The 70,312-nt window shown below is 45.0% G+C and overlaps 3 protein-coding genes across 11 annotated transcripts; 2 read left to right on the top strand and 1 right to left on the bottom strand.

Annotated features, from left to right (window-relative positions):
* Window positions 1-44,539: 44,539 nt before the first annotated feature.
* On the bottom strand, window positions 44,540-60,947 carry KHNYN (KH and NYN domain containing). 6 transcript variants are annotated; one of them, XM_054529940.2, is made up of 9 exons: window positions 60,842-60,947; window positions 59,324-59,541; window positions 57,654-58,801; window positions 57,412-57,542; window positions 57,232-57,328; window positions 54,082-54,189; window positions 53,772-53,873; window positions 47,120-53,225; window positions 44,540-46,301 (listed from the first exon to the last, which is right to left on the bottom strand). In XM_054529940.2, exons 1-8 carry the CDS (start codon window positions 60,945-60,947, stop codon window positions 52,976-52,978), a joined length of 2,160 nt encoding a protein of 719 aa, XP_054385915.2. In that variant the 3' UTR covers window positions 44,540-46,301; window positions 47,120-52,975. The 6 variants fall into 6 exon arrangements, with proteins under 6 accessions (XP_054385915.2, XP_063571615.1, XP_054385912.2 ...); XM_063715545.1 differs by lacking the exon at window positions 60,842-60,947 and adding an exon at window positions 60,259-60,326; XM_054529937.2 differs by lacking the exon at window positions 60,842-60,947 and adding an exon at window positions 60,259-60,326 and having other exon boundaries at window positions 47,149-53,225.
* SDR39U1 (short chain dehydrogenase/reductase family 39U member 1) lies at window positions 47,446-50,499 on the top strand. 3 transcript variants are annotated; one of them, XM_002824619.5, is made up of 6 exons: window positions 47,446-47,507; window positions 47,809-47,915; window positions 48,001-48,083; window positions 48,466-48,587; window positions 49,338-49,481; window positions 49,773-50,499. In XM_002824619.5, exons 1-6 carry the CDS (start codon window positions 47,492-47,494, stop codon window positions 50,180-50,182), a joined length of 882 nt encoding a protein of 293 aa, XP_002824665.4. In that variant the 5' UTR covers window positions 47,446-47,491; the 3' UTR covers window positions 50,183-50,499. The 3 variants fall into 3 exon arrangements, with proteins under 3 accessions (XP_002824665.4, XP_054385917.2, XP_054385918.2); XM_054529942.2 differs by lacking the exons at window positions 47,446-47,507; window positions 48,466-48,587 and having other exon boundaries at window positions 47,810-47,915; XM_054529943.2 differs by lacking the exons at window positions 47,446-47,507; window positions 47,809-47,915; window positions 48,466-48,587 and having other exon boundaries at window positions 48,023-48,163.
* CBLN3 (cerebellin 3 precursor) lies at window positions 59,286-66,394 on the top strand. 2 transcript variants are annotated; one of them, XM_063715546.1, is made up of 4 exons: window positions 59,286-59,516; window positions 60,862-61,494; window positions 61,844-61,963; window positions 62,267-66,394. In XM_063715546.1, exons 2-4 carry the CDS (start codon window positions 61,195-61,197, stop codon window positions 62,462-62,464), a joined length of 618 nt encoding a protein of 205 aa, XP_063571616.1. In that variant the 5' UTR covers window positions 59,286-59,516; window positions 60,862-61,194; the 3' UTR covers window positions 62,465-66,394. The 2 variants fall into 2 exon arrangements, 1 of the variants encoding a protein (XP_063571616.1); XR_008513005.2 differs by lacking the exon at window positions 59,286-59,516 and having other exon boundaries at window positions 61,195-61,494; window positions 62,267-63,683; window positions 64,764-66,394.
* Window positions 66,395-70,312: the final 3,918 nt, after the last annotated feature.

The raw sequence follows: 70,312 nt of genomic DNA, 5'->3' as shown, positions 1-70,312 counted from the left end.
TGCCAGACTTTGGTATCAAGATGATGCTGGCCTCATAAAATGAGTTAGGGAGGACTCCCTCTTTTTCTATTGATTGGAATGGTTTCATAAGGAATGGTACCAGCTCCTCTTTGTACCTCTGTAGTATTCAGCTGTGAATCCATCTGGTCCTGGACTTGTTTTGGTTGGTAGGCTATTAATTATTGCCTCAATTTCAGAGCCTGTTATTGTTCTATTCAGGGATTCAACTTCTTCCTGGTTTAGTCTTGGGAGGGTGTATGTGTCCAGGAATTTATCCATTCCTTCTAGATTTTGTAGTTGATTTGTGTAGAGGTGTTTATAGTATTCTGTGATAGTAATTTATATCTCTGTGGGATGGGTGGTGATATCCCCTTTGCCATTTTTATTGCATCTATTTGATTCTTCTCTGTTTTCTTCTTTATTAGTCTTGCTAGTGGTCTATCAATTTTGTTTATCTTTTTCAAAAAACCAGCTCCTGGATTCATTGATTTTTTGATGGATTTTTTGTGTCTCTATCTCCTTCAGTTCTGCTCTGATCTTAGTTATTTCTTTCCTTCTGCTAGCTTTTGAATGTGTTTGCTCTTGCTTCTCTAGTTCTTTTAATTTTGAGGTTAGGGTGTTGACTTTAGGTCTTTCCTGCTTTCTCTTGTGGGCATTTAGTGCTATCAATTTCCCTCTACACACTGCTTTAAATGTGTCCCAGAGATTCTGGTATGTTTTGTCTTTGTTCTCATTGGTTTCAGAGAACATCTTTATTTCTGCCTTCATTTCTTTATTTACCCAGTAGTCATTCAGGAGCAGGTTGTTCAGTTTCATGTAGTTGAGTGGTTTTGAGTGAGTTTCTTAATCCTGAGTTCTAGTTTGATTGCACTGTGGTCTGAGAGACAGTTTGCTATAATTTTTGTTCTTTTACATTTGCTGAGGAGTGCTTTACTTCCAAGTATGTGGTCAATTTTGGAATAAGTGTGATGTGGTGCTGAGAAGAATGTATATTCTCTTGATTTGGGGTGAAGAGTTCTGTAGATGTGTTAGGTCAACCTAGTGCAGAACTGAGTTCAAGTCCTGGATATCCTTGTTAACTTTCTGTCTTGTTGATCTGTCTAATGTTGACAGTGGGGTGTTAAAGTCTCCCATTATTATTGTGTGGGAGTCTAAGTCTCTTTGTAGGTCTCTAAGGACTTGCTTTATGAATCTGGGTGCTCCTGTGTTGGGTGCATATATATTTAGGATAGTTAGCTCTTCTTGTTGAATTGATCCCTTTACCATTATGTAATGGCCTTCTTTGTCTCTTCTGATCCATGTTGGTTTAAAGTCTGTTTTACCAGAGACTAGGATTGGAACCCCTGCTAATTTTTTTTTCCATTTGCTTGGTAGATCATCCTCCATCCCTTTATTTTGAGCCTATGTGTGTCTCTGCATGTGAGATGGGTCTCCTGAATACAGCACACAGATGGGTCTTGACTCTATCCAATTTGCCAGTCTGTGTCTTTTAATTGGGGTATTTAGCCCATTTACATTTAAGGTTAATATTGTTATGTGTGAATTGGATCCTGTCATTATGATGTTAGCTGGTCATTTTGCTCATTAGTTGATGCAGTTTCTTCCTAGCATCGATGGTCTTTACAATTTGGCATGTTTTTGCACTGGCTAGTACTGGTTATTCCTTTCCATGTTTAGTGCTTCCTTCAGGAGCTCTTTTAAGGCAGGCCTGGTGGTGACAAAATCTCTCAGTGTTTGCTTGTCTGTAAAGGATTTTATTCCTCCTTCACTTATGAAGCTTAGTTTGGCTGGATATGAAATTCTGGGTTGAAAATTCTTTTCTTTAAGAATGTTGAATATTGGCCCCCACTCTCTTCTGGCTTGTAGAGTTTCTGCTGAGACATCCGCTGTTAGTCTGATGGGCTTCCCTTTGTGGGTAACATGACCTTTCTCTCTGGCTGCGCTTAACATTTTTCCTTCATTTCAACTTTGGTGAATCTGACAATTATGTGTCTTGGAGTTGCTCTTCTCGAGGAGTATCTTTGTTGTGTTCTCTGTATTTCCTGAATTTGAATGTTGACCTGCCTCGCTAGATTGGGGAAGTTCTCCTGGATAATATCCTGCAGAGTGTTTTCCAACTTGGTTCCATTCTCCCTGTCACTGTCAGGTACACCAATCAGACGGAGATTTGGTCTTTTCACATAGTCTCTTATTTCTTGGAGGCTTTGTTCATTTCTTTTTACTCTTTTTTCTCTAAGCTTCTCTTCTCACTTCATTTCATTCATTTGATCCTCAATCACTGATACCCTTTCTTCCACTTGATCAAATCGGCTACTGAAGCTTGTGCATGTGTCACGTAGTTCTCATGCCATGGTTTTCAGCTCCATCAGGTCATTTAAGGTCTTCTCTGTGCTGTTTATTCTAGTTAGCCATTTGTCTAATCTTTTTTCAAGGTTTTTAGCTTCTTTGCAATGGGTTTGAACATCCTCCTTTAGCTCAGAGAAGTTTGTTATTACCGATCTTCTGAAGCCTTCTCTCAACTCATCAAAGGCATTCTCCGTCCAGGTTTGTTCAATGCTGGTGAGGAGCTACATTCCTTTGGAGGAGAAGAGGCGCTCTGATTTTTAGAATTTTCAGCTTCTCTGCTCTGGTTTCTCCCCATCTTTGTGGTTTTATCTACCTTTGGTCTTTGATGATGGTAACATACAGATTGGATTTTGGTGTTGATGTCCTTTCTGTTTGTTAGTTTTCCTTCTAACAGTCAGGACCCTCAGTTGCAGGTCTGTTGGAGTTTGCTGGAGGTCCACTCCAGACCCTGTTTGCCTGGGTGTCACCAGCAGAGGCTGCAGAATCACAAATATTTCGGAACGGCAAATGTTGCTGCCTGATCGTTCCTCTGGAAGCTCCATCTCAGAGAGGCACCCAGCCATATCAGGTGTCAGTTGGCCCCAACTGGGAGGTGCCTCCCAGTTAGGCTACTCAGGGGTCAGGGACCCACTTGAGGAGGCAGTCTGTCCGTTCTCAGATCTCAAACTCCGTGCTGGGAGAAGGACTACTTTCTTCAAAGCTGTCAGACAGGGACATTTAAGTCTGCAGAAGTTTCTGCTGCCTTTTGTTCAGCTATGCCCTGCCCCCAGAGGTGGGGTCTACAGAGGTAGGCAGGCCTCCTTGAGCTGCCATGGGCTCCACCCAGTTAGAACTTCCCGGCCACTTTGTTTACCTACTCAAGCCTCAGCAATGGCAGGCACCCCTCCCCCGGCTTTGCTGCCTCCTTGCTGTTCGATCTCAGACTGCTGTGCTAGCAGTGAGCAAGTCTCTGTGGGCATGGGACCCTCCAAGCCAGGTGTGGGATATAATCATCTGGTGTGCCATTTGCTAAGACCATCGGAAAAGTGCAGTATTAGGGTGAGAGTGACATGATTTTCCAGATGCCATCTGTTATGGCTTCCCTTGGCTAAGAAAGGGAATTCCCTGACCCCTTGCGCTTCCTGGGTAAGATGATGCCGCACCCTGTTTCGGCTCATGGTCCGTGGGTTGCACCCACTGTCCTGCACCCACTGTCTGACAAGCCCCAGTGAGATGAACCTGGTACCTCAGTTGAAAATGTGGAAATCACCAGTCTTCTGCATCACTCATGCTGGGAGCTGTAGACTGGAGCTTTTCCTATTCTGCCATCTTGGAACCTCCCCCTTCAGCAGAGCTAAATTTTTTTAAAAGACCTATTTTTTTAAAGGCCATTGAGTTAATTTTTTTAAAGGCCATTGGACAGTCCCAATCTCCATGACCTCTCAAAAGAGCTGCATGGATCATATTAATCTTCACACTGATATTTTGTATTCACTCATATTTTTATAAATAAAGTAAGGCTAAGAGATGCTATAAAGCTTTGCCAAGGGCAAAAGCCAGGGCACCCAGGATTGGAGCCCCATACATTGAATTATTGCCTACAGCATGCCTTAAATAGCAAAAAGAATGGTACAACTTGCATGGGAGCTTAGGGAAAGGAAAAGCCCAAATGCTCCACAGTAGCTAAAGAAGATTGGAATCATAATCCCTTAGGGATGGACAGGACCTTCAGACTGGGCATGATGCCCTCCTCCAGTGTTTCAGTACTCTTTATGATGTCCCCAGCTGGTTGAAGATGCTGCCTGAACATCTCCAATGATGGAAACTCACTGCTTTTCCCGGGCACATGTGTCCTGATGTCCTAAAGTAGCTGATTGTTAGTTCTACTTATATAGATCTCACAGCTGCTTCCAAAATACCTTTGAATGCTAGACCTGATCCCATCCCTCCTCCTGTCTCCAGTAAAAAAATGTTCTGTCCCTAACAGGGAAGTTCTTACACAACCAGAAGTCTGGTATCAAATCTCAGCTGAGCTTTCTTTTCTCAGAAGCATCATCCCTGGATCTTCCACCCTTTTCTCAAGCTTCTAGTTTCTCTCACAATTTTAATGTGCTGTAGTTTGTCACTGTTACTTTGAAGTACTCAGGGCTGGCCAGACACAGTGGCTCACACCTATAATCCCAGCACTTTGGGAGGCCAAGGCAAGTGGATCATCTGAGGTCAGGAGTTCAAGACCAGCCTGGTCAACACAGTGAAACCCCGTCTCTACAAAAAATACAAAAATTAGCTGGCCACGGTGTTGCATGCCTGTAATCCCAGCTGCTCAGGAGGCTGAGGCAGGAGAATCACTTGAACCCGGGAGGCGGAGGTTGCAGGGAGTTGAGATCACCCCACTGCACTCCGGCCCGGGTGACAGAGCAAGACTCCGTCTCAAAAAAAATAAATAAAATAAAGTACTTAGAGCTGGCTACAGTGTTTAAGACAGCACAATCCAGCATCCTGCTCATTGAGCCTGTCCTGCACTAGGTTTTAAGAACATGGTTGCCAAAATTTTTAAAATCAGGAAATCTCATGGGAAAATCCGGATTGTTGGCATCTCCTGAACATCCAGTCTGGCAATCATTGACCCATACTCCTGTATGGCAAGAATCAGTTGGAGCTGATGGCTGCCCAGTTTAGAAGGAGCATGCAACCATCTAATTCCCACACAGGAAATCCCACCTCCCTTTATTTTCTTCCCCAGCACAGAGTGTCCGTTTCCATGTATCATTGCTGTTATGCTGTTGCTTTTCTTGCAGTAAGGAGAAAAATGAAATTTTTCTTGAAATTTTTCTGTATCGAACATGGAGAATGATAAATATAGATGGAGAGAGCTGGCCCTGTGCTTCAAAAAAAGTGGGGAGAGCACACACAGCTTTCTAGAAATAAAGATTCGTCCTATGGGTTTAATGTTTATTATGTAAACAAAGTTACATATTAATTTAACGTGTACATATTAAATTAAATATAATGTAATATAGTAAAATTAACAGCCCACTGCACTAGTGCAGTTACCACCCTGGTTCCTGTAGGTATTTTATCTGATCAGAGTAGAGCAGCCTCAAGCTGACTTTGCATCCAAGTGAAACTCGTGTGTCCTTGACATACGCAACTGTTAAGGCATGCATATTCACTTTTATTCTCGTGCAGTTGGTCTTTAAACCAAATGAGAGACTCTATATCTATCCTTTAAGTATATACACATATGCCGGGTGCAGTGGCTCATGCCTGTAATCCCAGCACTTTGGGAGGCCAAAGCAGGTGGATTGCCTGAGGTCAAGAGTTCGAGACCAGCCTGGCCAACATGGTGAAACCCCATCTCTACTAAAAATACGAAAATTAGCTGGGCATGGTGGCAGGTGCCTGTAATCCCTGTAATCCCAATGAGACTCTGTCTCAAAAAAAAAATATATATATATATATATATATATATACACATATATATATATAATCTTTTGAGACTTTAATAAATCATTGGCAGAATCTTTTTAGACTGCTGCTTTGCTCTCCTGGTTTTGTGTATTCCTCCCAACTCATGACATTTTTAGCATTGATGGACATGCTTTCCATTGCATCTTCCAAGGCTGTCAAAAGCACTAGGTAGCCCAAGAACAAAATCAGAGCCTTTTGACAGTTTGAGATTGCTTCTTAAGACACCTGATAAATAAAATAAACACATAAAGAGAAGAGAAACTTTAAAATATATATGATGCTACAAGAATTGACCAGATAGATCCATGAAACTGACTAGAGAGCTCAGATAATGGCCCCAGCCTATAGAAAACATTTAGTATATAATAAACACAGAAACTATGGTAAAATAAATGGTGCTGGGTTAATTTCTTAGCCATTTGGGAATAAATACTTATAAGCTATTACCATACACATGACAAAGCTCTTGGCCACCCCAATCCACAGCTCCAGTATACTGGGCTCAGATACGATTTGGTTTATTGGCTATGTGTACTTTGGGAGGGTCATCAGAGACCTCGCCTACTTCCCTTGTGACCAGCGATTTCTCCGAGAGTCCATCATATTGTATCTGTTTATCATGAAACAGAAAGATCTCTCACAGCTCACAGTTACTACTGATACCAGAAAACATAATTTGACCCTCGAAATGCTTAAGCAGCCAGTTTATCAATCAACCGTGAAGAATGAATAAATCTATTTCCATCTTTGAAAGTCTCAAAAAAAATGGCTTTCCAAGTACCTTTTCTCAGAAAACTGCTGGGAGCTAGACACGACAAAATAAGGAGTAAATGAAGAAAAGATAGATAGTCAACAGGAAACTAGGGTTAACAAAAGAGAGGTACCAGGGAAGTGACCAGCCCTCTCTGCAAAACTTAACCACTGAGGCGGTGCTTAAGGCCAGGTCAGCAATCACACAGAGGCACAGAGGAGAGAGGAGACAGTTCTGCTAAAGAGAACAGGACACTAGCTCTAAATCTGAGTCCTGGGGTAGAATAGCTGTTGACATATAGGAAGGAACAAGCCTAAATGGTTCTTTATCTTGATTACTCATGGCTGTTGAGAGGAAATCCGACCTCATGAAACCACAGCTTTAAGGCACAGACCCAGAGTAACTGTGGTTTTTCAGAGCCAGGACTGCACTATATTCTCCCATTCCAGCCCCAGGCCAGCCACATTCAAAGAATGCCCTAAAGGTGACCTTGGCCTTTCCTCTTTATTCTAGGATGTCAAGAGCAGTGTGGAGGAGCTAGAATGTCAGCCCAAGGCCCTCCAGCATTTCTTCCCTGAGAATAGTCCACACACACTTAGAACCCCTGGAGGCTGTCCTGATGTCCCAAGCATGCAAGACTCTCACCATGCAAAACAGGCTTCCCCTGATCTTTACATATTTCTCTAGCTGTGCCACCTGTCTGAAAAGGAAGACGGACTGGAGAAAAGCCATCCTCTCTTTGCTCTGAGTCCTAGCAAGTGAGGAGAGGAAGAGGAGCCAGCATTTGCCTTTCTAAGCTGCTAAAGCAGGAGTCCACCCAAAAGCTCTAAGGCTCACCCAGCCTAGGAGCCAGAGCATGCAAGGCGACCTCCAGCCTGCAGTGTGGGTAGAGGGGTTCTCCAGACCAGCCAAGAAAAAGGTGCTGCAGCGCAAAGGTGGAAAGGAACAATGGCAGGGCCTCTGCTACCTCTAGCAGATGCGGTGTCCCTGAAGATAAGAGGTCTCCTCCAACATCAGTGCCATGGGCAGATTTTTACTGCCCCAGGAGATAAAGTGACTCTGGGGAGTTCTAGAATTAGACTTTACCCACAAGTGCCAAGAATGAGAAATTTCGAGATGACAGCTGGGTAGTCCTCTATTGGGGCATTGAGTAGTAGAGATGGTCCCCTCCAAGCTAAACTGGTATTTCTTCACCTTCCCCAAAGGAAATAGTTCATGAGACTCCCTGGGAGGGAAAAGCACCAGGGTGAAGGTGCTAGCACCTGGGGCTGAAGTGGCCTAAAGAGGGTAGGAGGCTGGACTACTGGAACCACAGCACCTAAAGGGGCCTCAGGAGTTGTGACTCAGTCTCTGGCCATCCTCCCAGCTTAACCTCACACTGCAGTGAACAGAGGCCTCTCCTTCATCCCCTTCCTTGGGGAAGAGGAAATAGAGTCAAAAAAGGAGGAACTGGGCACAGCGGCTCACACCTGTAATCCCAGCATTTTGGGAGGCTGAAGTGGGAGGATCACTTAAGGCCAGGAGTTTGAGACCAGCCTGGGCAACATAGTGAGACCCCACCTCCATAAAAAAAATTAATTGGTGGGGCATGGTGGTGCACACCTGTGGTCCCAGCTACTCAGGAGGCTGAGACAGGAGGATTGCTTGAGCCCAGGAGGTTGAGGCTGCAGTAAGCTGTGATGGTGCCACTGCAGTGAGCTGTGATGGTGCTACTGCACTCCAGCCTGAGCAACGGAGTGAAACCCTGTATCTAAAAACACAAAATAAAACATAAAGAAGAGGAAGGTCTCTGGTCCGAGTCCACTTCCCATGAGAGTGGGGTTCCGGGTTCTTCCTCCTATCTTCTCTCAGTTCTCCATCTGGCTTCCCTGGGTAAAATGGGAGCAGAGCATTCGCCCAGCCTCAGCAACTCACCTCGTGGTTTAGCCGCATTCTGTGGGGTTGGAATAAAATGAGTGCAAGCAGCCCATGCCTTCTCTTCTCGCCCACCCAAGCCCCCTTGTTGCTGCCCACTCAAGCTCTGCGGACGTGCACCCACTTCTTGCATACACCCCTGCAGTGCCAGGCCCCTCTGCCAGGGCTCCTCCGGAGAGAGGAATCTCCCCACCTCGTCTCCTACACACCCTTGCCCCTTTGAGTGGCAGAGAAGACGGGGATGGGGTGGGAAATCGCCTGAAGGAGGCGCACACTGAGAGGTACGGCTTGGGGCCCCTTCGGGATCCTGCCCTCTCACCACTAGGGAGAGATGGGGGCCTTTCCGCCCAGGGGCAGGACTTTCTCCTAGTCACAGGGGCTGGCTACTGGGAAGCCCCCAGGCCCACTGTCCATGCCCTTCTCTTCCCTGCCCTGCTGACCTGCCAGCGCCCAGAACCCAGCTCAGCCGCTGGCCTCCCGGATGCCTGTCCCCCTCGAGGCACGCTGAGGTTGCTCGGAGTGCTGTCTCCCCTCCCGCCACCAGCTCCTGTCCCCTAAGACCGTCTTGACCCGCGCAACTTCCTCCTTTCCACTGCGAGGCCTTTCCACTGTCCCATGACCTGGCTGAGCGGGACCAGGCCTCTGGGACAGGCAAGGCCTCTCCTCACAGGCAACTCAACCCTTCACATCCAGCCCAGCCCTCGGTGGACTCCGGACCTCTGACCGCCAGTCACAACGCAGCCTCTGCTACTTTCAGCCTGCCCTGCCTTTGGGCTAAGGCTCCCCCAGCTGGCCACCTGGAGCATGGCACCTTTCAAGTGAAAAGGTTCCTGGGCCACAGCCCTGCCATCAATCAATAAACAAATCCTCCTGAGGGCCTACATCGTCCCAGGCTTTCAAAAGTGAATACGCCTGGTTCAGTACTCGCCCTGTCAGAGATCACGTTCTATGAGACTTTTGCCTGATGTTACTGTCTCAGAGGAGCACAGCTTGTCCAAGATCTGGTTGGGGAAAAAAAATTGTGATAACCTTGTTTTGAGAAAAATATAAGATGTGAAGGGGTGTCATTTGTATAGAATAATGCAAGGTCACATATATTATCTCATTTCATCCTAGAATCACTGTATGATTAGAGCTGAAACACTCAAACTTATCTTAGAAGTGTACTGTGCCATAGTGGTTAAGCATGCTAGCATTGAAACCAACTGCATGGGTTCAAATCCCAGCTCTATCATATGATAGCTGTGTGACTTTGAGCAAAATACATACTGTCTCTGTGCCTCAGTTTCTCCATATCCAAAATACAGATAATTATAGTACCTATCTGATATAGTTTTGCTGTGTCCCCACTCAAATCTCATCTTGAATTGTAGTTCTCATAATCCCCACAAGTCATGGGAGGGACCCAGTGGGAGGTAATTGAATCATGGAGGTGGTTACCCCCAGGCTGATGTTCTCATGATAGTGAGTGATTTCTCATGAGATCTGATGGTTTTGTAAGGGGCTTTTCCCTCTTTTGCTTGGCACTTCTCTTTCCTGCCACCATGTGAAGGAGGATGTGTTTGTTTCCTCTTCTGCCATGATTGTAAGTTTCCTGAGGTCTCCCCAGCCCTGCTGAACTGTGAATCAATTAAACATCTTTCCTTTATAAATTACCAGCCTCAGGTATTTCTTGATTAGCAGTGTGAGAATGGACTAATACAGTAAATTGGTACCAGGTAGTGGGACACTGCTGTAAAGATACCCAAAAATGTGGAAGACACCTTGGAACTGGGTACCAGGCAGAGGTTGGAACAGTTTGGAGGGCTCAGAAGAAGATAGGAAAATGTGGGAAAGTTTGGAACTTCCTGGAGACTTGTTGAATGACTTTGACCAAAATGCTGATAGTGATATGGACAAAAATGTCCAGGCTGAGGCGGTCTCAGATGGAGATGAGGAACTTGTTGGGAAATAGAGCAAAGGTAACTCTTGTTATGCTTTAGCACAGAGACTGGTGGCATTATGCCCCTGCCCTAGAGATCTGTGGAACTTTGAACTTGAAAGAGATGATTCAGGGTATCTGGCAGAAGAAATTTCTAAGCAGCAAAGCATTCAAGATGTGACTTAGGTGCTCTTAAAAACACACAGTTTTATTCCTTCATGAAGATATGGTTTGGAATTGGAACTTATGTTTAAAAGGGAAGCAGAGCATAAAAGTTGAGAAAATTTGCAGCCTGGTGATGTGCTAGAAAAGAAAAACCCATTTTCTGAGGAGAAATTCAAGCCAGCTGCAGATATTTGCATAAGTAAAGAGGAGCCAAATGTTAATTCCCAAGACAATGGGGAAAATGTCTCCAGGGCATGTCAGAGGTCTTTACAGCAGTCCCTCCCATCACAGACATGGAAGCTTAGGAGAAAAAAGTGGCTTCGTATGCTGGACCCAGGGCCTTGCTACTTTGTGCAGTCTTGGTACTTGGTGTCCTGCATCCCAGCTATGGCCAAAAGAGGCCAATGTATAGCTCAGACCTTTGCTTCAGAGGGTGCAAGCCCCAAGCCTTGGTGGCTTACACATGGTGTTGGGCCTGCAGGTGCAGAGAAATCAAGAAGTGAGGGTTGGGAACCTCTACCTAGATTTCAAAGGATGTGTGGAAATGCCTGGATGCTCAGGCAGAAGTTTGCTGCAGGGGCAGAGCCCTCATGGAGAATCTCTGCTAGGGCAGTGTGGAAGGGAAATGTGGGATGGGAGCCCCACACAGAGTCCACACTGGGGCACTGCCTAGTGGAGTTGTGAGAAGAGGGCCACTGTCCTCAGACCCCAGGATGGTAGACCCAGCAACAGCTTGCATCATGTGCAGCCACAGACACTCAATGCCAACCTGTGAAAGCAGCTAGAAGTTGGGGCTGTACCCTGCAAAGCCAAGGGGCAGGGCTCCCCAAGACTGTGAAAACCCACCTCTTACATCAGTGTGACCTGGATGTGAGACATTAAGTCGAAAGAGATCATTTTGGAACTTTAAGGTTTAATGACTGCCCTATTGGATTTTGGACTTGCATGTGGCTTGTAGCCCCTTCATTTTTGCCAATTTCTCCCACTTGAAATGGGTGTATTTACCCAATGTCTGTACCCCCATTGTATCTAGAAAGCAACTAACTTACTTTTGATTTTACAGGCTCATAGGCAGGAGGGACTTGCCTTGTCTCAGATGAGACTCTAGACTCGGACTTTTGAGTTAATGCTGGAATGAGTTAAGCCTTTGGGGGACTGTTGGGAAGGTATGATTGTGATTTGAAATCTGAGGACATGAGATTTGGGTGGAGCCAGTGGTGGAATGATATGGTTTGGCTGTGTCCCCACCCAAATCTCATCTTGAATTGTAGTTCCCATAATCCCCACATGTCATGGGAGGAACCTGGTGGGAAGTAATTAAATCATGGGGGCAATTACCCCCATGCTGCTGTTCTTGTGAAAGTGAGTGGGTTCTCAAGAGACCTGATGGTTTTATAAGAGGCTTTTCCCACTTTTGCTTGGCATGTCTCCTTCCTGCCATCATGTGAAGAGGGCATGTTTGCTTCCCCTTCTGCAGTGATTGTAAGTTTCCCAAGGCCTTCCCAGCCATGCTGAGCTTTGAGTCAATTAAACCTTTTTCCTTTATAAATTACCCAATCTTGGGTATGTCTTTATTAGCAGTGGGAGATTGGACTAATACACTATCCTATGTAGTTATTGAAATCAAGCTAATACTTGCTTAAAACACATAAGGGCTCAACATTATGTTGAGCTATTATATATTTTATATATATATATATATATTATAAAAACATTAGCTATTATTGCTATCATATAATCCAAAATCCTAATTGTATGAGTAGGACCCAGTAAGGTAAAAGGACTTCTGTGGTCACACAAAGTTCTTGACTCTTAATCAAGTGTGTCATTGATTCTCTTAGCAATTGGAAAATTCATTTAAAGTAACTTAGTTAATTTACTCATGTACCACCCTAACCCACTGCTTAAATTCTGCTACCTCATCCTCACCTGGGTGACTTACTCCACTTTTTGACCATTCAGATTATTAGAAAATTCTTGAACTGAAAATCTGCTTCCTGGTTATTTCTGCCCAGAGGGCCTTCATTTGCATTCTGTGTTCACACCTGAACAAGTCAAACAAATCTAACACTTCAAATCCAAACCACTCTCCAATCACTTAAAGACAATGGTCATACCTCTCCAGATCTTTTCTTTCTCTGACTAATAGCTCCCATTCCTCCAGCCTCCTCACTTCTCTGAACATATCCCTCAGGGTCCAAGGTTGATGGTTTCATGGGACAAGTCCCCCATATGTTCAGCTGTTGTGAAAGACCACATGCAAGAGCAGGAGGCAAGGCCCCCTGCCCTACCCATGACTCCTCAGGCCACTGGAGGAGTGGGGCAAGCCAAGTATACAAATTAGAACCAGATCACTTCCCTAACTTGAGACCCATATTCATGGTGTACAAGAGTACTTGTTGATGTCTGGGATTTGCTTCAAAATAATCTCAGGGGTTGGGGAGGTTGGCATAAGGCAAGGAATGGAAGGCATAAAGGAAATTAAATTGGCCATGTATTGATTATGATGGAAGCTGAGGAACAGTTACACTGAGTTCACTATGCAATCCTTCCTACTTTTGTATGCGTTCAAAAACTTTTATAACAAAATCTTTTAAAAATATTTCTGACACAGGATCCAATACAAGAAGATGAACTCCTCCTTTCCCTTTGAAATAGGATTCTTCCCTTGTATAAAAAAAGAGAAGGCTGGTACAGTGGCTCATGCCTGTAATCCAGCACTTTAGGAGGCCGAGGCAGGAGGATCATTTGAGCTCAGGAGTTTGATACCAACCTGGGTGACATGGTGAGATGCCATCTCTACAAAAAATACAAAAAGTAGCTGGGCATGGTGGCACGTGCCTGTAGTCTCAGCTACCCTACTCTGGAGGCTGAGGTGGGAGAATCGCTAAACCTGGGAGATTGAGGCTGCAGTAAGCTGTGTTCACACCACTGAACTCCAGCCTGAGTAACAAACCAAGACCTGGTCTCAAAAAAAAAAAAAGAAAGACAAGATGAGGGCCAGGCTTCTGAAACCCCTCCCCTCCACCACATGGAGCCATAGCCTTTAGTCTTAATATAATGTAATGTTGAGGCAAAGAAAAAAATGTATATGTACCATATCTCCAACAATGTCATAATAGGTGCACACTTGTTTGTGAGATTAGAAGTGACTGGGTTTTTTTTAATTAATTTTAAACTTATTACATTGATTTCTTACAATAGACATAACTCAACATAAAACAAAAAGGAGCAAAAGACTTTGCTGAAACATCTTCATAGGAGTCCAGAATATAAACTGAAACAGAGCACATACACCAGAAAGACCTTCCCGGAAGATTGTGGAACCAGGTCCCCAGAGCAGAAAGTACAGGAGAGACTCATCACTCTCCAGGCCCAGTGCTGGGGGAACCCCTCATGGGAGCAGCTGTAATGAGGCCTGGAAACTGGACACTGCTGAGCCCTGACATCCAGGCCTCAATGCCCTGACTCAGCCCATGGCAGCGACCCCTTCAAACAAGCTCCATGTGGGCCTGTAATCAGGAAAGACTAGAGCAACCAGGACTGGAGATTTGATTCTGAGATGCTAGGAGTTGTTCCTGGTTCGTGCTCCTGTCTTGCTGGTGCTGACAGCCAAAAGTGGGAGTTGTGTGAGCTTTGTCCTTCAGCACTAGAGGCTTCACCCAACCCATGAGAAGGAGATGCCCCAGGCTTGCCCATCACAAGCACTGGCCAAGCTGAATCCCCTCTGCTGAGGGAAAGACAAAGAAGCCAAGGCTGCTCAAGTCAAAACACGCTGCTGGCCAGGCCCAGTAATGTGGGTCTGTAATCCTAGCTACACAGGAGGCCAAGGCAGGAGGATTGCTTGAGCCCAGGATTTCGAGGCTACAGTGAGCTATGATTGTGCCACTGTATTCCAGCCTGGGCAACAGAGTGAGACTCTGTCTCTAAAAACAAAAAAAGCAAAAAACAACTCCAAAAAACACTGAATACTGACTACATGCCAATACACAGCACAATACATGTAATTAAAAGGGGTGTCAGTATGAGGGCTCTAAGGCAAGCCTGGTATTTCCGGGAAAAATCCTGGACTTTTCCTCTTTTCCCTTTGAATATCCCAAGACTGAGCACTCCCCATACAAACCATCTGAGGCTGCCCTTCTGTGCACTGGATCTTCTGTGCACTGGATCTCTCAGTCCGCCAGGCCAGAGAGAGACAGAGAAAGAGCTCATAGTTCTCTCTCTAGATTACATGATTTGGGCTGGGGTTATTATTTAGTGAGTCTATGTTTTGGATTAAATGATGAGAGGCTTCTGTCCTCACTCAACTTTTCAGCACTTTCAATTTGTTTGGGTAGTTTAAGTGTTTGGGGGTTTTGCTGTTGTTTTTGTTACGTGGCTTTAGTGCAATTAAATGCAACCACTCCCCAGAAGAGGAGTTGGCTGCATTACTTTGGGTTCATTTTCTCATCAGTAATTATATCATTAGGTAGGGGTAGCCAGGAAGCTAAGATCTTTGCTAATTTTCATGATAGATTTTCATCAGGAAAACTTCTCTGATTTGCATCCAGTATATGACTGTATCTTTGCTGGGCCCCCTGGCTCTGAAAAGTGCACCCTGACCAGCTGTGAGTTTTCTGTAATCAACCCCACCTCGGCTCTGAAATAATCGCATTGACTTGTTCTTTGGTCCTTTATCCTCAAATGGCCTTTCTGTCACATCCCAGCAGTGGCCGATGGCAAAATCACGCAGGGTAATGTAGGGAAAGTTCAACAGAGGGAATATTTGCAAAAGAAGCAGAGTTACAGAAACCCAGTAGGGCATGGTGATGTGCCCCAGAGCTAGCAAGAGTGAGAAGCCACCACTGCCTACCAGCAGGAAGGGGCCTGCAGAAGGAGTGGTACTTCAAACCTGGGAAGAGAGTTGAAGTTCTACCTCTATGGTGCCAGTTGCAGCTATAGGGCAGGAGCTGTGGGCTGCAATAGAGGAAGGACCCACAGCCAACCGGTGGTCTGGCAGAAAGAGATTCTGTGAACAAATTCCACTACCTCTCTCTCTTCCTGCCTCCATCTCCTGCCAGTGCTTCCACTGGCCAACTCCAATTGCCAGCCAGAGCACAGAGTGGCTTTTGAAGCTGCCCTCAAAAGTAGGCCCCAGAGCAAGGTGAGGAGCTGTCCCGGAGGGTTAAGTGGAGAATAACAACCCAGGGCTTTTTTCCTGCCGGATCCCAATCCTGAGATAACCTTCCTTACAGTCCTTTGGCCTCTTCTCTCTCCCGTGCCTTTGGTTGAAGTCCTAAAATAAGCTATACCCCTTCTATCCAAGGGGGTTCCTCAACTCTTCCTCTTCAAGGACAGAAGAAAAAGGAAAAAGTCACATCACTGAGCCTTAGATATTCTCAAGCTTTTCCGAAAATAGCTTTTGGTAAAGAAAAACAAGCAGGCCAAAAAGTATACTGTTATGTCTCCATTTCCTGGAGATAGGAAACGCTTCTTTTTTGAAGCCACACCCCTCAAGAGGGAGTCTTCCAATCCCTATGTAACAGAGGCCACCAAGGGGGTCAAAGGTATTGCAGGAGCCAGGGAAACATCTTTTGATCACTGCATAACAATTAACTCCTAACCCTGACTCCTAGGAACAGGGATGTAACCTGGAGCCCACCATCCTTTCACAGAGAGGGAACCCTCACCTATGCCAGGAAACATGGAGTGACACTCATCAAAGCTCAGCCAACAGTTTCAGGAGAACAAACATTTGACATCTCTTCTGCCTTGTGTGTTGCCCCCACTTGTATACCATTTTATAAATATTTTCTTTAGTTTCTCACTGCCCCAGTTGCATCTGAGAGAACTGGTGACCTTGGGTCCTTCCATTATGCTTCATCTGACCTTCAGAAGATATTGTTCCAATCCTTTGCCAAAGGAACCCACAAAATACGCAGTACTTTTGAGAGGTCTTGTATATAGGATCTGAGCTGGTACTAATGTGTCCGGAATTTGGTGGGTTCTTGCTCTCACTGACTTCAAGAATGAAGCCGCAGACTCTCATGTTGAGTGTTACATTTCTTAAAGATAGTGTGTCCAGAGTTTGTCCCTTCTGATGTTCATACGTGTTCAGAGTTTCTTCCTTCTGGTGGGTTCATGGTCTCGCTGGCTTCAGGAGTGAAGCTGCAGACCTTGGCGGTGAGTGTTACAGCTCTTAAGGTGGTGCATCTGGAGTTGTTCATTCCTCCTGGTGAGTTCATGGTCTCGCTGGCCTCAGGAGTGAAGCTGCAGACCTTCGCAGTGAGTGTTATAGCACATAAAGGCAGCGTGGACCCAAAGAGTGAGCAGCAGCAAGATTTATTGCAAAGAGTAAAAGAACAAAGCTTCCACAGTGTGGAAGAGGACCTGAGCAGGTTGCCACTGCTGGCTTGGGCAGCCTGCTTTTATTCCCTTATCTGGCCCCAGCCATATCCTGCTGATTGGTCCATTTTACAGAGAGCTGATTGGTCTGTTTTACAGAGAGCTGATTGGTCCGTTTTGACAGGGTGCTGATTGGTGCGTTTACAATCCCTGAGCTAGACATAAAAGTTCTCCAAGTCCCCACCAGATTAGCTAGATACAGAGTGCTGATTGGTGCATTTATAAACCTTGAGCTAGACACAGGGTGCTGATTGGTGCATTTACAAACCTTGAGCTAGACACAGAGTGCTGATTGGTGCATTTACAATCCTTTAGCTAGACATAAAAGTTCTCCAAGTCCTCACCAGATTAGCTAGACACAGAGCACTGATTGGTGCATTTACAAACCTTGAGCTAGACACAGGATGCTGATTGGTGTGTTTACAAACCTTGAGCTAGACACGGAGTGTTGATTGGTGTATTTACAATCCCTTAGCTAGACATAAAAGTTCTCCAAGTCCCCACTAGACTCAGAAGCCCAGCTGGCTTCACCTAGTGGATCCTGCACCAGGGCTGCAGGCAGAGTTGCCCACCAGTCCCGCATGCCCCTGCACTCCTCAGCTTTTGGGCAGTTGATGGGAACAGGCGCTGTGGAGCAGGGGGTGGCGCTTGTTGAGGAGGCTCAGGCTGCGCAGGAGCGCATGGTGGTGGGGAGGCTTGGGCATGGCGGGCTGCAGGTCCCGAGCCCTGCCCCACCAGGAGGCAGCTGAGGCCTGGCAAGAATTCAAGTGCAGCACCTGCGGGCGACACTGCTGGGGGACCCGGCACACCCTGCCCAGCTGCTGGCCCAGGTGCTAAGCCCGAGTGTGGGCCACAGATCCCACGCCCACCCAGAACTCGTGCTGGCCCATGAGCGCAGTGTGCAGCCCCAATTCCCACCTGCGCCTCTCCCTTCACACTTCCCCACAAGCAGAGGGAGCCAGCTCCGGCCTCAGCCAGCCCAGAGAGGGGCTCCCACAGTGCAGTGGCAGGCTGAAGGGCTCCTCAAGCACAGCCAGAGTGGGCGCCAAGGCACCGCCGAGAGCGAGCGAGGGCTGCCAGAGCTGCCAGCACGCTGTCACCGCTCACTAATACTAGGGAACCCAAAATATGTTGTGGCCCATCTGTTAGAGTTGCACTTGAAAGGCGCCAAATGATAAAGGAAGCCCTATCCTAAATCCATCTGGCAGTGGGCCAGTTGGGTCCTTGAACCTACCCTTTGGTAAATACCGTGGTCCCTGAGTGCATACTTTTAATGTATAGGCAGCACTTAAAAGCTGATGGAACTCTCTTGATTCCCTGACTTATAAAATAAGAGGCATTACGGTAAAAAAAAAAAAAAAAAAAAGGCTGTAGTTGTCCACAACCTAGCCAAGATGGCAAATCAGAAACAATACAACATTCTGGGTAAAATGGCAGAATTTGGTGCTAGCATCAAAGATTTAAATGATGCAGAGATGGTCACCTGGAAAACCAAATACACCCTGGCAGATGATAGCAGACTACTCTACCAAGTGGTAAGGCAGTGGTTACTGCAGTTTTGTATGTTGTGTCTTCATTAGAATAGAGCAACACAGCCTCTAGCATTTGATATGTGACTTTTGATAAGGCAAATGTGTTCTTTTAGTTCCCGTCAGGAGGAAGGATCAGAACAGTTTGCATTCACCCAGGATGGAAAGCAGTCTCATCTCAGCACTATATTAAACCTCCGGTTCTCTCTCAACACAGTCCAAAGAGACCTTTGCATCTGGACATTCCACGGAACATCAGATGGATCCACTATATTGAAGATATAGACTACAAAGAGGTGCAGTGCCTGGCAGGCCTCTTTGGATTTTGCACATGGCATATAACACTCTTGGGAATACTGCTCCAGCCCATTTAATGGGTTTTCTCAGAAGGCTGCTGTCAGCTTTTTAGAGGATCTCCCAAAACAAGAGAGTCCTGCGGCACGTTCATACTGCTGTATGAGCAGCCCTGGCCCGTAATCATATGACCCAGCAGATTCCACGGGTGCTAAAGGTAGCCATGACAGATAAGGGTGGGCACCTGTGAAATGACTGACAAGCCCTCATAAGTGAATTATAGCACAGACCTCTAGGGTTCCATAGTAAGGTTATGCCATATGTAGCAGAGAACTATTTACCATATGAAAATTAGCTCCCAGCATGCTACTGGGCCCTAGCAGACACTGAGTATCTGACCATGGGACATAAGGATGACTGTGTGATCACAGCTGTCCATCATGAACCGAATCATATCAGAACCACCAAGTCATAGTATGAGGCAAGCACTCCTAGGGACCAACCTGTTAAGTTTGGCTTTTCTGTCCCCACAATTTTAGGTCCCACTTAATAAAGGTCCTCATTTCCAAGCACAGAGTGGGGAATTTGCTTTCACCAGGGCCAGGGATACAATAAGGGTTTCACTAAAAAATAAAGTTACGGCTGCCAACTGTCATGTCAAGCTTCTTTTGACAGTAGATCTCTAGGCAACAGTGAAGTTACTAAATGACCCTGGTTATCATGAAGAGATCAAGTTGCTGCCGCACAACAATGCAATTGTGGCCCAGGAAGCAGTACAAGACACTTCTTGATGCTTCTACCCAGTGATAACTATAACACACAATTGCAGAAATCCTGCCTTAACAATGGCATGGTAACCTTAGAGATAAAGATCCGATTTGCCTTATTGAATAAACAACCTAAACCATCAGAAGTGCTTGCCAGGGAGTTAGGGTGGAGAATGCAGAAAAGGTGCTAAAGGAAGATAATGACTGTTAATAATGACCTCAGGACTGACTGTAAAAGTATGGACTGTAGCAAAAGGAAGAAAATGTTTGCAATCTACCCATCTGACAAAGAGCTAATATCCAGAATCTACAAAGAACTTAAACAAATTTACAAGAAAAAAACAACCCCATCAAAAAGTGGGCATAGGACATGAACAGACACTTCTCAAAAGAAGACATTTATGCAGCCAACAGACACGTGAAAAAATGCTCATCATCACTGGTCATCAGAAAAATGCAAATCAAAACCATAATGAGATATCATCCCACACCAGTTAGAATGGCGATCATTAAAAAGTCAGGAAACAACAGATGCTGGAGAGGATGTGGAGAAATAGGAACACTTTTACACTCTTGGTGGGAGTGTAAACTAGTTCAACCATTGTGGAAGGGAGTGTGGTGATTCCTCAAGGACCTAGAACTAGAAATACCATTTGACCCAACAATCCCATTACTGGGTATATACCCAAAGGATTATAAATCATGCTACTATAAAGACACATGCACACATATGTTTATTGTGGCACTATTCACAATAGCAAACACTTGGAACCAACCCAAATGTCAATCAATGACAGACTGGATTAAGAAAATGTGGCACATATACACCATGGAATACTATGCAGCCATAAAAAAAGGATGAGTCCATGTTCTTTGTAGGGACATGGATGAAGCTGGAAACCATCATTCTGAGCAAACTATCACAAGGACAGAAAACCAAACACTGCATGTTGTCACTCATAGGTGGGAATTGAACAATGAGAACACTTGGACACAGGGCAGGGAACATCACACACAGGGGCCTGTCATGGGGTGGGGGGCAGGGGGAGGGATTGCATTGGAGAAATACCTAATATAAGTGATGAGTTAATGGGTGCAGCAAATCAACGTAGCACATGTATATCTATGTAACAAACCTGCAAATTGTGCACATGTACCCTAGAACTTAAAGTATAATAAAAATAAAATAAAATTATGAAAAAAAAGTATGGACTGTAGCTTGTCCCTATAAAAATATTTTTAAGATGCTATTAATATTTGTATGACATTTTCATTTTTAAATTTTGTTGTTGATATATAATTGTACATATTTATGGAGTACATACATGGTGATGTTTTGATACATATAATGTATAGTGATCAGGTCAGGGTAATTAGCATATCCATCATCTAAAACATCATTTCTTTGTGTTGAGGACAGTCAATATCCTCCTTCTAGCTATCTGAAACTATATATTATTGTTAACTATAGTCATCCTATGGTGCTATAGAACCCTAGAACTCATTCTTGCTATCTAGCTCTAATTTTGTATCCTTTAACAAATCTCCTCCTCTCCCCACCCCCTTCTCTAGTATCTAGTACCCTCTTATTCTACTTTTTACTTCTATGAGATCAACTTTTCTTTAGCTTCCCAAATGAGTGAGAACATGTGGTGTTTAACTTTCTGTTCCTGGCTTATTTCACTTAACATAATGTCCTCTAGTTCTATCCATGCCATTGCAAATGAAAGGATTTCATTCTTTGTTATGGCTGAATGTGGCTTGATGAATTTATTCCATTGTGTACATATACCACATTTTCTTTATCCATTCATCTGTTGTTGGACACCTAGGTTGATTATATATTTGGCTTATTGTGAATAGTGCTGAAATGAACTTAGGGATGCACATGTTTCTTCAATATACTGATTTCCTTTCCTTTGGATAAATGCCCTGTAGTGGGATTGTTAGATCATGTGGTACTTCTGTTTGTAGTTTCTTGAGGAACCTCCATACTTTTCTCCACAGTGGCTGTACTAGTTCACATTCCCACCAACAGTATATAAGAGTTCCCTTTTCTCCACATCTTTGCCAGCATTTGTTATTTTTTGTCTTTTTGGTAATAGCCACTCTAACTGCAGTGAGATGATACCTCATTGTGGTTTTGATTTGCCTTTCCCCGGTGATTAGTAATGTTGAGTATTTTTTAAATATTTGTAGACCATTTGTTTGTCTTCTTTTAAGAAATGTCTGTTTGGATCACTTGTCCATGTTTTAATCATTTTGGGGTGGGTTTTTTTATGCTGTTGAGAATTTTACTTCCTTGTATATTCTGGATATTAATCCTCTGTCAGATGAATTGTTTACAAAAATTTCCCCCCATACTGTAGGTTGTATTTTTACTCTGTTGTCTTTTCCTTTTGTGTAAGGTTTCCTTTGCTGTGCAGAAGCTTTTTAGTTTGATATAATCCCACTTGTTTATTTTGCTTTTGTTGCCTGTGCTTTTGAGGTCTTATTCATAAAATCTTTTCACAGAGCAATGTCCTGAAGTGTTTCCACTATGTTTTCTTCTAGTCGTTTTGTAGTTTCATGTCTTATATTTAGATCTTTGATCCACTGTGAGTTGATTTTCATATAGGGTGAGAGGTGGGAGTCTAATTTCATTCTTCTGCATATGGATATCGAGTTTTTCCAGCACCATTTATTGAAGAGGCTGTCCTTTCACTAATGAGAGTTCTTGGTGCCTTTGTCAAAAAGTAGTTGGCTGTAGTTACATGGATTAATTTCCTGGCTCTCATTTCTGTTCCATCAGTCTATGTGTCTGTTGTTTATGCCAGTACCATGCTATTTTGGTTGCTTCAACTTTGCAGTATATTTTGAAGTCTAGTAGTGTGAAGCCTCCACCTTTGTGCTTTTTGTTCAGGATTACTTTGGCTATTTGAGGTCTTTGGTGGTTGCATACAAATTTTAGGATTTTTTTCTATTTCTGTGAAAAATGTCACTGGTATTTTTATAGGGATTGCAATGAATCTGTGTGATTAACATTTAAATCGGTAGACTTTAAGTAAAGCAAATTATCCTCCATAACATAGGTGGGCCTTATCCGATAAATTGAGGACCTGAAAAGCAAAGACTGAGGTTCCCCAAAGTAGAAAGAATTCTCCTCAAGACTGCAACATAGAAATACGGCCTGAGTGTCCAGCCTGCTGCCCTGAAGAATTCAGATTCAAGACTCCAGCGTCAACTCTTGAACTCTTATCTGAATTTCCAGCCTGCTGGCTTGCCCTACAGATTTCAGACTTGCTAGCTTCCACAGTGTGAGCCAATTCTTTAGTCTCTCTCTCCTCTCTCCTCTCTCCTCTCTCTCTCTCTCTTTCTCTCTCTCTCTCAATTACAAATAATATCTATCTTATTGGGTCAGTTTCTCTAGAGAACACTGAGTAATACACTTCCCTTTATAAGACCGTTTTATTATAAATTGAAATGGCTACCCCCTTGAACAATCAGTGACAAGATGAAATGAACTCAATGTGAGGTACTGGATCAGACCATTTCAAAAGGTGGAGGGTAGCTGATACTGTTGGTGTCCTGCCAACGTATCATCAATGTTCTCCAAAGTGAGCCTCTACAGAAGGCTTCTTATGCCAATCATCCACAACTCTCCTCAAAAGCTTTCTCAGGCCACAAAAGCATGCTCAGCCAGACTACACAGCAAACAAGAAATGTCAGAGAGTTAATGCCCCTAAAGTTGCCTTAACCCATTATGGATGAGAATTGCTGGATAAATAACCCAGTTTCATTATTTCATTCATGTTCCTTCTAGTGGAACAGTGCTGAGACGTGTCCCACACCATCTTCCAAAAGTCCTGGGTGAGATAAATCCCCAAGTGCCCACAGAGGTAATTTGCTCATTAAAACACCCTGTATTTTCTTTCCTTCTTTCCTTATCTGTTTCACTTCTTCACTCACCCATCAGTGCTTCCAGGAATCACATCACAAACAAACTATTTGCACTCAAATTTTTGTATCAGGGTCTGTTTCTGAGGAAATCCAATCGAGATACTCCCATGATGAGAAATTACTTAATGGGTACAATGTAGATTATTAGGGTACTAGATACCCTAAAAGCTCTGAGTTGACCATTATGCAATGTATGCTTGTAATGAAATTGCACTTGCGCCCCAGACATTTATATAAATGTTTTAAAGGCCAAAAAAAAGATTGCTTCCAGATACCAAGATTTATTTAAAACTACTATAATTAGTAAAATATGGTTTGGATGCAAACACAATCAATTAAAGCAATAGAACAGAATGGAGATCAGAAACAAACACCTTTATCCATAAACACTTGGTTTATGACAAAGGAGGAACTGTAGAGAAGTAGGAAGGATGGTCATTTCAATCAATATTTCTGGGTCAAGTGAATATCTAGAAGCAAAAATGAAATTTGTCCCCTATCTCACAGACACACAAAAATTAATTCCAGGTGATCCACATGGGAAAGGTAAAACAATAAAACTTAGAGATGATACAATAGAAAAATATCTTTAAAACTTTGGAGTTTAGATAGATTTCTTCAAGGCACATAAAAAAGCACTAACTTTAAAGCAAGATTCTCAACCTTGCACTATTGACATTTCAAACTGGATACAATTTTGTTGTGGGGAGCTGTTCTGTGCATTGTAGGATGTTCAGCAGCATCCCTGACCTCTACCCATGGGATACCAACCGATTCCCCACCACCACTCCCGAGTTATGAAAACAAAGTTCTCCAATACATTCTCCAATGTCCCCTGGGGGTATGGTTACCAGATTTAGGAGGAAAAAAACAAGATGCCAAATTCAATTATAATCTCAGATAAACAACAAGGAAAAAACTAGATAGATAGATAGATAGATAGATAGATAGATAGATAGATAGGAAGATATCATAGATAGATAGATGAAGATACTCAGTATGTCCCAAATATTGCCTGAAAAATACTCACCCTATCATTGAGAATTATTGCCTTAAAGGAAAAACAATTTTAAAAATGAGACTACAAGAAGGACTTTTGCTCATGAAAAGACACATTTAAGTGAGCGAAAAAGGCAAACTGTAGAATGGGAGAAGATCCTTGCAACAAATATATCAACAAAGGGCTCACATGCAGAACTTACAAGTTGTGCCTATCAATCAATAAGAAAAAACATCAGACAACTCAATGAAACACAGATAAGAAACTTGAACAGAACTCACTGTGTGCAAAATTTCACAGTATTTTAATAAAAGTGATCTTATGATCTAAAAAAAGAAACTTGAACAGAAAGTTAACAAAAGTAAGATAACCAACTGACCTATAAATATATGAAAGGTACTAACCTCATTAGTAGAAAAATAGAAATTAAAACCGTGAGCAATAGCAGCATGCACTCATTAGAATAGCTAAAATTAGAAAGATTGATAATATCATATATTGACAAGGAGAGCAACTGGAACTCTCCTACACTATTAGAGGAAGTGCCAGTTAACAGCTCCCCTTTTCACTTTCTCAGTATCAGCTGAGAAACTGAAAATGCACATATCCTATGACATCAATTCAATGCCTAAGAACACACCCAAAAGAAATCTCTGCATCCTAAAGCATGAACAAGAATGTTCATTACAGCATGATATGTGAAACAGCCCAAAATTCCTTCAACAGTAGAATGAATAAATACAATTATGGTACCGTGATAAAATGGGATACTCCCCAGCAACAAAAATTAACTGCTATTACAATGACATTGATGAATCTCACAAGCATAATGTTAAGGGGAGCAAAAGCCAAACTTAAAAGGACACCTATTGTGTCAGCACACTTATATAAAGAACAGAAACAAACAAAACTAATCTTTGGTCTTAAAAGTCAAGATGGCAGTCACATTTGGTGAGGGTGGAGATGGTAAGAATTAAGATGAGGCACATGGTTGTCGGGGGGCCTCTTATGTGGTGATGTCCTATTTCCTGACTAGGGTGGTGGTAACAGGGATGTGTTCACTTTGTGATTGCTCACTGAGTTACATTAGCAGAGCACCATGCTGCAATTAAAAGTTTGGTTTGAGCTGGGCATGGTAGCTCATGCCTGTAGTTCCAGCACCTTGCCAGGCCAAAGACGATAGATTGCTTGAGGCCAGGTGTTTGAGACCAGCCTGAGAAACATGACAAAACCCTATCCCTACAAAAAAAAAATACAAAAATTAGCCGGTCATGCTGGGGTGCACCTGTAGTCCCAGGCACTCAGAAGGCTGAGATGGGAGGGTCGATTGAGCCCAGGAGGTCCAGGTTGCAATGAGCTGTGATCTTGTCACTGCACTCCAGCCTAGGCAACAGAGACCCTGTCTCAAAAAAAAAGTTTGGTATGTTGGTTTTTTTTTTTAAGTTGGTTTTCAGTCCCTGTGAGAATTTTTGGTTTCCTAATTTATAATTAACACTTTTCAGTGACCTCATTTTTTCCTCACCTTGTCAATTTTACCATATTTTAAGAGGCATATTTTTACCCATAACAGCCTCTTTGATTATGCTATTAATCACCAAGGAAAAAATATTAAGTACATGAAAATATTGATCCAGAAATTGTTATTTCTTGAACTTCCACTGTATCTGTAATTTACCTGGCTCTTATGGGTTATTACCTTTTCATATTCTATTTTTCAATTTTTCATTAACTAATTTGCCTGTTTTATCTCAGTTATCTCCCTTCTCCCATGAGGATATTGAATTTAACTGGGCATAAACACCATTGCTAAAAGAATTATAGCTAACACCTGGCCTGGTTTATATGCCAGTCTATTTTTATATCCCCAGATCTTAAAAACATCACCTTTAATTTCCATCATAATAAGGCATTTTCCACCATTTGTTTCATCAAGTAGTACTGTTTGTATTCAATTAACAGCTTCTATCATCTCATTTTTTACTCAGTCTTTTGGACAAGTCAGTTGATCTACAATAAAGAGCACCACTACTTCCTGTTCACCAGGTGTGAAAAAGAAAAAGAAAAAAAAAGATACATATATATTAAGAGAAAAAAGAAAAAAAGAGTGCCTCCACTTTTTTACATTCATGTTTCACTGTTTTATCCATTCAGTCTTGAAAAATAAAAGTATACTTTACCACCTCATTCACTCACTCAGTGGTTCCCAAAAAAGGATGCTAAATATGTTCTAGTAAGCCAACAAATACATAAGTTTAATTCATCTGACAATCTGCCTTCTCAAGCAACCTCCAAGAGTATATCGCATCATAAGATTGCAAACGTTTTATTATATGTGAGTGTGATTTTCAGATTCACATGAAAATGTAATTTCCTCCCATAGATATTTTATAAATTTTTGTTTTAAAATTACTTATGCCTTCCTCACATACAGGACCACTTTACCTTCATCTGCTTGTTCATATATCTTTCTTTTACTCTGGAATTATGTTCCAATCATCTTCTTCCCATTAAACCCCTGCTGATCAGATATGCCGTTAAGGGTTTCAAATCTCCTGTTCAGTAATCCGTGACCAAGCAATGAAATAGGACCACTTCTCACACCTGGTTTTGTGTGGCTTTTCTTGCCTGTTATGTATTTGCTACACTGTTGACTGGTCTCTTGACAGTTGAACCTGATTACCCTATTGCTGTTGCTGCACTGCAAACTGCTCCATAATTTAGTGCCATAAAACAACCATATGATTATTCTCATGGATTGCCTGGTCCAGGAATTCCAGAGAACAGCAGAGACACCTGGTCTATGCTCCATGAACCCTGGTGCTTCATGTGGGAATACTTGAAGGCTAGGGGTGACTCAACAGGGACTGGAGTCATCTAGCAGCATCTTCATTCACACATCTGGCAGTTGATGCTGGCTGTTGGCAAGGACCTCAGCTGGGCTGTCAGCAGGAACACCCATATGGCCTCTCTATGTAGTCTGTCTACATGGGCTAGTTTGGACTTTCTCATAGCATGATGGGTGGTTCTAAAAGTGAACATTTCAAGAAAATAAGTTCGAAGTGTGTGGCATTTTTATAACCTAGTCTTGGAAGTTATATCACTTGAGGCAGTCATAAATACCCATCTGGACTTGAAGGGAAAGTACATACACTCTACCTTTTGATAGGGAGTGAAAAGTTTCCAGAATAGCATGTGAAACTGAGATATTGTTGCAGCCGTCTTTGAAAAATACAATCTGCCACACAAAGCTTCCACCAATCCCATCCATATGTTCTGCATCCTCTCACTTCTCCCAGATTTCTAAAATTCTGTCTCTTCTTATATTTCTAACACCCCAGCTAATAATTTCATATGGTGATGATGATGAAGATTGACATCTATCAAATCTATGTGCTGTGGACTGATCTGAGATTTAAATGTATTAACTTAGTCTTCATAGCAATTCTATGAGGCAGGTACTTGTTATCCTCAATTACTGTAAGGAAACTAAGGTACAGAGAGGTTAAGAAACTTGCCCAAATCACACAGTTGTTAAAGAGAAGATCTGGAATTTGAACTCAGGGAATCTTTTTCCAGGACCTGCACTCTCAACCACCATTCTTTCATTTACTTGATAAATACTAATTGAGCATCTACAAAATGAAGGTGCTATCCAAAATTTAGGGGTGAAGAGTGAACAAAGCAGATAAAAATCTCTGCTCTTGTGGAGTTTGCATTCTAGTGAGAAGAAACTGGTGACAAACAAGTAAATACACAATACATCAGATGATAATAAGTGGTATGAAACATAAGACAGGATGAAGGAAAAACAAAGTTCCAAAGGTGAGGAAGAAAACCGATTTTAAATATGCTGGTCAAATAATGTCTAATAAGACATTTGATTAGAGACCTGAAGGAAGTGAGGTCTGGGAGAGCCATGTGGCTATTTGGAGGCATGGCATTTCAAGCAGGGGAATAGCAAAAAAGTGCTGGGCAGAAGCAAGTTTGTCACACTATACTGAGAAGCCAGTGTGACTTGGGCAGGACAGGAAGGAGGTGAGGTCATATAGACAAGTGAGGACCAAATCACTGGGGGTCTCAAGGGTCCCCTGAGATCTTATAAGATCTTTGGCTTTTATTCTGAAACCAGAATCCACTGGAAGACTTTGAGCAGAGGAGTGGCATGATTGATTTAAGTTTTTATAGGGATCACTCCGTCTACCAAGTGAACAATAAATTGTAAGGGAGCAAGAGTTAGAGCAGAAAAACCAGTAAGGAGGCCCTTATGATGATCCAGACAAAGATGCCATTAACTTGAACCAGATGGTAGCTGTAGTGGACATGGTGAGATACCTAATTATGGGTTTATTGCATGTATGGATTTCTTTTAGAGATAAATCCAACCATTCCTGCTCATGAATCAGGGGGAGTTAATGATGACTCCAAGTTTTTTATTTTGACCTGAGCAAATGGGAAAACTACACTGCCATTTGCTGAGACTGGGACAACCAGCAAAGGAACAAGTTTGGGGCCATGGAAATCAAGAGAACGGTATGGGGTGTGTTAAGTTTAGATGGCTATTAGTCATCCACATACAAACATTGAGTAGGTAGTTTGATATTTAAGCCTAGAATTCAGGAAAAATGTTCAGGCTGGAGTCAGAAACTTGGGATTCATTAGATACTATTCAAAATCCTGATATTCATACTAAGGAGTGAGCCTACATGGAGGAGAGGCCCAAAGACAAAGATTGCAGTATGCCAATGTTTAGAGATCAGGTGACAGTCAAAGCCAGCCAAGGGGACTGAGCTGTGGCTAATGAGGTAAGAGGAGGACAAATCATGTCCTGGAAACCAGTGAAGAAAGTGTTTCCACTGAAACAAATGTTGCAGAGAGGCAAATTATGTGGTGATCTGAGATTAATGAATTTAGCAACATAGAGGTCACTGACAAGAGCTGTTTCAACAGAATGGATGAGAGGCACTAAGCCATGCTACCTCTGTAGATGGAACCTAGCTTCTCTTCAGAGATTTTATTTCCCCTCAGAGTTCTTCAGTCTCAAAAAAGTGAAGTCCCCATGCTGTGTAACAGCATTTCATCAAAGAATCAATACTCTGGCCTTTGCCTGGATGTGGAGTCCTGTGAACAGTCCATAAAAGGTCCTGGTTGTAACCTTCTTCCCTACAATCCACACCAGGCACCCTGAACCTCTCAACTTCACCTTCAAGCCACTAGTTACATCCTCAACTTCAGTGCCCCAGGGATCCTACACAGATCTACAGATCTAACCTGGATACTGAGCCCAGGGCTGTCTCTTAATTATTTAGAGTCTAAGCCTTGGGGACACCCTCTGAGTCCTCTCTTTTCCTCTGTTGTCATGGCCACCCCCTTATCCTATCCTGTCATCTTTCTTTCTTCTCCATCATCTCCTTCTCTATCTAATCAAGTATTCAATGAGATACCTCAGTGACATAGTGACCTTCTCTATAAACTCAGCAAAAATTCCATGTTGGTTGTGGTCCAGCCTCCTGTAGCTGGGTCTGGCCTATGTTGATCCATGGAGGAGAAAATGGACTAGCCTACATCTCCCTCCCTAGGAACCCCTCAGGTTGCCAACTGCTGAATGGTATAACTAAATGTGAGCTGAGTGGGCAGAAGATGCATGAGCGCAAAGATAAAGCCAGCTCTGGTGATCACTGCCTCAACCCCCCACGGCCACAGACAACAGACTTTATCCTGTGTCCTCATGACACACACACATCCACATGCACATGTGCCTGAGGATTTCCAAGCTGCCTGATCTCCACATTTACTACCATGAACATCTTATTTAATAGGTCCTAGTGACAACTTTATTATATCAGAGTGCAGGGAGAAAATCAGGCCCAGCCCTCATCATCTCTGCTGTGCAGAGGGGTGTGAGAAGTAGCATTCTGACAGCACAGAGCTATCCAGCACCTGGGAGGCCCTCTAATTGAGTGTCTGACATGAGAAAGGAGCTGGAGAAAGCTGACCTTCCCTGCAAGCACCTGGTCACATCTCCCTGGGTCCCTTCCCCAGTGCCCAGCCTCCCACTACCCCCAACTCATGTGGGGCTGAGTAGACTGTAGGGAAAGGGCCACAGCCACACTGGAGATGGAGAAATACATTCTCCATAAATTAATTTTAGAAGAGCCTGTGCTGGGGCCAGGGGAAAACAGACCCAGGAGAAGCCTCCCAATGGCCATTTTACAGCACAGAGCCAGACAGTGGCAAGAGCCTGCAGCCAGTAGCCCTTCCTCTGAGTGAGTAGGAAATGGAATTTATGGGCTGGTGAAGCCTCTGGTGGTGCAAGAAGAGCTGCTTATGCTAAACAGTTCCCCTCAGGTCCAGCCTGGCCAAAGACTAACATCATTCTCTATCTATCTTATCTATCTATCTATCTACCTATCTATCTATCATCTATCTATCTATCTATCTATCTATCTATCTATCTATCTATTTATCTTTCTCTCCCCAGCACTGTCAGAGTATGTAAGAGGGCATTTCTCATTCACTGCTCTGGAAACTAAGAGCAGAGAGATCTCAAGGGCACTTGTTCTCCACAGTAGGTCCTGGCCAACAACGGAGGGTACAGAGCTCATGCTGGAGGCTGGCCAGGTCTCTCAGCTCCTACAAAAGGTCCCACTGGGAACAGATGTCTGGTTAGGGGTCAGACTAGGGATGGGGGCATCTAAAAGTCTTAGTGGAAGGGAAAAAGGAGAAGACAAGGTGCAGCCCCTGGAGAAGACCTGGCATCTCCACAGACGTCGAGGCTCAGGAATGCTGTTCCTATGGCCCCAGACCCTGAGGTCAGAGCAGACTATCTTATAAAAAGGAAGAGAGATTTCTAGGATCCTTTATCTAATGTGTCTCCAGAATTAGGATTTTGGTTGGTTGGTTGGTTAACTGGTTAGTTGATTGGTTCTACCATACGGTAACAGAAATATGTAAAATAGTTATGTGAATAGCGTTTGGCAAGTAACATCTCAGAGCCTGAGAGAAGTCACAAAAATCTATTCAAACAAAATGAAGCAGGGAACATTCACACAGGTGGCATTGGGAAGGGGCAGAGGCACTTGTCACCAGCAAATCCCCCATCCCACTCTGCCTCGGCCCAAGCTGAGGAAGCAGCCAGGACCCCTCTTTGACTTTTTATCCTGCCCCACAGGGCTGGCCTGATGCCCCAGAGGTTGACTGAGCTCAGCTCCTTTTGTTGTTTCAGGAAGCAGCTGTGAGGAAAACAGTCCCATTTCAAAGTCCTTGTGATTGCTGCAGACCCAGGAGGAAGTGTTTTCTTCCCAAAGGGAAAGCCAGCTGCACTTGCCCCTAAGCCCAGATGTGCAGATGAAAATTTCTCATGTCTTGTTGTCTAAGGTTTGAATGTTTTAACCTCCAAAGTGTCAGATGGACTCTGAGAGCTGCAAAAAGTTTAACTAAAATAGTTCAGTCACTAAATAAGAGGCTGAGGAGGATGGGAGAAGTTGACCCACCCATCCCCAGAACCCAGAAGAACAACAGCTTTAAGGAGGTTGGATGGAAAGCTGAACACACTCAGACAGAGCCTGCTCTCCATCAGCCTCCCTGGAGATGAGGGGTTGGCTGCTGCAATGGGAGCTCTGTCCCTATGTACCTCCTCTTCGCAAGGGGTGTAAAGCTCTGCAGGAGGTGTCCATCTCACCTCCTTGAGGATATTGATGGACATCCACCCTCTTAAATCTATACTCTAAAAGGCATCTAATTTAGTGGAACCCTCCCACTCACCTCTCACCTTCTACACCGCAACCCCCAGCTCACAGCCAGGAGAGAAAGGAAGGAATGTCAACGTTGTTGAAGAGAGGAGGAGTTCCTTAACACCTCAGGGGCTCAGCTGGGTTTCCACAGTGGAGGAGAGTGAGTGGGGCTACCCCACCCCTGGTCCAGCAGTATACACACAATTCAGACCTGGCCAGGCAGAACACTCCATACTTGGCCACAATAGTTGGTTCAGAGATGGCACGAGACCCATAACAGTCCAAGAAGAGTCAGTTCTGACATTCCTTATGGAATTAAGAGAAATAGTTACTCTGCTGGAAATAGAAGCCAAGAATTCATTCTCACTCTAAAGGGAGAAAATCTTCCTAAGAATGAAGTCAACCAACAAAAAATAAGAGCTGAGAATTAAAAAGATGTGGATTCTTGATGACATTATGTAAGCACGTGGATCTAGCCATGTATGAAGCCAGTTTGCTTTGCAATATTACCCAATGTATTTTCCCTCAGTACTTCCTTTTCTCTCTGCAGTGTAAGGGAACAAATCCGACAAGCCTTAGTTTTGACTCTCAAAAGCAAGTTGTTTTATTCCATATCTAACTAATAGCCTGGAAAGGAGGAAATTCAAGAGCAAGGTTTTTGTTGAGAGAAGACCAAGCATGGAATTTGTTTTATAAATCAGAGGGTAGGAAAGAAACTGGCTATGATGTCAGAGCAGTTGCCCATTACCTAGCTTTCCCTGGGCTTAGGGAAGGAGCTAAAAGATTTGGAGAGAACATAACTAGATTATAAATGCTGCCTGAACTCTCTGAGAAGGAGCCTAGCTAGGGACGTAAGGAGAGATGCTTGAAAACCTGGAGAGGTAAAAGAGGCATCTAAAAATAACAGGGATTGTACCACAATTCCCAGACACAACTGAGAGAGTCTACAAGCATCTCAGAGAAGCCCTAAATGCAGCACAGAGCTTGTTTTGGTTTTAAAATGTGCCAACAAATTATTTGACTCTATTCCCTTTAAAAGTTTTAGAGCCAAATTTCTCTCCCCTTCAACTCAGTGACTCACATCTAAAAAATAGATTGTGATAAAAGTAACTGTATGTTACACTGAGATTAGATTAGTCATTAAAGGTATTGAAGCTTTCTCCTCATTCTCACTCTCTTGGATCACTCACTCCAGGGAAGCCAGCTGCCATGTCATAAGGATACTCAAGCAGCCATGTGGAGAGGTCCACATGGTGAGAAACAATCAGCAAGGAATGAAGCCTCCTGCAACAGCATGTGAGCGAGTCTTCTTGAAAGAGGAGCCTCCAGCCCCAGTCAAGTATTCAGATGATTGCAGCCCCAGCTGATATCTTGAGTATAACCTCATGAGAGACCCTGAGCCACACCCCACAACCACCGAGCTAAACTGCTACCATATTCCTAACCCACAAGACTATACAAGATAATAAATACTATTGTTGTTTCAAACCACTAAGTTTTGAGATAATTTGTTAACAGCAACATATAACTAGATCACAATAAGGTGCCTGAGAAGTAATGACTGTGAAAAATTACCAAGAGATGAGCCTGAGGGGACCCTCACCAAGGCCCATGCATTCCATTCTGTTGGCCAGAGGCAAGCCAAGTGTTTCTTCATCCTCCAGCAGATGCTGTGGAACTCTGATATCAAGGCAAGAGCCATGGGTATCAGAAGCAGTGGCCAAAACACTGCCCAGAGGTCTGGCCTAACCAGCTGTGCCTTAGCTGATCTCAGCAGGCAAGATCCAAAGGCCAAAGGAGATGAGACCCTTCCAAGCAGGCACTGAGGACTAGATAACAGTGCCTGCCAAAGGGCCTGCTACACCTGGGTGTCTAGCTAGGAGAAGGAAAGGAGAAAAGGGACAAGGTATGCTGAAAGACTAAGAATTTATCCAGAGAAAACTGAGTATATGAGAAGTTTTAAACTAGAAATGATAATTAACTTTGTTGGGTGAATTTAAGTTTATACCACTTCCAATGAGAAATGTTTATGAGCAAGTTGTGTTCAATTACAGAAAATAAAGTTATCTTTCCATACATCTGAAATATGACAACACATCTTAAATCCACTATACATTTTTGTATATTGTGGAATATTTCAGATATACAAAAAAATAAAATGAAGACAGCCTAAGAAATAAGAAGTTAAATTTCCCAGGGTACTCCTCCTTGATCACATTACTATTCTACCCATCATCATCATTCCCTTGCATTTCTTTTTACTTTAACTATAAATATATTTAGCCCCTCAATAAAAAAAGTATAATTTTGCGTACTTTTAATCTCTAGGTAAATAGCATTATATTGTAGGTACTTTTCTGCAACTTCTTTTTTGTTTAACATTATAGTTGTGAGATTCACTTCTCTTGAAATTTGTAATTCCAGATACATCTAGTTAATTTAATTTCTTACTCCATTTAAATTTATTATGGTTACTGATTATTTCTATTATCTTATTTTGGCCTTTCTAGTTTTTTCTAAGCATCCTCTTTTTATCTTTTCCTGATAACTTTTAAATTGATTAGATTATCTTATTCAATTGTTTCCCTCTACTGATTTAGAAGTGCATACTTTACCTCTAATATGCAATATTTAGCCTTAATTTTTAAATTTACATTTAACAAAGTTTAACATTATTCAGTATTGCTATATTTTTCATAATAATTCAACTCCAGTCAAATATTTCTCTTACTACCTATTACTGGTGACTAATATTTTTAATTTTTACCCACAAATTAAACATTATTGTTGTTGCTTAATATAGTAAATATTTATACTTATCAACTTTATCAATTCCTTTGATCACTATTTTCCTGCATCTTACATTTTCTTTTTCAGATCATTTTCTTTTTTCCTGACAAAGTATATTAAGTCTGATGGTGGCAAATGCTCTCAGTTTTTGCTTGTCTAAAAAGTATCCTTGTTTTCCTTTCACGTTGGGAATAGGCCCCCAAATCTGGCCATAAACTGGCCCCAAAAGTGGCCATAAACAAAATCTCTGCAGCACTGTGACATGTTCGTGATGGCCATGACGCCCACGCTGGAAGGTTGTGGGTTTACTGGAATGAGGGCAAGGAACACCTGGCCCACGCAGGGTGGAAAACCACTTAAAGGCGTTCTTAAACCACAAACAATAGCATGAGCAATCTGTGCCTTAAGGACATGTTCCTGCTGCAGATAACTAGCCAGAGCCCATCTCTTTGTTTAAGCCCATCCCTTTGTTTCCCGTAAGGAATACTTTTAGTAAATCTATAATCTATAGAAACAATGCTTATCACTGGCTTGCTGTCAATAAATATGTGGGTAAATTTCTGTTCAGGGCTCTCAGCTCTGAAGGCTATGAGACCCCTGATTTCCCACTCCACACCCTATACTTCTGTATGTGTGTCTTTAATTCCTCTGGCGCCACTGGGTTTGGGTCTCCATGACCAAGCTGGTCTTGGCACCTTCATTCTTGAATAATGTGTTGGTAAGCAATTCTAGGTTGGTAATTATTTTCTCTTCAAGCTTGAGATATTATTCCACTAGAAAATATTGTTGCAGCTGATGTGTCAGGTGTCTAATTGTCATTTCTTAGGCTGGGCATGGTGGCTCATGCCTGTAATCCCAGCACTTTGGGAGGCCGAGGCGGTGGATCAGTTGAGGTCAGGAGTTGGAGACCAGACTGGCCAACATGGCAAAACCCCATCTCTACTAAATATACAAAAATTAGCTGGCTATGGTGGCATATGCCCATAATCCCAAGTACTCAGGAAACTGAGGCAGGAGAATCACTTGAACTCAGGAAGTGGAGGTTGCAGTGAGCTGAGATCCTGCCACTGCACACCACCCTGAGCGACAGAGAGACTCCATCTCAAAAAAAAGGCATTTCTTTATAGATAATCTGTCTTCTTTTTGACTACTTTTAATATCTCTCTTTGTTTTTCTAGTTTTACTATGATGAAACTAGGTATGGTTTTGTTTTTATCTATCTTACTTGAAACTCATTTTGTTTACTGAATCCGAGGAGTCATATCTTTCTTTAATTCTAGAAAACAATCAGCTATTATTTCATCAAATATTTTCTCTGTCTTCTTCTCTGACTCCTCTCTTCTGGGACACCAAATAGAAGAATTATAATTTCTCACTTTATCATCCTTGTCTCATACCCTGTCTTTTACATTTTCTATCTCTTTTTCTCTCTGTTGCATTCTGGGTAATTTCTTCACATCCAGTTAATCCTCTCTTAACCAATGCCTAAATCTATTCCCTGATGTTTAAACATTCACTGAATTTTAAAACTTGAATCATCATGGTGGGATAATTCCAAGATAGCCGAATAGGAATAGCTCCAGTCTACAGCTCCCAATGTGAGCAATGCAGAAGACAGGTGATTTCTGCATTTCCAACTGAGGTACTGGGTTCATCTCACTGGGACTTGTTGGACAGTGGGTGCAGCACACAGAGTGTGAGCCAAAGCAGGGTGGGGCATCACCTCACCCGGGAAGTGCAAGAGGTCAGGGAATTCCCTTTCCTAGTCAAGAGAAGCCATGACAGATGGTGCCTGGAAAATTGGGACACTCCCACCCTAATACTGTGCTTTTCCAATGGTCTTAGCAAACGGCACACCAGGAGATTATATCCCATGCCTAGCTCAGCAGGTCCCACACCCATGGAGCCTTGCTCACTGCTAGCACAGCAGTCCAAGATTGAACTGTGAGGCAGCCTGGGCTGGGGGAGGGGTGTCCACCATTGCTGAGGCTTGACTAGGTAAACAAAGCAGCCAGGAAGCTCAAACTGGGTGAAGCCCACCACAGCTCAAGGAGGCCTGCCTGCCTCTATGGACTCCACCTCTGGGGGAAGGGCACAGCTGAAGAAAAGGCAGCAGAAACTTCTGCAGATTTAAACGTCCCTGTCTGACAGCTTTGAAGAGAGCAGTGGTTCTCCCAGCATGGAGTTTGAGATCTGAGAAGGGACAGACTGCCTCCTCAAGTGGGTCACTGACCCCTGAGTAGCCTAACTGGGAGACACCTTCCAGTAGGGGCCAAATGACACTTCATACAGCCAGGTGCCCCTCTGAGACAAAGCTTCCAGAGGAAGGATCAGGCAGCAACATTTGCTGTTCTGGAACATTTGCTGTTCTGCAGCCTCCGCTGGTGATACCCAGGCAAACAGGGTCTGGAGTGGACCTCCAGCAAATTCCAACAGACCTACAGTTGAGGGTCCTGACTGTTAGAAGGAAAACTAACAAACAGAAAAGAATAGCATCGACACCAACAAAAAGGACATCCACAGAAAACCCCATCTGTAGGTCACAATCATCAAAGATCAAAGGTAGATAAAACCACAAAGATGGGGAGAAACCAGAGCAGAAAAGCTGAAAATTCTAAAAATCAGAGTGCCTCTTCTCCTCCAAAGAAATGTAGCTCCTCGCCAGCAGTGGAACAAAGCTGGACGGAGAATGACTTTGACGAGCTGACAAAAGTAGGCTTCAGAAGATCGGTCATAAGAAACTTCTCTGAGCTAAAGGAGGATGTCTGAACCCATCACAAAGAAGCTAAAAACCTTGAAAAAAGACTAGATGAATGGCTAACTAGAATAAACAGCATAGAGAAGACCTTAAATGACCTGATGGAGCTGAAAACCATGGCATGAGAACTACATGAGGCATGCACAAGCTTCAGTATCCTATTCAGTCAAGTGGAAGAAAGAGTATCAGTGATTGAAGAGCAAATGAATGAAATGAAGCAAGAAGAGAAGTTTAGAGGAAAAAGAGTAAAAAGAAATGAACAAAGCCTCCAAGAAATATGGGACTATGTGAAAAGACCAAATCTAGGTCTGATTGGCATACCTGAAAGTGACGGGGAGAATAGAACCAAGTTGGAAAGCACTCTTCAGGATATTATCCAGGAGAACCACCCCAACCTAGCAAGGCAGGCCAACATTCAAATTCAGAAAATACAGAGAATGCCACAAAGATACTCCTCGAGAAGAGCAACCCCAAGACACAAAATTGTCAGATTCACCAAGGTTGAAATGAAGGAAAAAATCTTAAGGGCAGCCAGAGAGAAAGTCTGGGTTACCCACAAAGCTAAGCCCATCATACTAACAGCGGATCTCTCAGCAGAAACTCTACAAGCCAGAAGAGAGTGGGGGCCAATATTCAACATTCTTAAAGAAGAGAATTTTCAATCCAGAATTTCATATCCAGCCAAACTAAGTTTCATAAGTGAAGGAGAAATAAAATCCTTTACAGACAAGCAAATGCCAAGAGATTTTGTCACCACCAGACCTGCCTTACAAGAGCTCCTGAAGGAAGCACTAAACATGGAAAGGAACAACCAGTACCAGCAACTGCAAAAACATGCCAAATTGTAAAGACCATCGATACTAGGAAGAAACTGCATCAAATAACGAGCAAAATGACCAGCTAACATCATAATGACAGGATCCAATTCACACATAACAATATTAACCTTAAATGTAAATGGGCTGAATACCCCAATTAAAAGACACAGACTGGCAAATTGGGTAAGAGTCAAGACCCATCTGTGTGCTGTATTCAGGAGACCCATCTCACATGCAGAGACATACATAGGCTCAAAATAAAGGAATGGAGGAAGATCTACCAAGCAAATGGAAAACAAAAAAAGCAGGGGTTCCAATCCTAGTCTCTGATAAAACAGACTTTAACCCAACAAAGATCAGAAGAGACAAAGAAGGCCATTACATAATTGTAAAGGGATTAATTCAACAAGAAGAGCTAACTATCCTAAATATATATGCACCCAATACAGGAGCACTCAGATTCATAAAGCAAGTCCTTAGAGACCTACAAAGAGACTTAGACTCCCACACAATAATAATGGGAGACTTTAACACCCCACTGTCAACATTAGACAGATCAACAAGACAGAAAGTTAACAAGGATATCCAGGACTTGAACTCAGCTCTGCACTAGGTTGACCTAACAGACATCTACAGAACTCTTCACCCCAAATCAAGAGAATATACATTCTTCTCAGCACCACATCGCACTTATTCCAAAATTGACCACATACTTGGAAGTAAAGCACTCCTCAGCAAATGTAAAAGAACAAAAATTATAGCAAACTGTCTCTCAGACCACAGTGCAATCAAACTAGAACTCAGGATTAAGAAACTCACTCAAAACCACTCAACTACATGAAACTGAACAACCTGCTCCTGAATGACTACTGGGTAAATAAAGAAATGAAGGCAGAAATAAAGATGTTCTCTGAAACCAATGAGAACAAAGACACAACATACCAGAATCTCTGGGACACATTTAAAGCAGTGTGTAGAGGGAAATTGATAGCACTAAATGCCCACAAGAGAAAGCAGGAAAGACCTAAAATCAACACCCTAACCTCAAAATTAAAAGAACTAGAGAAGCAAGAGCAAACACATTCAAAAGCTAGCAGAAGGCAAGAAATAACTAAGATCAGAGCAGAACTGAAGGAGATAGAGACACAAAAAATCCTTCAAAAAATCAATGAATCCAGGAGCTGGTTTTTTGAAAAAGATCAACAAAATAGGCAGACCACTAGCAAGACTAATAAAGAAGAAAAGAGAGAAGAATCAAATAGATGCAATAAAAAATGATAAAGGGGATAACACCACTGATCCCACGGAAATACAAACTACCATCAGAGAATACTATAAACACCTCTATGCAAATAAACTAGAAAATCTAGGCCAGGCGTGGTGGCTCATGCCTGTAATCCCAGCACTTTGGGAGGCTGAGGTGGGTGGATCACAAGGTCAGGAAATCGAGACCATCCTGGCTAACATGGTGAAACCCAGTCTCTACTAAAAGTACAAAAAAATTAGCCAGTCATGGTGGTGGGCACCTGTAGTCCCAGCTACTCGGGAGGCTGAGGCAGGAGAATGGCATGAACTTGGGAGGCAGAGCTTGCAGTGAGCTGAGATAGCGCCACTGCACTCTAGCACTCTAGCCTGGGTGACAGAGTGAGACTCTGTCTCAAAAAAAAAAAAAAAAGAAAGAAAAAAAGAAAATCTAGAAGAAATGGATAAATTCCTGGACACATACACCCTCCCAAGGCTAAACCAGGAAGAAGTTGAATCCCTGAATAGAACAATAACAGGCTCTGAAATTGAGGCAATAATTAATAGTCTACCAACCAAAAACAGTCCAGGACCAGACGGATTCAAAGCCGAATTCTACCAGAGGTACAAAGAGGAGCTGATACCATTCCTTCTGAAACTATTCCAATCAACAGAAAAAGATAGAATCCTCCCTAACTCATATTATGAGGCCAGCATCATCCTGATACCAAAGCTGGGCAGAGACACAACAAAAAAAGAGAATTTTAGACCAATATCCCCGATGAACATCAATGCAAAAATCGTCAATAAAATACTGGCAAACCGAATCCAGCAGCACATCAAAAAGCTTATCCACCACGATCAAGTTGGCTTCATCCTTGGGATGCAAGGCTGTTTCAACATACACAAATCAATAAATGTAATCCATCATATAAACAGAACCAAAGACAAAAACCACATGATTATCTCAATAGATGCAGAAAAGGCCTTAGATAAAATTCAACATCCCTACATGCTAAAAAACTTTCAATAAACTTGGTGTTGATGGGACGTATCTCAAAATAATAAGAGCTATTTACGACAAACCCACAGCCAATATCATACTGAATGGGCAAAAACTGGAAGCATTCCCTTTGAAAACTGGCACAAGACAGGGATGCCCTCTCTCACCACTCCTATTCAACATAGTGTTGGAAGTTCTGTCCAGGGCAGGCAGGAGAAAGAAATAAAGAGATACTCAATTAGGAAAAGAGGAAGTCAAATTGTCCCTGTTTGAAGATGACATGATTGTATATTTAGAAAACCCCATCGTTTCAGCCCAAAATCTCCTTAAGCTGATAAGCAACTTCAACAGTCTCAGGATACAAAATCAATGTGCAAAAATCACAAGCATTCCTAAACACCAATAACAGACAAACAGAGAGCCAAATCATGAGTGAACTCCCATTCACAATTGCTTCAAAGAGAATAAAATACCTAGGAATACAACTTACAAGGGATGTGAAGGACCTCTTCAAGGAGAACTAGAAACCACTGCTCAATGAAATAAAAGGGGACACAAACAAATGGAAGAATATTCCATGCTCATGGATAGGAAGAATGAATATCGTGGAAATGGCCATACTACCCAAGGTAATTTATAGATTTAATGCCATCCCCATCAAGCTACCAATGACTTTCTTCACAGAATTGGGAAAAAACTACTTTAAAGCTCATATGGAACCAAAAAAGAGCCCGCATTGCCAAGACAATCCTAAGCCAAAAGAACAAAGCTGGAGGTATCATGCTACCTGACTTCAAACTATACCACAAGGCTACAGTAACCAAAACAGCATGGTACTGGTACCAAAACAGAGAGATAGACCAATGGAACAGAACAGAGCCCTCAGAAATAATACCACACATCTACCACCATCTGATCTTTGACAAACCTGACAAAAACAAGAAACAGGGAAAGGATTCCCTATTTCATAAATGGTGCTGGGAAAACTGGCTAGCCATATGTAGAAAGCTGAAACTGGATCCCTTCCTTACACCTTATACAAAAATTAATTCAAGATGGATTAAAGACTTAAATGTTAGACCTAAAATCATAAAAACCCTAGAAGAAAACCTAGGCAATACCATTCAGGACATAGGCATGGGCAAGGACTTCATGACCAAAACACCAAAAGCAATGGCAACAAAAGCCAAAATTGACAAATGGGATCTAATTAAACTAAAGAGCTTCTGCACAGCAAAAGAAACTACCACCAGAGTGAACAGGCAACCTACAGAATGGGAGAAAATTTTTGCAATCCACCCATCTGACAAAGGGCTAATATCCAGAATCTACAATGAACTCAAACAAATTTACAAGAAAAAATCAAACAACCCCATCAAAAAGTTGGTGAAGGATATGAACAGATGCTTCTCAAAAGAAGACATTTATGCAGCCAACAGACACATGAAAAAATGCTCATCATCACTGGCCATCAGAGAAATGCAAATCAAAACCACAATGAGATACCATCTCACACCAGTTAGAATGGTGATCATTAAAGAGTCAGGAAACAACAGGTGCTGGAGAGGATGTGGAGAAATAGGAACACTTTTACACTGTTGGTGGGACTGTAAACTAGTTCAACCATTGTGGAAGGGAGTGTGGTGATTCCTCAAGGATCTAGAACTAGAAATACCATTTGGCCCAGTGATCCCATTACTGGGTATATACCCAAAAGATTATAAATCATGCTACTATAAAGACACATGCACATGTATGTTTACTGTGGCACTATTCACAATAGCAAAGACTTGGAACCAAGCCAAATGTCCATCAATGATAGACTGGATTAAGAAAATGTGGCACATATACACCATGGAATACTATGCAGCCATAAGAAAGGATGAGTCCATGTCCTTTGTAGGGACATGGATGAAGCTGGAAACCATCATTCTGAGCAAACTCTCGCAAGGACAGAAAACCAAACACCACATGTTCTCACTCACAGGTGGGAATTGAACAATAAGAACGCTTGGACACAGGGTGGGGAACATCACACACCGGGGCCTGTTGTGGGGTGGGTGTGGAGGGAGGGATAGCATTAGGAGGAATACCTAATGTAAATGATGAGTTAATGGATGCAGCACACCAACATGGCACATGTATACATTTGTAACAAACCTGCACATTGTGCACGTGTACCCTAGAACTTAAAAGTACAATAAAAAAAAATTTTTGAATTAAAAAAATTTTAATTTTTCAAAGTTCAGGTTGGTTCTTTTATCAATTCTGCTATTTTTTGATAGCATCTTGTCCCTTTCTCAGGTTTTTAATTTCTTCTCTTTCTTAAACATTTTAAACTTTGGTAATTTTATATTCTATATCTCTAAATTCTAACACTTTAAATCTTTGATTGTCTAATTCTGCTGTTTGTTGTTTTGTTTTGTTTTGGTTTTGACACCCTCAGAGTGCTTTGTTTCCTTGTGTGTTTTGTAATTTTGTATTGTATGTTTATGCTTGGCAGGACGTTATTGAAATCCTGTGAAACCAAACCAAGGGAAGATTTACGTCTTCTATCTGGAACACTTAATTTAAATTCTTGGGTTAGAGCTTTCTAGGCCAAGTAGGTAACAATTAATTCAAACTACAAATATGCAGGCGGACAGGACAATAGATACAACTTCTCAGAGAACAGTAATTTTTTTGACAACCAATCCTAGACAAGAGCAAAGCCTAGAGAAACAAGTTTCCAGGCCATGTTCTTTGATACCAGGTGGACTTTTAAAGTTTACTTTTTATCTGAGAACACAGCCCAAGGGCTTTATCCAGGGGTCTCAGTCCCGAATATGCTTCAATCTCAGGCATGGTCTCCTGTCACCCAAGCCTCTGGATTACTGAAACTAAAAGCCACAAAGTACCTGTTAAAGAAAATTATTCAGAGACACTTGATAGAGTAAGGTAAGGAAGACTTTCCATCACAATAGGTACAAGTACCACTACAATGTGGTCTTGCAGTGGGAGAGATTGGGCTCAAGTCTGAAACATGGGCAAGTGGGAATTTATAGCCAATGAATAGGGTGGGGGTCAGTGGATGAAAAATTAATAAGAGAAAAATATCAAGGGTAAGAGGGATTCTGGCTAACCCAAACTAACGGAATTCATGTGAAGATGGGCCAAGGTGATCAGACATCACCTAGGGGATGAAGGATGAGGGGCCTGATCAGAGCTTGAGAGTGATCAGATATCAAGGGTGAGGGGGTTCTTGCTAAACTGACTTAGCAAGGCTCTTTGAGAAAACTGGATTTTACAAAGAGGTGTACAAATGAGCCTAGAAGGTTCAGAAGCCTGACTAAAGTTTGGCCAAGCAAATAATCTTTGTCATAACCTCAGTCCCAAGACACATTTCATTTTTTGGTTTCTGGGATTTTTTTATTTTTCTAGCTAACTTGGCAATACATTTAAATGGAGTATGTTTAATTTTATCCAGCATATCCGGGAATTTTAAACTGGGAGTTTTTTAAACTATACGTGCCACTATAAAGCTCCCCTCATATGGTTTTCAAAGATCACTCAGCTTGCAATTTGTGAAACAGTTTGGAGAGGAGAAACATGCAAAAGCAGGAAGACCTACTAGGAGACTACTGCAGATATTTACACAAGACAGAATAACTCATAAGAGGATTGTGATGGCAGAGACAGAGGGAAATATGAGGAAATTTCAAAATGTTTGTGGAAAAAATGAATTAAAAGATTAAAAAATATAAAATATAAACTTTATTTCTCAACATAAGTTCCACCAAGTTCAAGACACTTTCATAAGAAATGACACCAGCCATTTAGTACACCCTAAAGAACTGAGGGTCCTGGAGACTTAACCACGTCAATACAGTCATTTTTACATTATTAACTGAAGAAAACTGGGTGCCCTTGACAGAATTTTTTAAGATTAAGAAACAAAAAGAAGTCAGAAGGAGCCAAATCAGGTGGATGCCTAAAGATTTCCCATTGAAACACTAACAAAATTGTTCTTGTTTGATGAGAGACTTGAGCAAAAGCATCGTCACGGTGGAGAAGAACTGTCTGATGAAGCTTTCTCAGGTGTTTTTCTACTAAAGCTTTGGTTAACTTTCCCAAAACACTCTCAATAGGCAAATTAATGTTATCATTTTTTGGTCCTCCACAAAGTCAACAAGGAAAATACCTCGAGTATCCTAAAAAAACTGTTGCCACTACCTTTGCTCTTGACTGGTCTGCTTTGCTTTGACTTCCTCCTCTTGATATCCATTGCTTTGATTGTGCTTTTTCTTCAGGATCATACTGGTGAAGCCATGTTTCATCTCCTGTTACAATTCTTTGATGAAATGCTTCAGGATTATATTAGTCTGTTTTCACACTTCTATAAAGAACTGCTGGGGACTGGGTAATTTATAAAGAAAACAGGTTTAATTGAGTCACAATTCTGCATGTCCCAGAAGGCCTCAGGAAACTTATAATCATGGTGGAAGGCAAAGGGGAAGCAAAGACCTTCTTCACATGGTGGCAGGAAAAAGAGTGAGTGAAAAGCCCACAGGAAACTGCTATTTATAAAACCATCAGATCTCATGGGAACACCCTCACTATCATGAGGACAGCATGGGGGAAACTGCCCCCATGATCCAATCACCTCCCACCAGGTCTTTCCCTCAATAGCTAGGGATTACAATTCAAGATGAGATTTGGGTGAGGTCACAAAGCCATATCAAGGATCTTGACCCCACTTGTTTAAACTTTCCACTGAAAGCTCTGCTCTTATCTGTAGCAGATCTGGGTACAACCGTTTTGTTACCTATCAAGTGGAAAGTTTGCTCCACTGTAACTTTTCAGTCAGAATTGTGTAAACCGAACCAACTGAGACGTCTATGGTGTTGGCTATTGTTTCTGCTGTTGTCAGTTCTCTTCAATTAGGTCACAAACAAGATGAATTTTTTTCCTCACAAAGTGATGTGGATAGTCTGCCACTATCTATATCTTCAACATCATCTCTTCCCCTTTTTGTTGAGACAGGGTCTCACTCTGTTGCCCAGGCTGCAGCACAGTGGTGCAATCATAGCTCACTGCAACCTTGAACTGCTGGGCTCAAGCAATCCTCCTGCCTCAGCCTCCCAAGATGCTGGAACTACAGGTGTGCACCACCACACCTGGCTAATTTTTAAATTTTTAGTGAGATGAGGTCCACTATGTTGCCCAGGCTGGTCTCAAACTCCTGGGCTTGAGAGAGCCTCATGCATAATCCTCCCAAAGTGCTGAGATTACAGGCATGAGCCACCATGCTTGTCCATCTCCTCGTTTCTTAAAATGAGTTATGCATTTGTAGACTGCTGATTTATTTGGGGCATTGTCTTCATAAACTTTTCATAAAGCATCAATTTCATCATTCTTCACCACAAATTCCATGTTTGTTCTTGCTTCAATTTTAGCAGAATTCAGGTTGCTTTGATAGGGGCTCTTTTCAAACTGTCTAGCCTTCTTAGTGCCTCAGATCCTGTTCAGACATGTTATATAATAAGTTAGTACAAGTTTATTTTGGTGTAAAAAAAATTTGGAAACCTATGTATTTTTTAGCATAATACACATTTTCCATGAACTTTTCAAAGACCCCTCTTAGATAAATCTGGGAGAGATTCAGTATTTAAAATCAATAGGGTTTCAGATGTCCAAGAAGAGATGTGTAGTGAAAAGTTTTTATAGGGGTTAGCAGCTCAGAGGAGAGATCCGAGTTGCATAGGAGATTTGGGATGTCTTCTGTTAAAGCCTGGTAACTGAATTCAAGGCATAGATGCCTAGGGTAAAGTGCAGAATGGGAAGAGAAGGTCCTAGGATCCAGCTCTGAGGAATACCAATATTTTAAGAACTTAGCAGAGGTGGAGCAAGCATCAGAGACTGAAAAAAGGTAGAAGAAAGCCGAGAAGAGAATGTCTTTCACTGAAGCCAAACATTTTCAAAGGGAGGACGGAATCAGCAGGTGCCCAATGATACTGAGAGGTCAAGAAAACTAACTGAAAACTAGGGATTAGATTTGGTGACACACGGGAAACGTATGTTCTTGGAGAGTGAGGAAATGAATGATAAAGGCACAAACCCTATAGGAGTGAAGTAAGAAGTAGAAAATGGAAACCACACTTTTGGGAAGTTTGGCTATGAAGGCAAAAAAAAAAAGAATATTAGCTGGAGGAAAAACAGGTCTGGAGAAGGCTTATTTTAATATAAGGGGATCTTTGGAATGTTTAAATGCTGATAGAAAGGCGCCAGCGGGAAGAGAGAGAAGAAAAAACTGGCCGAGTGGAAAGAAATTCAGATTACCGGTGGAAAGGTTCTCTTGCATTACTGACCCGCCAACTTAATAGACATCCAGAATTCTGAGGTCTGGGTAGCTTCGGGTTTTAGGTGAAGGGTTTCGTTGGTTTGGGTTTGGTTTGGTTGGTTTTCTACACTAAAGCCTTCCCTCCTCCGCCCTTTCCGGGTCCATCGGTCTAATCCCTCCCATCTCGCTTGCTATTGAAACACACAGCCTGTATTTACAAGTTTTTCCGGGTCGCCGAGAAGGGTCACGCACAGGATTGCGACCTCGACTGGAAAGCGCTTCCCGAAAGGGGCATGCGCAGAGAGGTCGTAGTCGCTTCTGAAGTGAGGTAAACTCTAAACTTTACGCAGGCGTGTTAGGTCCTAGTCGCTATGCGTGTGCTTGTGGGTGAGGGAGGGCAGAAAGGGAGAGTGCTGGGCGGGCTTGGTCGGAGATTGAGGACTGGGAATCCGCTTCCGGGAGGGCACTGTCTAGTGCACAGGCAACCTGGCCTTGGCCTCCTAGCCCGAGAAGCCGAATCTCCCTAATCCCTGTGACCTGTGTCACCTCTCCGTCACGACGAGGGGGACAAGTGGGGAGAAGTCTGGTGTCAGATAGGATGGCGCTGGAAGAGGGTGCCACAGCGGGGACGGAAGGCGCCCCCACCCCAACTCCACGGGAATATAAACAATTTGTATTTTCCGATCAGGTGGCGGGACAGGCTTCATTGGGACAGCCCTAACCCAGCTGCTGAATGCCAGAGGCCACGAAGTGACGTTGATCTCCCGACACCCTGGGCCCGGCCGGATCACGTGGGTAAGTCCATCCTCTGGAAGCGGGTGGGAGGGCAGAGTTGGGCGGCGCAGAGCGGGGCAGCGGCACTGTGTGCTTTCTCCGACAGGATGAGCTCGCTGCATCGGGGCTGCCGAGCTGCGATGCCGCCGTCAACCTGGCCGGAGAGAACATCCTCAACCCTCTCCGAAGGTCAGCCCGGGCCCTAAAGCTGATACCCACTAGAGCACAGGGAGGAAAGTGCCCCACTGATGAGAACCTGTGAGCTATGGGTAATGGAGCTCCCAGATTCCGAACTAAACCAATATCCCAGACTACTCATTCTGCTCCACTCCTCCACCCCCACCTGCTCCTCCACCCAGTCAGCCAATTGGCTTAAGTCCTCCCCTATAACTCAGGATGCCCAAGAAATGAATGCCCTTTCCCTCTACAGGAGACGTTGACTGTTTCTCTTAAGCCAAAATTCAGGGCTTTACAAGAAATTTGTATGAAATAGCTCCCAGGAAAAGATAGAGAGAGGGATATGTGCACTTATGTATTTAGTGGCTTTTTATTTCCCATGTTTCTCCTGCAGATGGAATGAAACCTTCCAAAAAGAGGTTCTCGGCAGCCGCCTAGAGACCACCCAATTGCTGGCTAAAGCCATCACCAAAGCCCCACAACCCCCCAAGGCCTGGGTCTTAGTCACAGGTGTAGGTATGCCCCCCAAATCACCAGCCTCTTATATTCGCCAGGAGAACGGGGTAACTCAGACCTCTGTAGCTATGCACATACCAGGGCACTGGTCTTTTCCAGGCAAAATGACTTCCTAGGCCCTTGATCCATGCATGTTTCTCCTAACCTTTGTGTACTTTCACTAAGAAATTGAGACCCTGAAAAAGAGTGGGGAGTGGCATCACTCTTAGTGCCAGGGAAAAGTCCACCTGTCCCAAAGTCCCTTACTTCTCACACCATAGTTCTTTAGGAACAGAGTTCCTGGTCACCTTTGGGACCAAGTAATTGCAAACAATTATACACACCAGCCACTATTTGAAGTGTTTTATGCTTATTATTATTTATTCCTTACAACAACCCTATGAGGTAGGTACTATTATTCCCATTTTACAGATGTGAAAATTCTATACAGAGAGGTTAAGTAACTTGCATCAAGTCAGAGAGTTAATAAATGAGGGAGCTGATTAAAATTCAGGCGCCTGGTACCCAAGTTCCTGTTCTTAACCACTACACTCTAGCAGCCTCTAAGTTTAGCCCTGTAACCAAAGAGTTCCTCCAGGGAAGGAACGCTTCAGGTCATGGAGAAGTTCAAGGGGAAAATATCCAAATGGCTCTATCTCCAAATGGGGAGATCCTAAGGGCCAAAGAAGGTGAGGCCAAGGGGAGCCTCCACTACAGAGAGCCAGGCAGGACCAAGGACACCCAGGACAAATGATTGTGTTCCACCGGCAGCTTACTACCAGCCCAGTCTGACTGCGGAGTATGATGAAGACAGCCCAGGAGGAGACTTTGACTTTTTCTCCAACCTCGTAACCAAATGGGAAGCTGCAGCCAGGCTTCCTGGAGATCCTACACGCCAGGTGGTGGTGCGCTCAGGTGAGAAACGGGCCTGGGTATCAGACAGGGTTGGAATGTCTTCTCTGGGCTGGGAAAGTGATGGGATTAGGAGAGCTGAGATTATAATTACAGAATGAGAGGATGCCACCACTTCTAGCCAACCTGCAGATGAGAAGGTGTGAAGTCTTAAAGAGAGCCATACTGCTCACTTCTGTTACAGAGCCAAGTCAGCATGGGGAGAGTGAGGAAGGGGAAACAGAAACCAGGAGGAGCAGCGGGGCTCCTTCAAGGCTGAGAGGACCCCTGTACCTTCCCTCTTGCCTGCTCTAGGGGTTGTGCTGGGCCGTGGGGGTGGTGCCATGGGCCACATGCTGCTGCCCTTTCGCCTGGGCCTGGGGGGCCCCATCGGCTCAGGCCACCAATTCTTCCCCTGGATACACATTGGGGACCTGGCAGGAATCCTGACCCATGCCCTTGAAGCAAACCACGTGCACGGGGTCCTGAATGGAGTGGCTCCATCCTCCGCCACTAATGCTGAGTTTGCCCAGACCTTGGGTGCTGCCCTGGGCCGCCGAGCCTTCATCCCTCTCCCCAGCACTGTGGTGCAAGCTGTCTTTGGGCGAGAGCGTGCCATCATGCTGCTGGAGGGCCAGAAGGTGATCCCACGGCGAACACTGGCCACTGGCTACCAGTATTCCTTCCCAGAGCTAGGGGCTGCCTTAAAGGAAATTGTAGCCTAAGTAGGTCGTGGCAAGGGCCTGAGGCCTGTCCCTCACAGGCTTCCAAGTTAGGCACTGTGAATAGGCTCAGTTCCTCTAGAGAGCTGAAGCCATCTGGTTCTTAGATTCCTCTCCCAGTCCTCTTTCCCATTGTTCTGTTGCTCCACCTTATTGTCTCAAGGCCGTAATCTCTTCAGGTTGGGACATTAATCTTTTCAACTCCTTGTAAGATTTCCCAGTTTGGTTTCTCTCCATGTCCTGCAGCTGCCCCACTTCTCCTTTACGCTGTGTAGAGAATGCTCTGCAGTTTAGGCAATAAAAATAAATTGTCTCACTAACCTTGGCTCATCTCTTTGGCCTAGATTCTCCTGGGATTTACTTCAAGGAATGTCACCCTAGATGATTCTTCCCCAAAGACGGGGTTTTGAAAGTTATAATGGGCAGTCTCTCTCATCACCCTCTCCATTCTTGGTCCTTCAGTTGCCAAAAGAACTTGTCACAAGTTTGGGACATCAGGTTATGATAAAGGTAGACACTAGAAGAGAGAATGATGATCCATTTCCAGTGGACCCTGTAGTCACCCTGGATGCTGTCAGAGTGCCATTAGGATGCCAGTAGAGGAAGAGGTAAGGCCCAGGTGTAGGATAGCCTTCAGTCTGTGTCACCAAATGGCAAGTGCATTACTAACCACACAGTGGTCCCAGTTTATCAGGCTGCAGCAGAACAAAGTCAACATCCCTGTCTATAAGAAGCTTAGGACTTGCCTCTCTGACTGGGGCCACTCAGTCAACCAGAGCCCTTAGCACAAAAAAGCAGAAGACACTTTTGGTCTACTGCACACTCACCATCACTGAAAGTGAAAAGGGCAAGAAACCAATCAAGAACTATAAACAACTCTATCAGAAAAAAAAACTCCCAAGTTTTCATCTAGGACCCTTTTTACCTACCTAAAGCTGTGACATCTGCCATAACTTGACCAGACACAGTTCCCCCAGCCACCAGTTCAGGCCATACTAACCAATCTCTTCTCAGGGACCTCTGGCTTATCTCTTAATCATTGTCACCTCTTTGACCAGCCTGTCTCCAACACACATGCCCCCAGCCTGGGTCAGTATGGTACAGTGGTGTAAATCACCAAAAAGGGAGGGGTGAGGACACAAGGACCCTCCCCATCATCATTACACTCTCCATGCAGTATTCGACTCCCTGTGCCACTCAGAGGGAGGCAGAAGTCAGGGCCTGGAAAAGATCTTGTCCAGAGACTCACCGCAGGCCCACACAGAACAGAACCCAGGGGCACCTGTCCTACTTCTTTATCTGGTCTTGGATTCCAGGAAGTTGACTGGCTCTGTATTGTTCCTCGGAGTATGACCAGCCTCAAAGGTAGATGTAACAGAAAAGCATACTTTAGGCTGCACTAAAGCAAGGAGTACTGATTAATACCTTCTACACAGGGAATGTGCTACCCTGGAGATAGTAAATCCCCTGGCACAGGAGGACTTCAAGCAGATCCAGGGCAATGACCTCTAGGAATCAGGGTGGAGAGAGCATGTCAGTAACAGCAGAGTTGGTCTGGTGGCCAGTCAAGTGCTTTCCAACTCTGGTTCTTTCATTTTCCAGATAATTGGTTCATCTAGAACCAACTGGTTCAACTTCCGTTAAGTCCTCCCATCCCCATACACACACACATAAAGCAGAAGTGTGCCTTGCTTTATGCAACATATGTCTTCCATAGAGAAAATGTTAGGGTTGGATCACATTAATATTGTCATTGCAGAGCATGGCTTCATCGATTTGGTGAAAAATCGACGTGTTCATCTCAACACCAGCAAGTGCATCTAACCAGGGATTTGCCAACACATTTGTTAGTCTGTAAACAAACACTTGAATACAACAGGAGAGCTGCCATTTATAGGAACCCTGAGAGTATTTTGATAATGCAGTCATCCCTAATTTACCTATTGTGTAAATGTGGATTTTGGAGGTTGCTCAAAAGGGATGCAGCCATTATAGGGCATGTTATAGTGAGAATGCAGTGTTAAAATCTAGGGTGTGGATCCTGGAGACAAAGGACCCACATCTCTCTGAAAGTGAGGTTTCTGTTAGAGAGCCTGTGCAGCCACAGGCAGACACACCTGAGACTTTGTCCAAGCACCTTTCCTCCAAGAAGCTTTCCTCTATGTTCTCATTTCTCCTCCCAACAGGTGTTTTTACCCCTGATTTGTAGGCGGAAGTAAAGCCCAAGCAACTCAATCAAGGTCACAAACAGGAATAGCTGAGACCAGAAGCCACGTCTCCCTCTGCCTTCTTCACTAGCTCACTCCACCCTATTGTGGCCCAGTCCACATAACGCTGTGCCAGGGTCTAGCATCTCCTTCCACGCTCCCAGGAGCTCAGCAAGGGAGCATCTTGTTCTCTGGCCATCCAGAGCAGCAGCCAGGGAGAGGAACAGCTTAACTTCCTGTCACTTCCTGCCCACCCTGCCCTCCACCCGAGCTCAGCTTGAGGTGGAGCCAACAGTCTCAGTCTCCAGAACTAATCCTCTCTAGCAGCCCCCACTCCCTACAGAAACCCTGTGCTAAGGCAAAGTTGAGAAGTTAAGGCTGAGCAGAACCTCTTGAGAGCTGGCTGAGGTCCTGACTCGGTAAGATCAGGTCACTTTATGGACCTGTCCCAAAGTGGCTTCCCTGATCCAAAGCACCAACTCAGGGTGCCTCTGGATCAGAGTGTGAGCAGCAGAGGGACTCTCACAGAAAGGGCTGAGCTGGAGGCGGCTGGAGCTGACAGGGCAGCAGCCACTCAAGCAGGTGAGGCTCAAAAGTTAAGACTGAGCAGGGCCTCAGACAGTTGGTTAATGTCCCGGCAGTATGGCTCCCGCTGCAGGATGAAGTCCACCTTGTGATCCTGACCCCAAAACACCTCCAGCAGCTGCCGCCGGAGCCGCTCTGTTTCCCGGGTCTTCCGAATGCCACCACTACCTTTTTCCTCTTCTCTCCCCTGCTGCTGTTTACCATGTTCTGCAAAGCCCCTGGAAGGATGCTGAGCCTTAGAAGACCCCTGTGTCCTGGGAAGAAACAGATCAAAAAGAGCTGATGAGCATCCTGGGGGGGAAATTACATCTTAGTGGGCTACCCCTCTCTTAATTATCCTGCCTATTCTGGCTTTGGGGGAAAAATCCTGAAGTTCCTGAAGCTGACCACTGAGTGGCAGTATCAACCCACTTCTGAAGGGAAGATGGGCCGTTCTTTTAGAAACAGGGTGAACTCTGCCACTATTATGATCTAGTTCTAGTCCTAAATGAGTCACTTATGTAATGGTCAGGAGAAGGCATGCTGAATACAACTGGCTGTCAGTATAAGCAACCATTTTCCAAATAACTCCATCAAACATGCTGATTAAGAGAAACAGGAAGCAGGTGTTTCCCTCCCAGCAAGGAGGTTCTATGTCAGGATCCCCTGGGAAGCTTATAAAGGCCAAGGCCAATGCAACTCAAACCACTGCAAAATTAAGCTGGCCCAAACTGAGGCCACACTTCCACCCAAGTCTCCGGGCCTGCTGAGAGAGGGCCAGGGGTGGGGGCTGCCTGCAAGTAGTCTAGGGGATTGATTACCTGGCTGGCTTCTTCAGAAATTCATCCAGGGTGGGGCCGTTTCGCCCCAGTGGGTCATCAGGTACCATGAAGAGGTTTCCCACAAAGGTAAAGGGCAGCAGGCTGGATGGCAAAAGATAATGTGTGGTCACAGAGGGGGCCCTTGCCCACCTCCCAGACAACTGAGACCAGTATCACCAGAAGCTGCTGGCTCCATCCTTCAAGAAAACTTCACCTCCTTCCCAGAGTTTTCACCCCATGGCCAGAGCAGAGCTGGCTTTAGAAAAACATCTGCATCTGTGCCCAATTCTCAGCGGGAGGGCTCCCTCACCGTTCTCTGATGATTGCCATCCACTTCTCAGACTCCTCCGCCAGGTCCCGGAACTGGTCATTGGAGACAATTATCCCATCTGTCTCTTCAGCCAGCTTCACCATGAACCTGTCTCCAAAACCACAGCAACCGAGAGAGGGTTGAAAAATTACCTACTGGGTACAATGTTCACTGTTTGGATCATGGTTACATTAAAAGCCTAGACTTCACCACTATGCAATATATCCATGTAGCAAAACTGTACTGGTATCCCCCAAATCTATAAAAATAAAAGTAAGAACCACAGCAACCATTTGGGACTCTCCAAGGCCCCAACCCCAGAAGTTTTACTGTCTCCCATGAGCCACTTCTGGTGATGGAGATCTTGCCCCCTACCTCACCTTGACCCAGCTACAGGCAACTGACTAGATACAACTGCCATGACCTAGAGAGGAAACAGATGAATCCAAGGTGGTCTCCCAGTAGCATCCTATCTGCCCACCATACTCCTTCACCCAACACTTTGTGCCTCATTAGTAAACAGTAAGATCTAGCTCTGTCTTCCACCCTGCCCAACCAACCCCTCGCAAATCCAACATGCCCTTCCCTTGAAGAGCCTTTCGCTCTGCTCCCTTCCTTCCCAGGCCCACCATTACCACCCCAGTAATTCAGATATTGCAACTGAGATCATGCATAACCTCCTAACAAGGGGGTCCCTGCCTCTGACCACTCACCCACCCTCCAGTCTCCCCTGCCCTGCCCCAAGAAAGCATGCTTATCACCTACACAAAACTCTTCCACACTTGCCCTTTATTTACCAAATAAAGTCCACACACCCAGGCCTGGCAGCCTTCTACAGGCCAGCTCAAATCACCCTTACAGCCTTATCTCTCCCAATATTCCCTATCCCACTCTCAACTCCAGCTAAAGTCAATAATCAGATTACACCCTGCTCTCCACGTATGTCTTATGCTGACTTCCATATTTCTCCAACTATTTCCTCTATCTGGAAGGCACTTCCCAAGACTTGCTGAGGAACAGAATTACCAAGGGAACTTTTTTAAAAAATGCCTGGCCTCCACTTCAGTAATTCTGATTCCACAAGACAGGGTAGGACTCGTGAGGTGATGGGTGGTGGTCTTTTTAACAGATTTAGAAATGAAGAGATCCAACCCATCCCAGTCTTCTCAACACAAAAACTCACAAATCTCTCCTTTCCCACAAAACCCCAGCCAGGATGGGGCTCCCTTCCCTCTGAGTTCCTGTAGTGTTCGATTTATGGTTTCTTTCAGCTCTCTAGTCAAGAATCAGATCTTGTTCCCAGTGTTCCCACCTCCTCCTGCAGGCCATGCGCCTAGTACTAAGTGAGCAGTCAGTATTTGAAAGATGGTGTGGTATAGGGGGAACTGGGAGTCAGGATTAGGTGTGACAGATATCGGGCTCTGAGCTTCTGTCTGGGAAACAAATTAAGGGAATGACATACAAATGTCTATGGTACACTTGGCTGGGCTTGGTGGCTCATGCCTGTAATCCCAGCACTTTGGGAGGCCGAGGTGGACAGATCATGAGGTCAGGAAATCAAGACCACCCTGGCCAATATGGTGAAACCCCGTCTCTACTAAAATGCAAAAAGTTAGCTGGGCATGGTGGCATGCACCTGAAGTCCCAGCTACTCGGGAGGCTGAGGTAGGGGAATCACTTGAACCTGGGAGGCAGAGGTTGCAGTGAGCCGAGATCATGCTACTGCACTCCAGCGTGGCGACAGAGCAAGGCTCCGTCTCAAAAACAAACAAACAAAAAAAGTATATGGTACACTTATGGTATGCAAATGGTATTTTCCAGTTAAGCATATTTTACTATGATCGCATTACACAGTATGTTGTTCAGCAACATTCATTCCGTATGCCTACGCTGTGCACCACTGTGTTTATTCACTGTTACTGGGCAAATTCCCAATTTATATTATGTTATCTGCCAACCAGGTCCCACACAACTGGGCAGACACATGCCTTTAACATTCATTAAAATGAACTCAATCTTCAGTTTCAGTTCTGTGTCAATGCAGGTGTGGAAAGAAGATTCCATATCTTGGGTAATCTGTGAAATCTAGATATAAATACAATAACACTGGGAGAACGTAAACTGCTTTTTTGTAGAATACCACTTACTTGTTAAGGAATAGAAGGTAAGTGTTTGAAAAGACAAAGTATATAATCACTATGGTTTGGAAACTAATTTTTAAAAACTGTATAATGTCCTAGAGAATAAAGAACTTGTAAATTTTTTAACTTGGCTTTCCAAAATCTGCTCATTTCTCACACCACCTATGCAGACTATGGTAGAAGTGTGCCTTGTATTTTCATTGAAACCATCTGGCAGCTTTGAGGTCTAATTTCCCTTTGCTAAGACAGGTAACCACTCTGACCCTCTGTCTCCACGACTGTAGATTGGAGATATACCCGCTGCCACACTTGAGTAGGTCTGTGCAAAGTTAGGACGGAATGTCACTGTACTCTTGCCTAGCACCTTGAGCAAGGCAAGCACATACCTTATCTTTTTCGTATATTCACAAGGAGGGTAAATGAATGGAGGAGGACCCTGAGACAAAGAGGTTAATTCACTAAGAAAAGTTCCACAGTCAAAGTCAATGAGTAGTGCTACTTGAGGCTCAAATTCAGATCTTCCAATTCTAAATCCAGTGATCTTTCTATTATACCATGTTTTGTACAGTCCTATTATTCATGGGCTGTGTTTCTCCATTTTACTTGTTATTTTGACCTTTACTCTGGTTTTTCCAGAATGTTAGGGAAATTTCTCTGCATGTTTGGAAATTCAGGTTATAAGAAGACATCTGTCAGGTATTTATGTAACCAGCTTTCCCACCTTTCCACTAAACCAGTATTTTCTAGACAGTAAGGCACTATATAAATACAAGGTATCATTTTGTTTGATGAATGATGAATAGACAAACATGGTTGTCTATAGTTCGTCTCATCACACCTGCAGGGCAGGTTTACCTACCCAATCATAAGGCACACAGAGGAATAACTGGCCCCTTACCCACCACCAAGGCTTGGAAACAGCATAAACCACCAGGAGCTTTTCTCTCTCCCTCAATCTTCCACAGGGCTCCTTGAATATCAAGGCTGGAGCCAGGAGAGGAGCAAGTACCTGTCATCATAGGAGGAGATCCTCTTGCCATCCATGACTCGTGAGGGTGTGAGGGAGAGCAGGCTGAGGGAATACAGCTTTTGCAGGAAGTGACTCTCTATTAAAAAAGAACATAACAGGGTTCTCGTCAAGGTAGAAACAGAGCCTATCCTGGGACACTGAAGACCAGGCCCAACTCACCTCTGACTTTGGCATCCTTACTGAAGCGCCACTGAGGCACAAAGACAGTTATGTCACGGTGGCCACGGTCCCAGAAGTACTGCACAGCAATGGCAATGCCCCGGCTGGAGAAGTAGTGCTGGAGGCCATGCCTGTAGTGGGAGGGGGTCGGCCAGAGGAGGGGCTTGGCACCCTGGCTACAATGCCAGCCCCTCAGGACATATCCTCCCTCTCCTAGGCCCTTAGCCCCACCAGGTACTCACACCATGGCCACGTTGCTGCCGTCAATGACAATATGGCGGAGGTCTGGCTGGCCAGGCACATTGGCAAGGCACAGGGTGAAAGGATCCTGCAGGGCCTCCTTGAAACGCTGTGTGCCAGTCACCAAGTTGCCCCCTCGGGCGCCTCGTTTCCATTGAGGCCCCCGACCCCGTGCCATGCCCTGCTGCTTGTCTCCCTTGTCCCCCACGTCTCCCCGGTCTCCGCAGTCACCTCGGTCTCCACAGTGCCATGGGGGTTCCGGTGCAGGCGGAGGGCTGGGCACCCTCGGGGGAGAGGCATTCCCATTGTGGAGCCGCTGGAGGAGGGAGGCTCCTCGGGACTGAGCTGCCCTGTGACAGGAGCCATGGGCACCGGGAGGCTCACGGTGAACACAGAACCCTCCTCCTCCCTGAGTTATCTCCTCCTTCCCCAGGGCCTTCCCTTTCAGGGGTGCTGACTCCCTTGCCCCTCCACCCACTGACTGTGGCCTGAGGGCCACTTCTCTCTCCCAGGCCTCTTCCCCAGGCAACTCCTTCCACCCCAAATCCATCTCCCTGGGACCAACCTGTTTCCCTCCCTCCTTCTCCACAGCGTAAGTGTCTCCCCTTGCTCCCCTGGAATCTCCGGGTCCCATAGATCCAGTGTCCAGGGACTCCCTGCCGTCACTAGGGGGAGCCCTCACTCCTTGGCACTGAGCACCCAGCAAGCCTGAGCTCCGCCCCTCCCAAGAAGCCAGTGCTCCTGGCCCCTGCCCAATGGACGCTTCCTGCACCAGACTCAGCAGCTCCTCCTGGACAGCCAGGGGCAACTGCAACAGAGCCTCTCTATGGGCATCCCCCGGGGACTGCAGCAGGGCAGAGAAGTCTCTCAGCACTCCAGTACACTGAGAGGCTCCGGAAGATGGTCCTGGCGTGAAGTCCCAGCTCAGCCGCTCTGCCAGCTCTTCTATCCGGCTCTGAGCCATGACAAAGGCCTCAGTCAGGCCACTGATCATCAGTGAGCCGGGCGCCCTGGGCACCAGATGGGCTGACGTGCTCCAGGCCAGGCAGTCAAGGAAGAAGCCCTGGGCTCCCAGAAAGATGCAGTGCAGTTTGGGCGGGTAGTGGATTTCATCCTGCAGTTCTGGGCTGCAGAGACCCTTCAGGTACTCCTGGTCGGGAGGAAGGGAAGGTCAGGAAAAGTAAACTGCTGGAATCCTAACTGGCCCAGGTCACCCCTCCTGGCTCCTTGCTCACTCCTGAGCTCCAATGTCTGGAGTATCCACATGATGTTATTCCCATTTTAGAGATAAGGAAACTGAGACTCCCATCACAAAGCTGGTACATGACTGAGCCATCCTGGAACCCCAGCCTAATCCCAAAGGAAGCAATGTGGCCCAGCCTCCCACCCCACAGTGCATTCCTTGGTGGGGCCAACTTGTTCAGCCAGATATCTCTATTCTCTCAAAGAGCACAGAATGATTTTTGCGAGCCTGGGCCATCACAGAAGAAATTAAGCTGAAACTGAAAACAAATATAGAGTTGGAAAGTCCCTCAAAACTCAGGGGCACTGAGGTTGCCAGTAAGACAACCAAGAAGTCGAGATCCTCCCCAGGCCCCTCCTCTTCCCTGCTCTCCTCCGCCCTGGGGGAAAGCGTCCTTGGTGCCCGGAGGGATGGGGGAGAGGAGTTCACCTTGGCTCTGCTGGCGTTTTCCTTGGGGCCCTCCAGCTGCAGCCAGATGTGGGGGTTGTCCGGACAGTCCTTCGGAAGGACGCTCACCCCCACGCTGAAGATGCGCTGCACATGGGGCTGCTGTTCCCGAACCTTGTTCTCAGCCTCCGCAGACACCGCAAAGCGGTCTGGGGACGCGGGGCGGGCCCCCCAGGTAGGCATGGCTGCTGCCCCCAGCCCTGAAAGGGGAGAAGGCAGCTCAGAGCCTCATTGTACCCTCAATCCAAATCCTGGTTCCTGGGACTACACCAACTATCAACAGGTCGCACCTAGTTAAGGCTCTGGTAAACAGCCCAAGGAGGTGACAAGCATCTGAGTCCACTGGAGGTAGGGAGGGTGTATGTCACGCAGGCCTCTCCGGAGAGGAAGTCCCGGTAAACAAGGCTGTCTATCGAGGGTGGGCGTCTGGGCTTTGGAAAAGGATGACCACAGTCCGGAGTAAGAAGGGTGGGGGGGCTCCAGCTCGGCCGGGAGGCCAGAAGGAGTCTCCTGGGGGACTCTGAAGCTTCTTAAAGACGAATCCTCAGCAGGGGATTGAACTAGGCTGTCCTCTGGGGGCCCTGATCTGCCATTTCCAAGGTTCAAGCCACTCCCACCCCTCCCCCAGCCGTCCGCTGCCCCTCTCCGTCAGGCCACGAGCGCCGCCCAGGGCCCAGGGGCCGGGCCGGGCCCGCCCACCGCGGACTGGGGCAGCCACCCCGGGCTGGGCCTACTCCGCACCGCGGCCCCCGCTCCCCGCTCCCGGGCGCGGGGGAGGGGCGCGCCTACCGCCTCCGCCGCCCGCGCCGGCTTCGGGTCCTCTCAGCGCCCGCCGGGCCCCCGCTTTGCCCACGCCCCCGGCCCAGGGGACAAGGGCAGGGGGCCCGAATCTGGGCGGGCCTTCCCGGGTTCCTCACCCAACGGGGACCTCTCTTGGCCACATCGCACGCAAACTGTTTCTTGAGTCACTTCCTGGCCTGGGGCGGAGTCAGCCCAGCTCCTCCCGGCTGCGCGCCCTCCTCCCAACCCTGCCGCCGCGCCCAGAGGCCCCGACGGGTCCGCTCGGCCTAGTCCCCTCGGCGGCTCCAGGGCTCGCTCCTCGCGCTTCTCACCAGCCCTCCCGTCTGTCTCCGGGCCCTCAGGGTCCTCGCGCATTCTGCGCAGTTATTTCTCGGAAAGGGGAACCACGCGTTGAAAGTTGTTTCCCGCGAATAAAGATGTGGCCGACCAAAGAAAGAGGCAGCGTGACTGGCCCACTGGTGCTCTAGGCCCAAGCACTTTCCACCAAAGCAATCGTGGCGGAGGGGGGAGGCGGGGGGGGCGGGGGGTACCCCTGGTGGAGTACCCCTTTCTTCCAACAAATGGAAAGATGCCACGAAGAAGGGCTGTTGATTTGTGGGGGATTTTGAAGAGAGGAGGAATAGGAGGAAGGGGTTGAGGGGCTGCCTCTGGCATATGCACACACTCACACATTCTCTCACACCCCTCACACACACATACCATGTTCTCCATCCCCCCAGGTTCGGCCTTCAGTGCTGTCCCATCCAGCAGGGCTGCCCTGAAGCTCTGGCTGCAACCCTCCCGTCCAGCGGGCAGGCGGCTTCATCCCTCCTCTCTCTCCCAAAGCCCAACTGCTGTCACTGCATGCTCTGCCAAGGAGGAGGGAACTGCAGTGACAGCAGGAGTAAGAGTGGGAGGCAGGACAGAGCTGGGACACAGGTATGGAGAGGGGGTTCAGCGAGCCTAAAGAGGGCAGACCATCAGGGTGCCGGCGGTGAGAGTCCAGGGAGAGGAGCGGAAACAGAAGAGGGACAGAAGACCGGGGCACTTGTGGGTTGCAGAGCCCCTCAGCCATGTTGGGAGCCAAGCCACACTGGCTACCAGGTCCCTTACACAGTCCCGGGCTGCCCTTGGTTCTGGTGCTTCTGGCCCTGGGGGCCGGGTGGGCCCAGGAGGGGTCAGAGCCCGTCCTGCTGGAGGGGGAGTGCCTGGTGGTCTGTGAGCCTGGCCGAGCTGCTGCAGGGGGGCCCGGGGGAGCAGCCCTGGGAGAGGCGCCCCCTGGGCGAGTGGCATTTGCTGCGGTCCGAAGCCACCACCATGAGCCAGCAGGGGAAACCGGCAATGGCACCAGTGGGGCCATCTACTTCGACCAGGTAATCCCCCTACCCCCGTCCAGAGGACCTGGAAGGACCCTGCAAGGACCTGGAAGCAACTGTCCAAGCCCACTTTGCTGTCTCTGAGGCTTTAAGAAAACAGCTTCCTACATCTTTCCCTAATCTGGCCTGTTGCCCCACCACCCCACCGACGGTTTCCTCTCCCTCCACCCATACGCAGCCCCCTCCTTGCCCTTTCTCACCATTTCTTTTGAATCTGTTCACTCCTATTCACTCCTACTTGCCACTCCTTCTATTCATTACTCACTGCCCCTGCCCCTAGTCCCCATGGTACCCCTGAGCCATGGGCATTTCCTGAGCCCCACTCAGCAGGCTCTGCTTCCCCCAGGTCCTGGTGAACGAGGGCGGTGGCTTTGACCGGGCCTCTGGCTCCTTCGTAGCCCCTGTCCGGGGTGTCTACAGCTTCCGGTTCCATGTGGTGAAGGTGTACAACCGCCAAACTGTCCAGGTGACCTCAGCACTGGCCCCCATCCCCGGCTCAGGAGGGTAGGGAGGGGGAAGAAGTGGAGCCCAGCTGACCTCCGGGTGCACTCTCCATTGACCTGTGTCCTGGAGGCCAGGACCAGGGGAGGAATGGGCCTGCCTCGCTTGCATTGAGTGTGGAGGATGTGCAGAGTCCAATGCTGGCCGCCCCTCAGCCGTCCCGGGAGAGCCCATTAAAACCCAGCTTCCCAAGAGGAAGCCCCTGGGAAAGTGGGGGGTCCTGAGCTAAGGGCTGGGGAATGGGGGCTAACTGGGCTCCCCTCCCCAGGTGAGCCTGATGCTGAACACGTGGCCTGTCATCTCAGCCTTTGCCAATGACCCTGACGTGACCCGGGAGGCAGCCACCAGCTCTGTGCTACTGCCCTTGGACCCCGGGGACCGAGTGTCTCTGCGCCTGCGTCGGGGGAATCTACTGGGTGGCTGGAAATACTCAAGTTTCTCTGGCTTCCTCATCTTCCCTCTCTGAGGACCCAAGCCTTTCAAGCACAAGAATCCAGCCCCTGACAACTTTCTTCTGCCCTCTCTTGCCCCAGAAACAGCAGAGGCGGGAGAGAGACTCCCTCTGGCTGCCTATCCCACCTCTTTGCATGGGACCCTGTGCCAAACACCCAAGTTTAAGAGAAGAGTAGAGCTGTGGCATCTCCAGACCAGGCCTTTCCACACCGCACCCCCCCGCCCCCGCCCCAGTTACCCTCCCAGCCACCTGCTGCATCTGTTCCTGCCTGCAGCCCTAGGATCAGGGCAAGGCTTGGCAAGAAGGAAGATCTGCACTACTTTGCAGCCTCTGCTCCTCCTGTTCCCCCACCCCAGCTTCCTGCTCAATGCTGTTCAGGGACAGGTGGCACAGGTGAGCCTGACAGGCCCCCACAGGAGCCCAGATGGACAAGCCTCAGCGTACCCCGCAGGCTTCTTCCTGTGAGGAATGCCAGCATCACGGATCTCAGCCAGCACCATCAGAAGCTGAACCGGCACCGTATGGGCTAGGGTGGGAGGCTCAGCCACAGGCAGAAGGGTGGGAAGGGCCTGGAGTCTGTGGCTGGTGAGGAAGGAAGGAGGGTGTATTGTCTAGACTGAACATGGTACACATTCTGCATGTATAGCAGAGCAGCCAGCAGGCAGCAATCCTGGCTGTCCTCCTCTGCCAGATCCCAGATAGACTCTGGCCCTTACCTCCCCACCTGAGACTAGGGTGAGTGTGTTTGCTCTGGGTGAGAGCAGAGCTGAGAGCAGGTATAGAGAGCTGGAAGTGGACCATGGAAAACATCGATAACCATGCATCCTCTTGCTTGGCCACCTCCTGAAACTGCTCCACCTTTGAAGTTTGAACTTTATTTAGTCCCTCCACACTCTGACTGCTGCCTCCTTCCTCCCAGCTCTCTCACCGAGTTATCTTCACTGTACCTGTTCCAGCCTATCCCCACCATCTCTCTTTCTCCTGATCTGTGCTGTGTTATTCTCCTCCTTAGGCTTCCTATTACCTGGGATTCCATGATTCATTCCTTCAGACCCTCTCCTGCCAGTATGCTAAACCCTCCCTCTCTCTTTCTTATCCTGCTGTCCCATTGGCCCAGCCTGGATGAATCTATCAATAAAACAACTAGAGAATGCTGGTCAGTGAGACACTATAGGATTACTAAAGAGAAGATACCTCTGGAGTTTGGATCGGGTGTTACAGGTACAAGTAGGTATGTTGCAGAGGAAAATAAATATCAAACTGTATACTAAAATTACATTTTAAAAGTTCAATAATGTTTGAGTTAAATAGGAAATACCAAGGTGAATTTGTGGTTTTGAAAAGAAATAACTTTTTGAACGGTCACTAATCCTAAAAACAACATCAGGAACAATCTGATATCCATTCTTAGAAACGGGATCTTTGCTTCAAATATTAGTCACCATTAAAAAAAAAATACCAAAAACCCTCAGGTTCCTTGGAGAATAGCTGCACACCTTAAGTAACTCCAGGCCCAGAACATGTTGTTGATGACAGAAAGCAAAGATACTTTTTAAATGTATAAAGTAAAGCTGAAAAGGCAAAGGAATCAATTTAAAGAAGCTCCCACTTGACCTGCTTTGACAATTTGATTCTCAAAAGGAAAATAATATTGTTAATTGGAACAAGGTGAATTTTTTAAATCTATGTACCTGCAATGATATTCAAAAAGAAAGAAGCCACTATAAAGTGTGCCAAAAGGTAGTTAATATACTGAGTGAAGAAGAGTGAATATAATAGGCTATTTTAGTGAGTCGTGATAAGTACAAGAACACAAATATATTAGGCATTTTGTCTATTTGCAAGGTACGTTTGTTTTTCTTTATCTATGTAAGTAGGGAGGGGTGAGTACAGAGAACTGTGAGTAAGTCCAAGAAGATCTGGCACTGTGCCAAGAATGAAAGATACTGATGGAACTATTTGGGTATATTTTGCAACTAAGAAGAAAAACAGTCCAGTGGTGTGTTATAAGACAATGGATTAGTCAAATGTCCAAAAAACCACTGTTCACTGCTCAGGCCTGATCATTCATCTCCTGGAAAATGGATCCTCTGTATTGCCCCACTACTTACAATGAGATATTAATTAGGCAAAATGATTAAGAGTAGCTTTGGCTGTAACAGTAAAACCCAAAATAAGAATAGCTTAAACAAAATAGGAAATCATTTTTGTCTCACATAGAAAAATCTGTAAATAAGAGTCCAGGGATGGATGGCAGCCTTATGATCATTTGGAAGCCCAGTTTTCTGTCTTGCTGTTCTACCATCCTTAGCTTGCCACCTCATGACCCAAGACGGCTCCCTGAGCTCCAGCCATTACATCAGCCTAACAGGAAGGAGGAAGGAAGAAACAGCACATCTCTTTCCTTGAAAGAAGCTTTCTGAAAGATGCACCAATATTTCTAATTGTGTCTCAGTAGAATTTAGTCACCTGGGCGCTCACCTTGCAAGCCAGGGAGCGAGGCTAGGAGCTATAGTGTTTATTCCAGGCAGCCATATCCAGCCAGAATTTGGGAGTTTTATAATAAGGAAGAAGGGGAGATTAGCTATTGGGGAAGACAACTAGAAGTTGTTTTTTATTGTCATTTTTTGAGGCAGAGTCATGCTCTGTCGACCAGGCCAGAGTACAGTGGTGCAATTTCAGCTCACTGCAACCTCCACCTCCCGGGTTCAAGCAATTCTCATGCCTCAGCCTCCCGAGTAGCTGGGATTACAGGTGCGAGCCACCACACCCAGCTAATTTTTTGTATTTTTAGTAAAGATGGGGTTTCGCCATGTTGTCCAGGCTGGTCTCAAACTCCTGGCTTCATGTGGTCTGATTACAGGTGTGAGCTACCACATCTGGCCACAAAGTACTACAAACTTGGTGGCTTAAAACAACTATTTATTACCTCACAGTTTCTATGGGTCAGAAGTCCAACAAAACGTGACTGGCTTCTCTGCTCAGGGTTTCACAAGATCAAAAGCAAAGTATAAACAGGGCAGCCTTCCTTACTAGAGGGGAAGAATTCACTTCTAAACTCATTTAAAGTTCAGTTCCTTATGGTTGTAGGACTTAGGTCCTAGCCCCCTCCATTCTCAAGCTAACAACTGCAAGCCAAGTCCTTCTCACACTTTAAATCTCTCAGGCCTACCTTTCTACCACATCTCTCTGACTTCAGTGTAGAAAGTTCTCTGAGTTTAGGGACTCGTGTGATTAGGCCCACCCAGATAAGCCAGGATAATCTCCCTATTTTAAGGTCCACAACCTGAATTGTATATTTGAAGTTCGTTTTGCCATGTAACATAACATATTCACAGGTTCCAGGGATTAAGGCATGGACATCTTCAGGACATCTGCATATCACAGTCACTAAACTTAAAGATGGCATCATGTAGAGAAAAGGCATCCAGCTACAATACCACTGCATGGAAAACTTATGGGCTTGAAAATTTCCCATGATATATATAAGATAAATACCAGCTCAGATTTTAATCAGTTTAGAAGGTGAACCAATTCTCAGGTCCCAACCAAAAATTCACTGATTAATAATCCAAAACTTGTTCTACATTGAGATATATTTTTATTTTAGATATCTAAATTCAAAAATTGGCCTGAGCTGAGATAATGTCTCTCAGGTCTACCACCCATTTTTATAGTGGATTTAAGCATAGATGTTATAAACTTTATAATCCTTATAATGGTATGTGTCCCTTACCAAAATGAAGCTTTTAGAGAAACTGACATATTAGTGATTCAATTGAAATATTTAGGAGGATTTGATTGTTTTTAATCAACGTTTAAATAATTTGACTTGTCAAATGTATAGATTTTGATCTGCTGGTTATAGAAATTGTGTTCAAATATTTAGACAATTTTTCCTTCAGTAGGTTTGTGAATAGATTAAACAATAAATAAAGCACAGGTGATGGTGTGTGGTCCTCTCCAGGTACCAAAAGCTCCTCAGACTTTAAGGATCCTAACACAAGGTTCCAACTATTCACCTTCCCTATGCCCATGCCCTGGCAGCTGAGTCTTACAGAGAAGTCCCACTGATGAAGGATTCAATGTGGATCTAAATCCATGGCCTCCAGCCACATCTGGTCCTCAATCCTGTAATCCTCAATCCTCTGACTCTTTACTGGTTTCCTTTGCCAGCTGCCCCTCATCTTCCCCAGAATCCACTGCCGGCTTCTGTTCACTCCTTAAGCCTTTTGCCCCACTGGTTCTGCTCCCACGGCCCATGGTCAGCGGCAGACGGCCTCGCCTTCCACCTTACTGAGAACACAGAAACTCCAAGCGGGACCCTGCCCACCACCACACTTACAAACTCACCTTCCTCCCCATCTCTGCTTCTTCCTGCCTGTCTCGGTGGGAGATGAGTTCCTTCTCTGATCAAGGCTGCTATCCTCATCCACCAGTCTTGGATCCAGTTTCCTCCAGACATCCTGTCATCTGTCACTCTCCTTTCTACTCACTCCTTCCCTTCAGCAGCTCTTAAAGTTTAAGAGCTCAAGTCTCTTAAATCTAAGAGAAGATAGCCACGGAAGTAGTTGTAGATATAGGTATGGTTATCCTCAGCTCTATTTATTCCTGCAGGTAGTTAGCGTCAGCTCATCTCCTCCTTAAAGCAAAATATTGTAGTACAAATATCTACACTCTCGATTTGCACACCTCGTAACCACCGGTGAACTGTGGCCTCCACTGCTCCACCTGAACTGCCCTCAGCCATGGCTCATAACTTCCGTGTTACTGGAGCTGGTGAACACTTCCTAGTCCTCTTGTCACTCAGTCTCTCTAACATTTGACCCTGCTGACTATGCCCTCCTTCTAGAAGCACTCTGCCCCGACTTCCCTGACTGTGCGCTCCCTGGTTTTCCTCCACCTCTCTGCCTGTGCCCTGCATCTCTTAAGTGCTGATTTTTGTCGAGGTTCTGCCCTAGCATTCTTTGGTCCTAAGACACTCTCAAAGGCACAAATGACTGTCCATATGCTGACAATGTTATCTCTATCCAGGATCGCCCTTTCTGAAACTCAGACTCTACATTGAATATTCCACTTTCAAGTCTACATGCTAAAACCTGAAATTATAGTCTTTCCTCCCTAAATCTGTTCTCTCGCCCTTGTTCTCTATATCTGTAAATGGAACTTCCCTGTTGCCCAAACCAAAAATGGCCATTATCCTTAATTCTTCCCTCTCCCATAACCCTCATATCTAGTCATTCACATCCATCAGTTCCATTCATTTCTTTCCATCTGCCCTGGCTCAAACTAATAATCTTTTAGCTAGATTTCTATGAAAGCCTTCTAACTGGTCCTGTGGTTTCCCTTCAATTCTCCAGACTGTGGTTGCCTTAGTGATCTGTGTAAATAAATTTCACTGCCTAAGCCCTTTGGGGGCTCCAGGTGGGCCTCAGAATGAAATCCATATTTCTTAACATGGTTTTCGAGATCCCTCACAATTCAGCTCCCAGAATCTCCACTCTTCATTTTTCACCATCTACAAGAATGTACAGACCTAAGAAATAGCATCACTTATTAGCTGAGGGGAAATGGCACTCTTTGGAAAAAGAGATTACAGCATTTCAGTCAAAACTTATCAGGACCAAGAGAATAGTTCTTGGACCCAACGGAGGTAAATCCATTTTAGTTTGTGAATCATCTTACTGAGGACCAAACTTTAATGGAGACATCTTAGCGGACTCTATGTAGTGCATTAATAACAGATGGAGAGACCATAGATTAAGCGAGGGGAGACTAATTCTAACAACAAAATGAATGTACTTGTGTCAGAGGCAGTAGTATAGTGGTTAAGATGGTGAGCACAGAGGCCAGGCATGGTGGCTCATGCCTGTAATCCCAGCACTTTGGGAGACCGAGGCAGGTGGATCACCTGAGGTCAGGAGTTCGAGACCAGCCTGGCCAACGTGGTGAAACCCTGTCTCTACTAAAAGTACAAAAATTAGCCAGGTGTGGTGGCAGGCGCCTATAATACCAGCTACTCAGGAGGCTGAGGCATGAGAATCTCTTGAACCTGGGAGGCGGAAGTTGCAGTGAGCCGAGATCGTGCCACTGCACTCCAGCCTGGGCAACAAGAGCAAAACTCTGTTGCAAAAAAAAAAGAAAGAAAAAGGAAAGAAAAGAAAAGAAGGTGAGCACAGGAGTCAGTGCTCAAATCCAGCCTCTCAGTGGCCGTACATGACTTTCAGTGAGTTACTTCACCTCTCAGTGCCTCATTTTCTTCCATCTATAAAATGGAGATACTAATTGTATGCACCCCACAGGGTGGGAAAGCACTTAGAACAGTACCCAACACAGAGCAAGTATTCAGTATACGTAAGTTACTGTTACCAGATGACTTAGTAAACAAGTTAAAAATTGGACCTGTCCCAGGGATTCTTGGACAGTCTTTTAAAAGCAGGTAGGATTTTTTATTTATTGTAGCCATTTACCTGTTTCAAAGCTTTTGTCTTCCAGGTATGTTCACTTTCATTCATGAATACATAGACTTAGTAAATACTTGCTAGGAAAGCATGGTATAGCAAGGCTTAGGTGGTTCCAACCTCACCAGATAGTTTATGTAAGTTTTAACAGGGGCACGGGATAGGAATATTCTTTATTTTTATTGTTTGCTTATGTCATGGGATTGTCTGGATACTGGCAACTTTGTAATTTCTCTGTTAGAGACTTGGGGAAGCCCTCCTGCCAGGGCCCAAATAAGAAGGAATAATTGTGATGGTGTAAACCAGAGAAGCAGTGACTGGTTGACTAGAGTGTCCATGGTGCTTTATCACAGACAAAACTCTTTAATTCACCCCTCCAAAAATAGGAGGAATCTCAAACTTCTTTACAGACCTGGGAGATTGTTAAACAGCAAAGAAGAAAAACCTCACTGTCAGAGGACTTAGAAGCCAGTGCGAGTAAAATCTGATTCTTGCTTAAAGTTATCTAGAGTAAAAAATAATAACCAAAAGTAATAAATTGTTTGTAGTACAGGTCAGCAATGGAAAGGGTCAGCACTCTAAAGTGGAAGGCTGACTGGAAAGGTGGCTCGGCAAAATCCTATTATTTTTGGTGAAGGGGCTCAGGCAAGGCCTCTCTGACTGTCATGTGGGCTGAGACCCCAGGCCCCTGCACCATGGGCTCCTAAGCCACATTGTTTCCCTTACCACCCTGAACTGTATTTGTTTGTTGGATTGTCTGTCTCCCTCACCTGACTGTGGGCTGCAAAGAGACAGAGACCGTGTCACTCCTGTTACCTGTTAGCCATCCCACACCTAGGCAGAGCCTGGCACATAGCAGGTGTCCTATAAATACCGAATGAACAATGGTATGCACATGGGCTGGGGAGTTCTCAGGAAGGATGATTCCCACCCCCACCCATATGCCAGCCATTGCCGGGCAGAACCCCAGGCAGGTGAGAAAGGCAGCAAAAAGCAAAGGCCTAAAGTCACGAAGCTTGGCCTGGGTTAAGAAGGTCTCTGACCCTGAGGGGAGAGAACAGCAAGAGTTCCCAGGGCAGGAAGAAGAGTAATGTTAGCTATATGTGATGAATGATATTCCATCCCAAGCCATACTAGCCTCTTCAAACAGATTATTTCATGCAATCCTTGAACCATCTCATAAATTAGGAATTGTTACCCTGCGTTTTACAGATGGGGAAACTGAGGCCTCAGGAAACAGCCTGCATAGGTAGCAAATATAGATGCAAACCTAGGTCTATAATTTTTCCAGTAAAATGAATCTGGTTCAGCACTAACACCATTCTCTCATCATTCATTTATTTTCTTTCTTTCATTCCTCCCTTCCTTCCTTCTTTCCTTCCTTCTTTCTTTCTTTCCT

This window comes from Pongo abelii, chromosome 15, assembly GCF_028885655.2.
Source record: "Pongo abelii isolate AG06213 chromosome 15, NHGRI_mPonAbe1-v2.0_pri, whole genome shotgun sequence".
Taxonomy (NCBI): Eukaryota; Metazoa; Chordata; class Mammalia; order Primates; family Hominidae; genus Pongo; species Pongo abelii.
The sequence above is the reverse complement of the archived record's forward strand: the minus strand, read 5'-3'. Positions and strand labels throughout refer to the sequence as shown.

What these genes read in the sequence shown, in the direction of transcription:
- SDR39U1 (XM_002824619.5), top strand. An exon ending in ATCCTCAACCCTCTCCGAAG is followed by an intron (nt 48,084 to 48,465) that starts GTCAGCCCGGGC and finishes TTTCTCCTGCAG; the next exon opens with ATGGAATGAAACCTTCCAAA. An exon ending in GGTCTTAGTCACAGGTGTAG is followed by an intron (nt 48,588 to 49,337) that starts GTATGCCCCCCA and finishes TTCCACCGGCAG; the next exon opens with CTTACTACCAGCCCAGTCTG.
- KHNYN (XM_054529940.2), bottom strand. Translation starts at nt 60,947, where the DNA reads ATGAAGCCGCCTGCCCGCTGGACGGGAGGGTTGCAGCCAGAGCTTCAG. An exon ending in GGCAGCAACGTGGCCATGGT is followed by an intron (nt 57,543 to 57,653) that starts GTGAGTACCTGG and finishes CTCCCACTACAG; the next exon opens with GCATGGCCTCCAGCACTACT. An exon ending in TAAGGATGCCAAAGTCAGAG is followed by an intron (nt 57,329 to 57,411) that starts GTGAGTTGGGCC and finishes CTTTTTTAATAG; the next exon opens with AGAGTCACTTCCTGCAAAAG.
- CBLN3 (XM_063715546.1), top strand. Translation starts at nt 61,195, where the DNA reads ATGTTGGGAGCCAAGCCACACTGGCTACCAGGTCCCTTACACAGTCCC. An exon ending in GGGCCATCTACTTCGACCAG is followed by an intron (nt 61,495 to 61,843) that starts GTAATCCCCCTA and finishes TGCTTCCCCCAG; the next exon opens with GTCCTGGTGAACGAGGGCGG. An exon ending in ACAACCGCCAAACTGTCCAG is followed by an intron (nt 61,964 to 62,266) that starts GTGACCTCAGCA and finishes TCCCCTCCCCAG; the next exon opens with GTGAGCCTGATGCTGAACAC.